Below are 69,703 nucleotides of genomic sequence, written 5' to 3'. Positions count from 1 at the left end.
CTGCGCCAGGATGACCATCTTCCCGCCCTCCCGGCCCTTGCTGGCACGACAGGGAGGCCAGGAGGAGGCTGGTGCCTCTGGACTTCCTGGTAGGAGGCTGGCGGAGCAGCGGGTGGGAAGGAAGGGGCGGGCAGGGTGGGGGTTTCCCGAAAGGTCACGTCCCAGAACACAAGGCAGGGGCTCTGGGGGAGCCCCCGTCCTCCCGCCAGCCTCCCAGCCTCCGAGGGGACAGCCTTCCCCCAGTGGAGACATCAGAGGCCCTGGAGGCTGCGCGGAGCAGCCACGGCAGATGGGCCCCGCGGAGGCTGCGAGAAGCCCTGGAGCCAGCGGGGCCCCAGCTCCCTGCCTGCTCAGTGTCCACAGTCGATGGCCAGCTGGACCTTAGGATGCACAGCCAAGCACCAAGGCACACACACGAGCACCCAAACGCCTCCGTCCTGCGCCCGTGAGGCCGGCGGCAGAACCGTGGGCTGGAGTTTGGCCATCGTGGCCGCTGCCTTCTTGACGCTCCTCTCATGTCGGACGGGCAGTGACCGTCTCCTGCCCACGGGTCTGGCGTGTCCACCCCGGCCTGGGAGCGTGCAGGGGTCGGGCCATGGGAGGCAGAGGGGCACGCAGCCCCCGTCCTCGCGGGACACTGGACGTGCGCCAGGCGACTCTGCCCCTGTGACGGTGCTGCCCGGGCATCTTCCTCAGCACCCGGGCACCTTCCTCATCACCCGGGCACCTTCCTCATCACCCGGGCACCTTCCTCAGCACCCGGGCACCTTCCTCATCACCCGGGCACCTTCCTCATCACCCGGGCACCTTCCTCATCACCCGGGCACCTTCCTCAGCACCCGGGCACCTTCCTCATCACCCGGGCACCTTCCTCATCACCCGGGCCAGGCGACTCTGCCCCTGTGACGGTGCTGCCCGGGCACCTTCCTCAGCACCCGGGCACCTTCCTCAGCACCCGGGCCTTCTGCAGGAAGGGTGGGCAGAGCGGGTGGCATCCCGACGGGCCCGGGGCAGGCCTTGCTGGCCGCCCTGCGCTGGGGCACCCCCTTCCCACGGGTCCCGGCCTCCTTCCTCTCCCCGCGTTCCTGAGAGTGGGCCAGTCTGGCCCCCAGGTGGCTCCACTCTGTGGCCACTTGCTGGAGAACCAGGGACAGGTGACCTGGGACATTTTTTGGCACACGCCGCCCCACACGCAGGCTGGTCTGGCACTGAAGTCTCACGCCCCAGCTCTCGGGGGCACCCCTCACGGTCAGTGCTGTGCTCACGCGTGCCTGGCTGATGGCTTTCCATGTTCTTTGCAGCATTGTATTCCACAGGGAGGGCGTCCCCGACTGGCCTATCCCACTGCTGATGGACCTGGGACAGGGCAGCCCGGAACACAGGGGTCTGTGCTTCTGGGCACACTTCCTGGTGAGACAGGGGTGCCCCGTGGCGGGCGGCCTGCAGGAGTGTGCTCGGCTTCAGTGAATCTGCAGACTGCTGACCTCTGGGTCCGTTCTGGAGCGGCCACTGTGAAGCCTGGAGCCTGCTGGCCCTGAACGTGTTTTTCTCCTCCCAGCTGTAGCCTCTGGCCACAGGACGTGCTGCAGGACAGGGAGGCTGGGGAGAGGGCTGCAGGAGGGCCTGCCCGTCGCCCGGGCCTGTGCTGCCTCCTCGTTCTGCACCCTGTGGTCTAGTCAGTTCTGCCCCCTCCTGCCACCTGTCACAGGAGTCCTGGGCAGTTGGGCTGTGAAACCCCAGAACATTTACAGAGCAGGAGACACGGGCACCCTGGGGTGGAGGTTGGCAGCTGTCTTGCCTTCTCCACCCATTTGGGAGACACTGAGGCCCACAGTGTAGAGAAAGGACATGGCGGGAGGGAAGAGGGGCACACAGAAGATGGGGGCCAGGCGAGACCCCGAGGGAGCCGAGGGGCTGGAGGGAATGTCTGGATTAGGGGACAGGGCAGCTCGAGAGAGCTTACTGAACCCCAGAGGACATGAGCTGGAGGCAGGAGGATAGAAGAAGATACTGAGGGTCTAGTTGTCTTCAGAATCCTCGGAGCACCTCTAGGATGCAGGTTCCACTGTCACCTCCTCTCTGCAGAAGAGAACAGGGAACGTGGCTGTCAAGCGGTGTGTCTGAAGTCACAGGTGGACGGACTCTCCAGGGCTGGGGGCTGCAGAGCAGCTGGGGCTCCCCCACGCTGCTGGCGGGAGTCCCCAATGACCGGGGACTGTGCAAGGCCGGGGCTCTTCCTCCGCCTGCTGCTCCTAGGTGGCCCTCTCGCTCCTAGGTGCCTGGGTGCTCAGTGCCGCCTGCACGTGGGGAGACGAGGCACGGATGCTTCTTTCTCAGAGTTGAGCAGCCAGGAGCGGCGGAGCTGGGGGAGTCCAGGTCTCCCCAGCAGAGCCAGGACCCCTGGGCCCCGCTGATGACCCGGGGCTATTGGCAGTTGAGGATGCGGCCCGGGTGCCCCTTGGCTGGGAGGGCGCACCGTTGCCTCTCCCGGCGGCTGCCTCAGGGCCCAGTGCCCCTGAGCCCTGGCGAGGGCGTGGTACCCTGGTGACCGGAGCTGCGCTGGCCAGTGGCGCTCTCCCCAGGTGGGGGCCCAGCGGAGATGCCGCTGGCCTCCCTCGGTGGAGGGTCTCGTTTCCGGTCTTGGATGAGACACGGGACCTTGGCCTCGACTCCTCACCTGCAGGATGGGCACAGTGGTGGGGGTGCTCCCGAGGCTGCGGGTACTGCCAGGAGGCGCCGGGGAAGCCCTGGCCAGGCCTGGTGTCCGGCCTGCCCGAGCTCCGCGAGCAGGCAGAGCTCAGCACCCGGGACCCGGGCTCCAGCCCCTGACTCCGGAGGCCTCCGTCCCCTGGTCTGTGGGACGAGGCAGTGGCAGGGTGGACATGGGGTGGCCTTGGGGTGGAAAGAGACCCCAAGCACGCAGCCTGAGCAGGGTCCATTGGAAATGTCACTGCCTCCCAGCCCGTGACTGGACAGGGCCCTTCGATACTGTCGGCTCGGGGCCTGGCAGCCGGAGGGCCCCAGGAGGCCTTGCCAGGCGTGGGGTGCCCACACCCAGCCGCGTCTGCAGGTGGCCAGTCCTGCCTCACCGTGCTGTGCCCTCCAGGGTGGTGCGAGGGCAGGAGGACTGGGTGAGAAGGCCGAGGGCCAACTCTGTGGGCATGTCCAGGGGCTTCGCGCCGGGCGGCTGCCCGGCCAGCAAGTCACCGCCTCCGTCAGGCACCGGGCTGGGCCCCGTGGTGACCAGTGGGGACGTCCAGCTGCACTTGGGCACATCTTGAGGCCAGGGAGGCAGGACGGGGCACACAGTGGAGGCAGGTGGCTGCAGACCCCCCAGACTCGGCTTGTGCCGGGTCTGCTGCGCCCAGGTCTCCGGCCACATTGAACCAGATTCCCCTGGGGAAGCAACAGGGGTCTGACCCTCCTGCTCGGGTGGAGCTGCTGGGCTGTCCTGGGGGACGCACGGCAGGGCAGCCCTAGTCCTCTGGCCCCGAGAAGCTACCAGGCTTCCAGGACCAGGAGACTGTGTGGACCCGGGTGGGCGGCCGGCGGGGGTGGGGCCAGCCCCCTGAGTGGCTCTGAGGAGTGGCGCCAGCCACGTGGGCCGTGTTCCGAGCTCGGGGCAGAGACCCTGAGAGGCCCACAGGGCGGCCACAGGGCGGCCCTGCTTCCTGGGACAGCAGCTGCCCGGTCCTCCTCAGGGCTCGCGCACCCCTCGGGGGCCCGATGACCAGGCTAAGGACCTGGACCTAGGTGTGGTGGAGGCCGCCGTGTCCACTGAGCTCCGTCCTCTGTCCGGGCTGCGGTCCAGCTCCGCTGGTCGTGGCTGGGGACCAGCGCTCGCCCGGGAATGTGAGTTGGGGTCACGGGGCACATGCTCCACGCGCGCCTCCCCCTCCCTGTGTGCCAGGTGCCACGGCGACCGTCACCACCTCAAGCAGGCGAGGATGGCGAGGCGCTCGGGGCGGAGGAGCCGGGCCCCTGAGCGCGCCCGAGGAGCAGGTGGCCCAGCCCACTGGCCAGGGGGGATGGCGGCCTGAGAGGGTCTGGAGCCCCCTGTCCTCCACCCCGTCCCCTGGCCGTCCTCACAGCTGCCAAGACTGCGCCGAGTTGCCTCCAAGACTGGCCCTGGGGCCGGGGTGGGAACGTGGCCCAGATGTCACGCGGGCCTCTCCTCACCTGGGGACGGCTGTGCAGGGACGTCTGTGGGGCTCCGTGGCCGGCTGCTGCCGGGTGTGTGGGCTGGTCCTCGGCCGGGCCTCCCTGCCCTCCACCCCAGGGCCCTCCCAGACCTCGTGAGCGCGTCCTTAGCACAAGCCGGCGGAACGCGCCCTGCGCAGGCGAGGGGCTGGCCAGCAAGGGGCCAGGGCTGGCCAAACGCAGCCCGAGCAGGTGCCAGTCTGGGCAGCCGTTCCAGCTGGTGCTGGGCGAGGAGCCAGCCCTCAGCACCTGTGTCCCCTGTGCAGCAGAAGTGACGGGACCACCCAGGGGCTGTGAGGCCTCTCGGGGTGACACCAGCCGGTGGCACAGGGTGGCGCTGGCCAGGGACCAGCCTTGGTTCTCGCTGCTGGGCTCCTCCGCTGGGGAGGTGCCCGTGAGGTCAGCTCCTCTGTGACCAGGACGCGTGTGGAGACTGGACCTAACCAGGCAGGACGCACGGCAGCCGGCGGCTCCCCCGGGGTGGGGCTGGGTCCTGAGGGCTCGGGCCGGATGGCGTCCAGTCAGTGGCCGTCCACAGTGGCTGCGGTGAGCCAGCGGGAGGGTGGCGGCACCTGTCCCAGCGCCTGCCCCTGAGCCCGCGGTGGACACTGAGCAGCGTTCCCCAGGGCAGTGGCGGTCCATGCCTCCCGGCCTCTGTCCTGCTGGGGGACTCCAGAGACCACTGTGATTCACAGGGTTCACTGAGCCTGGCCACAGCCACGGCTCTGAAGTGCCCCGGCCTTCCCTGTGTGGCCTGGCCTGGCGGGAGGCAACGGGCCTGGGGAGGCATTTCCCCACAGGGCTGGGAAGGTGCCGGGCACCAGCAAGGGCAGCGGCTTCAAGCACGGGACCTCTGCACCTCTGACGGCCACCAGCACGACGGCCTGGACCCCCAAGGGAGCGCTTGGCCAGTTGGCCCCGAGCACCTGTCCTGTCACCTGTGTGAACGTCCCACGAGGTGGACTCTGTGTTCCTGCGGAAGCGAGGCTCTGTGACGTTCCGGGGGTGGTCACGGCACTTTGGCCCCAGTGTTGTCTGGGCAGGGCCACTCAGTCTGGGTCCTTGCTAGGCAGGAGCTCAGTCCCCTTCCTGTCACGTGGCTCTGGGGACCCTGGGGTCCCAGGTGGAGTGCAGGATGGGCCTCCTGATACAGGTAGCAAGTGGCCCAGAGGCGCCCTACCTGGCAGGCCCTGCCCTCCTGGCATCCAGCTCCTGAGCTCCGAAACCACAGGCGACCCAGAGGGGACCTGGCCTGGAGCGGCCCCAGGCCTGCGCCTGCGGGGAGCTGGGATGCGGCTGCCAGCCTCAGCCAGCAGCTCTGATTTCCTGTGGCAGAGGGGGACCGAGGCTTCCGGGGGCAGGACCTGCCAGGCTCATGCTGGCGAGCCCAGAGCACATGGAGTTCCCAGTAGACACCGTGTCAGGGGAACCCCTGTTGGCGTCAGCGTGGCTGTGGGGACAGATGGACTGCTGCTGAGGCTCCCCGGGATGTCAGGGTCCAGGCGGAACCAAGGTCAGTGTGGGGAGAGGGCGGCAGACAGAGGGGCACAAACCAGGTGGGGACCCTGCAGGGCGCTGGCAGACAGGGAGCCCAGGAGGGCCCGAGGGCTGCCCTGCGGTGGGGCCCGGGGCTGGGCAGGGGGCACACCCATGCCGGGTGAGGGCCCTGGTCGCTCCGTGGGGTCGGGATCAGGAGGGTCCCTGGATGGGGACCAGGGGAACACCTGGTGCGTGGAAGGCTCCGAATCCGTTAGCGGAGCCATCTGAAACGTGACGCGCACGTGTCAAGATACAGACTTAGAGGGAGGCATTTATCTTATGAGATGGTTCCTCAAGCGGTAAGCTGAAAACCAGTGACTCCTCAGAACCCGGGCCGCGCAGCTGACAGACTCTTAACTGATGTGCCGGGCAGAGATCCTGCCCCAGGAGCAACCCCACCAGCATTGTGGAGCCGGCAAGCCTGGTGTTCCGTAAGCGTCTGCAGCTTCCTTCCTCACTTGCCAGCACTCGGAAGCACCGCTGCACCTGCAGGGACCTCCCTGTCCCTCTCGGTGGCTGGCTACGGGGCCTGACCCAGGCTCTGCCCTGGTCCTCCGCCCGCCGGCTCTGCAGGGGGCTCAGATGTGCTGACCACGCTGAGCTGAGGGTCCTCTGCTCGCCGTGTGGCTGCCTCAGGTTGGGCTCTGGGCGGCGCGGGTGGGAGGGAGGTTCTGTGAGGGAGGCCTGGGGGTGGGGCGCCTGCAGGAGGGGCTGCTGGAGCCAGGGCCACTCTCCTGCTGGCCTCCTGCCCCCACTTTATCAGAAGGAAAATACCTCCGAGCACCTGCAGGTGGTGCTGTTGCTGAGGGCGGGTGGGCGGAGGTGCGCCGGGTGGGCTTGAGGAACAGGTGGGGCTCCCCCTCCTCTGTGCTCAGGGGAGGCCAGTCGGGGAGGCCCTTCTTCCTGGTGAGGCCAGGCAGCAGGCCAGGCTGGGAGCCCCACTCCCCGGGCACACGGCTGGCCTTTCCCGAAGTGTCAGCTGGACATCGCTGGACCCCACCTGGGCCTGCTGAGTGGGGGTGGAGCTGCCCAGGGCCTTCCCTCATCTGCCCCAGCTGTTTCTGAGCAGGCGTCATCGTGGTCAGCGCGGAAGGTGGGGATCACGCCCCCAGGGTCCACTGTGGCTCTGCAGGGCCAGCTCTGTCGGGGGGCTGAAAGCCATGGGGGTGGGACAGGTCTCCGTCCCTCCCTGTGGGCTCCATCCCTTCCTCAGTCCTCTCCCAGGGGCTGTGCTGGGCTGCCCTGCAGGAGGGCAGATGGCTGCCGTCCGCCTGTTTCAGGGAGGTCCCTCTCCTGTGCTGGGCAGGTGCGTGTGAAGTCCAGGAGGTCTGCCTGGCAGCGGCCGTGGGAACTTGAGTCTGCTTGGTGAAGTGCCAGGCAGTGGGGACCAGTGACCCGGGAAGGGTGGGCAGGAAGCCTGTGGCCCCGGCCCCAGCCAGCCGCCAGCCGCCCGGGCTGAAGGCGCTTCCTCTCCTGCCGGCACGTGTGGGGAAGGAGCCGCTCAGTTCCTGGACTGGAGAGGAGAGGAAGGCAGGCCCAGAGGATGGGCCGGCCCTGGCCTGGGAGCCGTTCTCGTGGGAACCCGGAGGAGGGGAGGCCTTAGTGCCTGCCTCCGGGCCGGGCAGCAGAAGCGCCTGCGTTTGCAGGAACTTTCCAGAAGGGCACAGGCGCAGGGGTGGGGTGGGGGCACCTGGGCCTCCCCGGCTGAATCCTCTGGAACGTGGGGGCTCCGTCCTCAGGGACGGCCCGCAGGCTGAGGCACCCGCACCACTGCACCACCCGGCCGGCGGCACCCCACAGCTAGGGCCTCCCGCCTGCAGCCAGCGCTTCCCTGGCAGACGTCACACCTGCGTGAGGGACCTCAGAAAGCAGCTGACCCAGCAGTGGGCGTCTGGCCGGGGAGCAGGCCTTCCCGAGCGGCTCCTGAGCCGCGGTGGGGATCATCCTGACAGCAAGCAAACCCGTAAGCACCTGAGGCGCTCTGGGCGAAGGGGCAGCAAGGCCCTGGTGCTGGGACCCCTGCAGCCGCCAGACGGCCAGCGAGGCGGGGTGCAGGTGCAGCCAGGAAACTGCCGGCGGGCAGGAGGCCAAGGTCACAGCCTGCAGTGTGACCGCCCCACCACCCGCACAGGCTCCTGGTCTCCAGGGCAGCGCCGGGCCTGCAGGCGTCAGAGCTGCGTGCAGCTGGGGCGGGACAGCCTCCGCACGTCTGTGGGTGCTGGGCCTCTGACCAGGGGCTGCTGTGCACTGGCACCTACGCTGCAGCCCTGGAGCCTGTTGGTGTCCAGCAGTGACACCGGGCAGCCCCCGTCCAGGGGCTCCCCTGGGGCTCCGGGCAGGCCAGCTCCCCTGTGGTCTTGCACAGGGGTCCCTGGGGTCCCTGCAGGTGAAGGTCCTGCTCCACCATCTCCTCCTGCACCGCCAGGCCCACCCCTGCCCCTGAGCCCCTCCAGCTGCCCAGTGGGCCCTGACGGCGGAGCTTCCCTGTTACACCGCGTGGCCCTGTGTGTGGCCGTGCCGGTCGGGGGCCTGGTCTGGCTCCTCCCTTTGCCTCCTGCTCCGGAGGCTTCTACAGCATCTGCACTGAGTAGCTGTCCCCTTCTCTCTGCTGCACCCCAAGGCTGTGCACCTTGAAGGTACACCCGAGTGCCCTGGGGACAATGGTGTGCCGGCCAGTATGGACCGAGGGAAGCGGACTCCCCAGGCCTGGGCTGGTGCTGTTCCTGTGCCCAGAGCCCCTCTAGTAGAGGCTCTAGAGGGCACTACCTCTCTGTCCAGGCCCCCCAGGCCACTCTCCAGGGCCCACCAGCCCCACTGCCACCTGGGGCCTTTCCGGGTCCCCACCTCCCAGTGAAGTCACCTTCCTCGCCTGTGGAAGGGGGGCAGTGTGCGGGCAGCATCTGCCCGGGTGGGAGACACGCCCTCGTGTCTGTCCTGGCTCTTTGAACGTGCCGTTCCCTCTGCCTCCGACACTCCCGAGTGCCCACGGTGGCTGGCCTCTGTGGCCGCCATGGTTCTGGTCAGCATTTGCAGAACAGGGGCTCCGGGTGCCCAGCAGAGCCACACACAGCCGTGCAGGATAAAGGGACAGCTGGGAAGGAGCCCGCAGGGTCGACTGTCCCTGCACTCAGGGCCTGCGTCTCCCTGCCCCCACATCCTCCTGCGGTCCACGGGGGGCCCAGGACCCTCCTGTCCAGCCTGGCCCCGCCTCTGTGCAGGCCTGAGAGCCCTGGAGGGTTTGGGTGCTGCACCATGTCCTTTGAGGGCATGCTGCCCAGCCTTTCCTGCGGCCGTCCAGGTAGTCGTGGCCAGAAGCTGGAGGCCACGCTGGGCTCCCTCCTGCCAGGCTGCAAGGGCCCGGGTGTGAAGTGGGCCTCACGTCCCCTCCCTTCCTCTGCAGCCTCAGTGTCCTCGTCTGTAGACTGGGTGCGTCCTGCACAGGAAGGGGCCACCGTCCCTGCCCTGGCCTGGGGTCTCCTCGAGGCAGCATGTGGGTCGGGTGGGGGTGGCGGGGTGGTGGAGACCCTCTGGAGAGGAGACGGACAGCCAGGTCCGGGGCAGCGGGCTTGCACCTCGGCAGGGTGGGACGGCGCGAGGACTCCTGCTCTTTTCCAGGTGAGTGCCCGGCGCGTGGCCACCAGAGGGAAGCCTCATGGAGACGCCTGCGGCCGAGCCCTGTGCAGTGCGGGCTGTGGGTCAGCAGCTGCCCTTGGACTGTCCCTCTGTGCCACAGAGAGTCTGGCAAAAAGCCAGCGCTTTTTAAATCTAAGTCAGGGCTTTATGGGGCTCTTCTGCCTTAATACCAATCCTCTGTGAAATCCCAGAATGAAATTTAAACTGTTGAGGGGTGGGGACAAGCCCGTGGCCAGCGTCTGGCTGTCTGGCACACGCTCAGTGCTTGGCAAGTGGGGCCTGGCCGTGGCCCCTCCTATGCCTGACCAGCTGCCCTGGGCAGCCTCGTCCGGGCCTGAGTCTGGGGTCCTGGGTCTGAGGCACAGAGTGACCAGGCCACACCCGGGCCCACACGCCCGTGTTGGTTGCACACCTACCCTTCATGAGACCCGGCGGGGGCTCCTGGCTCTGCCAGCTGTCCAGGAGCTGCCCCGGCCCTGGGCGGCAGAGGGGGCCGGCTCCTCTTCCTCCTGCATTCAGATGTCAGTCTGTGAGGAGCGCCTTCCTCTCCTGCTGGAAAGTGCTGAGGGGGCTGAGCTCACTGTGGCCCCTCTGCCTCGGGGAAGGGCCCGGGGTCAGGGTGCACCTGGAAATCTGCTGCGGGTGGGGCAGGGAGGCCGGTGCGGGACAGGTAGGGGAACAGGAGGCCACCAGCATTTGAGTTTAGTGGCGTGCGGGGCTGGGCCCTGAGCTGCCTGGGTTGGCACCCAGTGCTGTCCCGTGGTCAGTACTGCCCGCCACTCAGGTGGGGCAGATTGGAAACCTGGGCATGGACCCCTGGCCGCGGGGCCCCGGGTGGAGACCCAGCTCTGTGCTCCCATGGGGCTCGCTCAGTCTGTTCCCCCTGGTGTCACAGGTCGCTGCAGGGACCAGGCGGCCGGCATGACCAGGGTGGGGATGGGCCCATGAGGCTCCGGCTCTCCCATGTGGCCATTTGGAAATCCCTGTGGCATGCCATCTGGGCATCCGGGAGACGTGGAGAGAGGAACCCGCGTGGTGTGAGGGCAGGGGGGCTCACGGCGCCCAGCGCGGACGTGGCCAAGGTGCACCCGCAGTGGAAGGGTGAAGAGGCACCACGTGGCCAGGCTACAGGACACACGGCCACCGACCCCAGCAGAGACGAACCTAGACCTCGGGAGCTGAGGGAGGCGTGGCTCCAGGCAGGGTTGGCGGGACCCTGTCCTGACCCGCGTCCGGCCCCCTGGGGCTGGGAAGGGAGGGCGGAGAGGGACGGCCACGGGTCCAGGCTCGGGGGAGAGGAAACCCGGGTGTTTGCACAACCGTGAACCTGGGGAGCCCCGGACTGGGGGTTTTGAACAGGCCGAGCTCATGGTGTGTGAATCTAAAACTCAACAGAGCTGTTGCCAACAGTGCTGGAATGTATCAGTTGTCACCATGTGTCCCTGAATGTGTGGTGGTCACAGGTGGAGGTCGATCATAGGCAGAGGATCAATGCAGCCACAGGATGGACAGCGGGGGTGGTAGTGGCAGTCGGTGGCGAACCAGCTGAGGAACACTAGCTAACACGTACGACGGCCTTAACCTGTTATCAGCTGCATAAGGTTAATTTGGGGTTAAAGCACTTGGAGTTGGTATTTTTTGACAGCATCAATGGACAGATATTAACCATTTTCTGTGGTTTGGCCGTGACCTTTTCCTTCCAGTGACTTCGCAGTGAGGCTGGTTTTGCGTGGCTGTCTCGGGAGCCTCCAGGGGCGGCTCTGGGCTGTTCCGCAGGCCCCGCCCAGTGCCCTTTGACTCCCTCCAGGTTCCTGGTTCTCCATCTGTCGATTCCACCAACATGGACAGAAAATACCTGGAAGGTCGCCGTGCTGCCCGGGGCACACAGACGCCGTCCTCGCCCTCGACCCGAGACCGCAGGGGGCAAAGGGTCACGTGGTGCTTACATGGAGTGTCCTGCCCTCGGCGTCTCGGTGGCCTGCACACAGGTGGACACTATGCTGTTGGAAGGCTCAGGCCCCTGCAGATCTTGGCATCCGAGAGGGGTCTTGGCACCATCGTGGGGGGACGCAGGGGCAGCTCCCTGGGACGCGGACCGTGAGGAGGACAGCCTGGCCGGGCAGGGGCAGCCCTGCCGTGGCCAGGAGGGTTCGGCCAGGGTTGTCTAGGAACCTGCGGGACAGGCGTGAGGAAATGCGAGCCCTTGTCCTCGGGTCTGGTGGCCTAAAGCTGTTCTCAACCGTCCCTTGGTGTGGGGGCCGGGGGGCCGGGCTTCCTGCCTGGAGGGAAAGGCCTCCTCTGGACCAGAGCCCTGCCCTGCCTCCCGGCCCTCCTGGGACCTGCTGACCAAGCACCAGCCTGCCCTCCTCCTGGCCCTGGTGCACTGGTGGCCTCTGACCCTGGGGCCAGGGGTCAGCTCTTCGCCATTTGTCATGGAGACCTGGCTGAGGGAGGCAGGGCCCCTTCCTGAGAGGAAACTGAGCCAGGCAGCTGGTGGCCTTGGACACTGAGGCCTTTGCCCAGCACAAGGTGTCAGCGGCCTGGTTGGGAGGGACAGGAGGGGGCTGGCCAGCGTGATGGGGCAAACCCTGGACGCTGGGATGCCGAGCTCAAGCCTGCCTCTGCTTTGGGTCTCGGAAACGTCTGGAAGGCTGTTGGCTCCTCAGATACAGTTTTCCTCTGTGGCCACCACACAGGTGACCCAGTGAGACTCAGAGCCAGGGAGGGAAGTCCCAGCCCCTGAGCCGGAGCCAGGGGAGGCTGTGACCGGCACCGAGGTGGTTGGCGCAGGGGCTGCAGTGTGACACGCCACACCAGGGGCCTCCCTGACCGGCCAGGGCCACCTACCTCAGGGCCGCCCCGCGGTGACCTGGTGGTGTGGAGTCGGCTGCCTGGGGGTCAGGCCAGCGGCCCAGCCTCCCGGAGCCTCTGCCTCCTCCTCTGCAAGATGCGAGGCAGGAGCACCCACCAGCGCCAAGGGTGGATGTGCCTGGGTGCGAGTCAGCGGCTGGGGCGTGTCAAGCCCCGCGGGTCCTCTCCTGGTGCTGGGCTGCGGCCGGCAGGCTGAGGGCAGGCTGAGGCAGGGCCGCTGCAGGCCCCAGGGCAGTTCCGGCCTCTTCCCGCTCCTGCCTGTGTCCCTCCGCGTCCCTCAGCTGGGGGCTGCGTCACTCCAGTCTGCCCTGCCCGGCCCTCTCCCCGTGCGCGTCTTCTTCGCAGAAGGGCACGGGGCAGTTGTGGTCAGGCGCAGCCCACGCAGTGTGACCTCATCTCCACTAACTGAGCCTGCCATGGCCGCTGCCCGTCACTCCAGAGTCTAGGTGGACCTGCATTTGGGACGCGGTTCGACCCCGTGTGGAGGGCCAGGGTGCGGTGGCGGGGTGAGGGCGGCTGCTGCTGCTACTGAGGCGGGAGCAGGTTTTACCAGAGGCCGGGCCCCGCTTGCTCCTACAGGTTTGGGGTTTCCATCCTGACTCGGTGTTTAGAGTCTTGCCGGCTGGCCTCCCGGAGGCCCGTCCTTGAGGAGGCCTCCGTGCCAGGGTGCCGGGCATCCCTGGGAGACCCAGTGATTCTCCTGGATGTTTCCTTGTACACGACTCTGACTCACAGGTCCTGGGGGTGGTGGGCACAGCCACTGGTCACCTCTTGGCCTGTTTCCCCTCCTCCCTCTTGGCCAACGGGTCCCTTGTCTCTCCTCCAGTTGCAACGGCCCCTCCTCAAGTCTTCGCCCTGCTGTGGCCCCTCCGGAGCACTTGGCCCTCACCCTTCCTCAGGCCCCAGCAGCCTCCCACATGCAGGCACATGGCTGCTCCTCTGGCCTCTGCGACTGATTGACAGCCTTGGCCGTCACCTGACTGCTTGTTAACTCTTGGTTTGCTGATTGGCTGGTTGTCTGTGGCCCCAGCGAGGAGGCAGCCTTTCCTCGGTCCTGCGACCTGCCTCCCCAGCACCTGGAACAGCACCAGCAGGCAGCAGGGACCTGAGGAAGACGTGGGCGGAGGGTTGGAGGGTAGAGCAGATGGCACTTGAGAGCATTTCTGAGATGACTGGCACCTGCAGACCCGACCACTGTGAGAAGCATGGATGCCGCCCTACCGGGCCAGGCCACCCGGGTGAGAGGGTGTCTGATAGACCTTAAGCCCTTGATGAGCGATGCACAGCGCCGCCACGCCCCGTCCAGCAGAGGGCGCCAGCTGCCGGCAGCCTGGGTTTCTTCTGTTTTCTCCTCTGAACCTGCTTGAAGTTTGGTGCTTGTTTATCATACAAGTCTGCACACACGTTAGATCCCACAACCCACACGGGGAAAGTCGCCTGATGCCCAGGCAATCGGGCACGAGTGCCCTTCCACATCTCAAAGCAACTTCTCCTTTTTCAGGGCTTCAGAAGACCTGGGTGTGTTCGAGGTTTTGGTCAGCTTGGGAATGGGCCTTGGAGTGGAAGTCTCTTAGGCATCTCACGAGTCTGTTATAGCTGCCGCTACCCAACCTGCCCTTGGCCTCATGGTCACAGAGCAGGCTGGAGATGTGACGGTGAATCTGGGAGCCACCGTGGAGGCAGAGGAGGATGCTTCAGTGTGGATCCAGTCTGGTTCTAATTAGCTGTGTGACCTTAGGCAAGTCACTTACCCTCTCTGCTCTGTTTACTTTTCTGTTACATCGAGTGCTGGATTAATTCATCTTGAAGTTCCTTTTAGTGCAAGAGTTGATTCTGGGAGGAGAGCTCCTCATCAGGTCCCAGGACGGAGCAGATTCTCAGACCCACATCTTCTCAGAAGATGTGCGTACGAGCCAATGATTCTCCTGGAGGTCAGGAGTGGATAAACAAATCTGGGCGTGTGTCCCCCTGGCTTTGGAGTGGAGCTGAGGCTAGCCCTTGGCCCTGTGTCCCCCTGGCTTTGGAGTGGAGCTGAGGCTAGCCCTTGGCCCTGTGTCCCCCTGGCTTTGGAGTGGAGCTGAGGCTAGCCCTTGGCCCTGTGTCCCCCTGGCTTTGGAGTGGAGCTGAGGCTAGCCCTTGGCACTGCCACTACCTTGGCGGGTTGTCTGGCGGAAGAGGATGCGTCTTTTCTTTATTGAGGAGAAATTCACAGAACAGACAGCTGTTCTAAAGGCTGCGGCCCAGCCGACGAGGTTTTGGGAGGAGAGTAACAGGTTCCAGGACGGCAGCGATGAGAGCCGGGTCTGCGGGGTCTGTGCAGATGCTGTGCCAACTTGTGTCCTTTGGTCCTCACATCTCCACTCAACGGAAGCTCAGAGAGGCTGAGCAACTTTCCTTAGGACACCCAGCCAGGAGGCGGCAGAATAGGATTCAGCACAGGGCACAGGAGGAGAAGGGGCTTCATGGCCACTTGGCCATGGCCCTGACCTGTCCATGGAGACTGGAGAAGGACCTGCAGGCACGGGCAGGGCAGGGGCCCCAGGATGATGGGCAGGGCAGCAGGAGCCCAGTGAAGTCACTTGACCTCCTATCCCTGCACTTCCTGCTCGGCCCGAGAGGAAATGTTTACACAGTGGCCCCACACAGACACTCTGCAGGCCCGGGCTGCGGTAATTAGCCGAACAATGAGAGTCCAGCCGCTCAGAGTGGCCCAGGCAATGGCCGGGGGGTCAGGCAGTGGCTCGGCTCCTCCCTCACAAACTTGCCTGTGACCTGGGGCATGTCCCCTCCATCTGGAAGGCGGGGTCCGGGCCAGCCGGCTCCAGGACTCCTCTGAGGCCCCAGAGGGGGTGACCCAAGCAGGGAGGCCGGGTGGGGACCAGTCACGGAGCTCTGTCCCCACCACCTCACCGTGGGGTTCGTCATGGACAGATCCGCTCAGCCCTTCCATGGCCCCTGGGAGATCCTGAGCGCTGGACTTCCATTCCCCAGGGGACACGCCCAGAGGGACCCAGTGAGCATTTCGCCAGGGGCGGCTGCCCTCCGAAAGCCACGCTCCCCTTGCACAGTGGCCGGGCCTGTGTCTTGGGGCAGCTCCAGGGTTGGGCACCTGCGTTGGAGAGCAGGTACCAGACGCCCGCCTCCGGGCCAGGTGCTTAGGAGGTGAACTGCGCTCGCCACCTGCCTTCCCGTTCCCTGGCTGGTGCCCAGACTCGATGCCTGCTGCTGGGGGGAGCCAGGATGCGGGCCAGGGCAGCCATGCTGGAGGGTGGCATGCAGGAGGCAGGCGGGAGGTGTGGAGACCCTGGGCCTGAGACGGCTGGTGTGCCCGTGAGTGTGGTCACCGAGCCTCGGGGCTGCCCTGCGCCAGGCCTGGACGCTCAGCTGAGAACAATGGCCAATTCTGCCCTTGGCAGGGTGGGACACAGGCTGCAGGACCGTGGGGACTTTGCTCCCCAGAGGCCTCTGGGGTCGGTGTCAGCCAGCTGGAGGGGAGGTGCCCGGGAGCGGGGCCACGTGTCCCGGGGAGGCAGAGCCTGGCCTGCCCGTGTCCTGGTGCAGGGCTGCTCCCTGGCAGGCTGGACGTGAGTCTGTGCAGTGAGGTGGCCCCCAGGAGGCTCAGGCCCCTTTCCGAGTAAGGCCGTGGTCTGAGGGGCTGGCGTGGTGTGGCTTCCGAGGGAACGGCTTCCACTCAGCGTCGTGAAGCCCTGGGCTCGAGTCGCCAGCCCTGTGGTTGCAGGTTGTCTGGGTACCAGGGTGGCCCACGCAGGTCCCAGCAGCGGGCACTCAGGCCAGGGCCACATGCTCCCCGGTCTCTTGTGGAGGCTGGGAGCTGACAGTGGCCCGGCCTCCACCTCGGCCTGCCTCCTGCTGAGCAGGGCCCCGTGGCAGTGGCCTCAGGCCTCCCAGGACAGGGGTCTGGCGGCCACCCCTGCGCACACGGTCTCAGGAAGCCAAGGCCTTGTCTGAGCCAGCCGTGCGCACGCTGCCCTGAGGTCGAGACCCGCTGGCGCTGCCGCGGAGCCCCTGCTGGAGGTGCCTGTCACCCCCACCTGCTTTTGCAAAGGCCAGGGAGCAGCTGTCCTTCCACAGTCCCACCCGGCGCCTGTGGAGCCAGGGGGCTGGTCCCGGCGTCTCGGCTCCTTGCTGCCTGCAGGTGCTGGCTGTGTGCAGGGCCCTGCCGGCCTCTGTGTGTCCTCGGCACAACGAAGGCCACCCGGAGGAGGGCGACGCCTCCCGCCCATTTCTCCGTGGCAGGGGAGGGTCAGGGAAGGAGAGGGCTGCTGGAGGTGGGGGGCTGCAGACTCGTTGGCGGAGTCCAGGGCCTCAGTGGCCTCGGTGGGGCCGGGTGTCCGCTCCGCCCTAGACGGGTGCTCAGGGTCCCAGCGGCTGGACGCGGGCGCTTCGCACGGGTGGGCCCTTTGCCTTCTTCCTTTCAGGCGGCCGGCTGTCGGGTGCGAGAGGAGCCTTGGGCAGTAGCTGGGCCGCCAGGGCGGGAGCAGAGGGGAGCTGGGGGTGGCGCGTGCGGTCCTGAGGCCCCCCAGAGCCCAGGGGGAGCGGCCCGTCATCGCAGGGGCCAGCTGGGACTCCGTGACCGGGCCTGGGACAGGGACCTGGTGACTTGGTGCAGGGGGAGGTGCCTGGGAAGCCTGCCCAGGGCCTCCTCGTCCCTGGAACCTGGAATGTGTGGCCATACGTGGCCAAGGGACCTTGCAGGGGGACGAATTGAGGATCTTCGCACAGATCGAACGGTCTGGATTACCTGGGCCCAGCCTGATCTCACGGGTCGGGTCGCCAGGAGGAGGCAGAGCCCGAGGAGCGAGGGCGGGAGCCCAGGGAAGGCCGGGAAGCTTCCCGGGGAGCAGCGGCCACCCCACCTGGAGTTCAGGACGGGCCTCAGCTGGAGGACAACGGGCTTGTGCTGGTTTAAGCCGTGAAGTGTGCGACTCCTCGCTCCGGCCTCCGCAGGAGAGAGAGGCCGGAGGGGCGGGCGGCGGGCTGAGCCTCGAGGCTCCTGATCAGCCTGTGCCTGGGGCCCCGGGGCTCTGGTGGCTCAGACCCGCAGAGGACGCTGGCCACGCTGGACGGTCGGCTCTGGCAGGCTTCCCTCTGCAGGGTGGGAGCCCGCAGGGCACTGGCGCCCAGGGCTGCGGCGGGCGGGGCCTCCCTGCTCTGCTGCCGGCTCCCGCCAGCTCTCCTTCCCCGGCCGCTCTGCTAACCGCGTTCTCTGAGCGGATTTGCTCTGGAAGGTGCTTAAATACACGCTTAGCGGTAATTCCTGAAAAGCGACGGGCTGGAAGCTGCTTCTGCCTTCTCTTGATAAACATTAAAATACGTTAACCATCAAAATAAAGTTTGCCCACGATGATCTAGAATCACCCAAAGATCCACAATGTCGACTTTTGGAAACGCATTATTTTATCTGGCCCTGACGATGACTTATTTTACCCAGAAGGAACCAATGCTCAGAGAGGGTTAGTGACTCTCCTAAGGTCACACAATAGGGGGTTGTGACAGTAGATCTCTGTGTCCAAAGCCAACCATCTATTCCAGGTCACTCTTTGCCCCATGCCACGGCCTGGTGACCCTTGGATGCCCTTGAGGGGCGGATGACTGGCAGGTTCTGCACCCTCCTGGAGAGCGTCTGTGGGGGCGGCGAGAGGGCCAGGCGTGGTGGTGACAGGAGAATGACGCTTCAAGAGAGAAGCGGGGACGCTGGCTGTCCCCTCCTCCGTCCCGTGACCTCGGGCGGCGGGTGTGCACTCAGAGGCGGAGGTGTGAGCGGACAGTTGGCCTCTGAGTGGCTGGCCATGGGGGTCAAGAGCTGCGCCCTGGGCCCCCCGCGGTGAGCAGGGGCCAGAGGGGCGGCTGCTGGCGCGGGCGAGGTCGGAGCCCCTGCGGCCGGCTCAGGCGCACCCTGTCCCCGCTCCAGGGCCTTCGTGAGAGCCGACGTGGGTGCCCAGGACGAAGCGGCAGGCCCCACCTGGGGCCAGCGCAGCCCGACCACCAGAAGCGAAGACGGGTCGGGCCGCGTTATCTACCCCTGCAGGTGCTGGCCTCCAGCTGCTGATGGACGCCAGTGACGTGTGGCCTGACAGCCAGCAGGCGTCAGGGGCCAGTGGTGGATGGAGAAGCCCTGTCAGGTCCGAGGGGTCATCCAGCCCACCCGTTGGGCAGAGCTGCTGCTGCGGTGGACGTCCGGGGAGGCTCGCAGCTCTGCTGAAATCCGTGCCGGCTTCCATGGGCTTTGCTTAGACGCCAGGGGAGCAGATTGTGGACAGGAAGGGACGGGTAGTCCACTCCCACAGACGCTGGTGCCATCTCAGGACCACAGTTGGAGCTCCCGGGTGAGCCCAGGGTACCCCACCTCCCATGGGGCGTCCTGCCTGGGCCTCTCCTGACCACAGGGCTGCTCGGCCACCCAGGAGGGGCAGAAAGCAGCGTGCAGAGGCCCGTGGGGAGCTCTGGGCCCTTGGGTGGATGGGCAGCTTGGAAGCCAGCTGTCCCGTGGTGTCCAGGGGCCTGAGGCCGGTGGCCCTGGGCAGCCAGCAGCTCTGTGGGCAGCAGGCTGCTCGGCCACTCCACACCCCTGCTGTGCGGTCGCCTCCTGGGGGGCAGCGGCTCTCTAGTCCTCGTCCGTGTCTGCCTCAGGGTCTGCTTGCCGGCAGAGTCACGGGTCATCTGCAGCCCAGGCAGGCTGTCCAGGGCGCCCAGCCTGCCGACACACAGGGCTGCGGTCCAGCTGTGCCACCAACGGCCAGGGTGCCTCCAGCCTGCGGCCTGTGGTGTTTCGGTCCTTCTCGGGGGCCGCCTGCTTGTCTGGGGACCAGACGGTGCCACATCTTGTCCACGGCCCAGCATCAGCCGCAGCCTCCCTGCCTCTGGATGGGGGAATGTGTGTCCCTGCCCGTCTCTCTGAGGGCAAAGGTGAAGTGATTTTTAAAACGGCATCACATTCCTGTTGCTTGATGTGACCCTGTGTGACGTGGTCAGCTGTGTGGCCCGGGGTGACCGCGCCTCACTTTGGTCCAAGGTCAGCCCTCCCTCTTGGCCTCCCTCTCTTTCCTCTTGCATCTGATTGTTGTGCGATGACATCTGTGTCAATGTAAAGTCAAGGGTAAGTCCCAGCAGGACAGCTGCACTGACCCAGGAGCCTGAAGGGCCACCTCCCGTTGCTGGACGGGGACTGAGTCTGGAGGGCTGGCAGCCCAGCAGCCAGGAGCGCCGGGCAGGCTGGCCGGGGTGCTCACGGGCACTCTGAGTCCCCACAGGGACGCGCTCTTTTGAAGACCTGTCTGTGGCATCCAGGGCTTGCCTGGGGTGGCTCCAGAATTCAGGAGGTGGACCTGACCTGCGTGCACGTGGGCATTTCCCTGGATGACAAGACAGAGGCCCGAAGACCCTGGGGTTGCCGGCTCACCTGGGGAAGTCAGTTCGTGCCTCTGTGGCCTGATTTCCTCGTGGGCCCTGGGGCTGGGAACGGCCCTATTTCTTCGTACGGCTTTCATTGCTGTGGTGAGGGAGTGGACGGGGCCAGACCCACACTGGACAGGACATGGGACCGGCACTCAGGAGCATCAGCCACTTACCACGAAGGCCAAGAGGCGGACCACCCACTCCTGCCTGCCCCCTGCAGCCCCTGGGGAGGAGCGCAGGAGGAGGCCGGCCCCCCCTGTCCCTCTCTCAACCCTGGAGGGGTGAAAAGTGGGCAGGGTGAGAGGCCCCTGGCCGCCTCCCACTCGGAGCAGCACATCCCTGAGGACCACCTGTGCGGCCACTGTGGTCTCCTGGGGGAGGGGGCCCAGGACAGGGTGAGCTCAGGTGTGGATCCCCTTTGCTTCCGATGCCCACCTGCTCCCAAGGCCCCGGGCTTCCTCTGAGATATCCGTGTCCTCCAAGCAGAGGAGACTCGCCCTCGGCCTCTGCTGGGGTGTGGTGTGGGCCAGGCTCAGCTGCCAGCTTCTACCTTTGTTTTCGTTTCTTTCCCTTTTTTCTTCGTTGGTCCTGGGGACTTGACCAGGGCTGCTTTACCACCGAGCCACAACCCCAGTCTCTTTATTTATTATTTTTTTTCATTTTGAGACAGGGTCCCACTAAGTTGCTTAGGCCTTCCTAAGCTGCTGAGGCTGGTCTCAAACTGTGGTCCTCCTTCCTCAGCCTCCCAAGCCTCTGGGATTACAAGTGTGTGGTCTTGGCACAAGGCTGTTCTGAAGAGGCACTGTGCCTTGGAGAGCTTCCCTCACGACTGAGCCTCGGCCTCACCCTCTTAGAAAGGGTCATAAGAGTTTTCCCTCTCTGTGGGGGCAGGCTAACCAATGGCTTCTGTCCCATTGCCCCTCGCCCCGTATCATCCCATTTCACATGAGGGAGGTGACGCCCGAATGACACTTGTTTCCCAGACGCCTCGCAGCGGGTGTGACCCTCTTGCTCTACCCGCCCGTGTCCCCTTCCCCTCCCGGCGCTCTGAGGATGGAGGGGGCTACCTGAGCTAGGGTGGGGAGCAGCGGGAACCCAGCGTGGGCTGGTGGCCAGGGCCTAGCCCCGTGCAGGAGGGGGGCTGCTGGGGGTCCGGGGCCCAGCGCCCAAGCTCCCTCCTACAGTCTGAGGAGGTCAGCTGCGTGCCTGGGCAGCTCCTCGCTTTCCATTTCACGACCGCATCCATTTTTCAGTTGTGGAAACGCTGGCAGGGTGGGACAAAGCCCCTGGCCTGTGGTCACCCCACGAGGCAGTCCCTGTGCTCAGACCCGAAGGAGCCCCGGCCGGTCTTCTGAGGACCGAGGGGTGTCTTTCTGGCTCACGTAGCGGCTGGCCTCCCCGGGTCTCAGGGGCCATGGAGGCTGAGCCAGCAGACTTGGCCTGTGGGTCCCGTTGACGTGGACTAGCTGGCTGCTCTCTTTTCTGGGTTGATACCACAAGAAGTCTGGCTCCTGTTAAGATGCCACTCTCTTCCCTTTCGGGGGACACCGCCCTTCCGTGGAGTGCACACCAGCCCCGGGCAGGAACAGATATGCGAGGCCTGCTCTGGCAGGGGCCTCACGGACACCAGGGGCAACTCCTGCGTGTCCATCTTGAGGTCCGTCACCTCAAATCCTGTGCTTTCGCTGCTGAGCAGTGAGCCTGGTGCTGCTCTCAGGGGGGCGTGAGTGGCAGAGAGCGCCAGGTGGGCCCGAGAGCCGGGGTCTCTCTGCAGGGGAGGGAAGGGTCGAACCTGTCCCTCTGGCTTCCAGGCAGGCCATGCCCAGCCCTATCCTTCCGCCTGTGTCCGCCCTCCGTCCCCATTGTGTTCGGCCGCGCTGGCACGGGCGACCTTGCTTGGCCACCATGTTCTGCAAAGGCCTTCTCACATTTTTCTTCCAAGACGGGCTTAGACATAAACAGTCCTGGATGGTGGGCATCCGGCCTCCGGGGTCCCACCGGCTCTATCCGGTGTTTGTCATTTCCCCAGAGACGGCCGGGGGTGAGGGTGGGGTCCGGACAGGCATTCACGTGTCCCGGGAGTGATGAGGACAAATGGGCATCTCCAGAGGCCGGGCCGAGAGCCGTGTTTATCCTCTGGGCCATGTGACCCCACGTCCTCTTGGCGACTCCAGCGTAAGAAGCTGGTTCCATTTGCTTCACAGGAAGTTCACGGTTTGAAGGTGGAGTGTCTGTCGTGAGGCTCCTGGTCAGGCTGCTCTTTCTGTCTGCCGTCGAGGACCTGGGGAGAGGGGTGGCTGGGCCCTTGGCGGCTTCTCCCAGGACATAGGCAGTGGGGTCCAAGCCAGCATCTGCTGCCATCTTGGGCCCTTTGGGACTTGAGCGTGACCCCTGTGAAGACCTGCCAGGTGTCGGTCACGGGTGAGGACCCAGCTGCGTGACTCTGGGCATGTTCCTGGGGGCTGGCTTGCCGGGTGCCCGGCTTTAAAACATGGCCGACTCAGCGGGACAGGGTGGCGGGCCTGTGGCCTGGCTGCTCAGGAGGCTGAGGCGGGAGGGCGCCCATGAGTCCACAGGCAGGCTGGGCAGCACCGCGGTCTCTGGACAACAACCCGCTGCTGGCTCTAGGCACGACGTGTTGGCGTGTGAGCCTGGCATGCCGTGTGTGGCTGCACTGGCGGAAGGTGTGTGAAGACCGGGGTCCTCACCCCAGGAACCCGGCATGGGGGCAGCAGGCAGGAGTGGGAAAGGCCCCGGGGGCTGCGCACAGGTGCGTGGACGGGCCTTCCTCTGCCGTCTGTCCCCAGGCCGTGGACTTAGCCTGGCGTCAGCTGGACATGGCGGCCTGCCCGGCGGGGCTTACCTGGCCTGGGGCCGGGAGCCCGTCGGGTGCGGGGTGTCCATTCTCCAGTGGCAGCAGCCTCCCTGCACGGTGGCCTCACGGCCCTGAGCTCCTCTCAGCCTCGCTTCCTGGGATCACCTGGTCAGGAGCCCGAGGTGACCCTGCTCCTGGACTTGCAGGTGTCCCCGTTCCTAACACGACTTGGATGCTCATCCTGGGGTGCAGGGCCGCTGGTCCCGGCGTCCTCTGCTCAACTCTTCCCTGCCCTCGAGGAGCTGTGACGAGGTGGAGCAACGCGATCCTGCTCCTCGGGATGACCTGGGTCCGGCAAGCCCCAGTAGGAGTCAGACCACCCAGACCTGTGCTGAGCCCAGGTAGCTTGTGGGCCACTGTGAACCACCAGCCTTGCTTGCAGGCAGCGAGTCCTGAGAGCGAGTGGCCAGAGGTGGGGTGCTGAGCCGCAGATCCAGCGCGTCTTAGAGGCAGGAGGGTTCGCGGGGCCGACTCCTGGGAAAGAGGGGGCTATTGGTGAGTGGGCGACTGACAGCATGCCCGCAGCCACGGGGCCAGCATCCCTCTGGCCACTCATTCAGATAAGTCCCCGAGGGCCCCTGGTGCCTGGAGAGGGGCCGCTGGGGACGTGGGAGTGGGGAGGGCAGGGCTGAAGGCTCCCTGTGGGGTCTCCCAGCCCCGCCAAGGTGTCACCCTCCCTGGGGTCTCCCTCCCTGGGGTCTCTGGGTTATCAGCGGCCTGGGATCTGCCGTGGTCTGATGACACATCTCTGCCCGTGAAGGATTCGGGCTGACCCGTCCTTTATCTCTTAGGCAGGGGGAAGGGGCTGGGGGCCCCTGGCGGCAGACCCCCCTGGCTGCCCTGTGGGTGACCCCACCTGCCTCCCGGAGTGGCAGAGGAGATGGTGGTAGCGGTGGTGGACAGCAGACACTTGGTGCCTGCGGCCACTTCGGACATTCCCACCAGCAGCTGGTGAGCACTGCGCCCGGGAGCCCAGGCTATAGTGCTGGGAGCCGGTTCGGGGGCAGCAGCTCATTTGGTCTTCTCAGCCGCTGGACGGGAGCCCTACAATGGTGCCCGCTCAGTCGGCAGGCGTCAGAGTGACCCAGATTGCAGGCAAGGAGACCAGGGCCGGGGTCGGGAGTCGAATGTGGTGTGGAGTGGGAGCCAGAAGTGACCCTTGTCCGCAGACCTTGTGCACCAGGGGCGAGCTGGACTTGCTGTTTGGGACTCAATTCTCCTGTAGGGAGAATCCACGGCACCAGGAAGGGCAGGATGTGCCTCAGATGGAAAGAGTACCCCTGCTGACACCAGGCTGGGTGCCCCCAGGAGTCACCCCAAATCCCCACTGCAGCCCTCTTCTGACCCCGCTGCGCCAGGAGAGAACCAGAGCCAGGACGGGAGATGTGGAGAGCACTGAGCCACCCAGGAGGGAAGTGGCGGGGCCAGGATTCGAACCCGGGCCTGGGTGATGCCTCGACCTCCCAGGAAGGACGTGGCCCCTGTAGCACCCAGAGTCTGTGCACATGCCCCCTGCAGGTGGCCCGGGAGCCCGTGTCCTGCCCTGAGCTGAGGGCTGGATACCAGCTCCCTGGGGCCTAACCTCCGGGGACTCTCCTTTAGGTCCCCAGGGTCCGTTTCGGCAGCTTGTATTTGGATATAAGAAAGAACGAGGCAGATGCCATGACTGTTTCTCCCCAGTCACATTTCCAAGGCGCAGGCGCCCGCGTGTCCTCCGGGGGACGGGCCTGCCGTCTGGGCGAGCCCTCGCCGCCTGCCTGGCCTGTGGTTTCCCAGGCTTCCCGTGGAAGGGTTTCAGATTGCGAGGGGCCGCGGCTGCGGGGCGCGTCTCGTAGGCAGCGGCCGAGTCCTGCCCTGCTAACGTGACCCCGGCCCAGCGTCCTATCGGCCATCTCTGCAGCCTGCGCGTCCAGATGAATCACGTCGGGCAGGTTATCAGGGACAGACGGCAGTTCTCCCACCAGGGCAGCCAGGTCTTGGGGTTAAAGGGCAAAGGTCAATGAACACCAGGGCCCCATGTGGGATGGATTAAGTCACTGCCATGCTTGGGTAGCAGGCCGAGGGCTCAGACCCAGTGGGTGGGATCCATTTTACTCCTGGAGGGAAATGTGAGTGGACTCCTTGTTTGGAATAGGGTGGGTACCAGAGGGGAACAGGGCCTGTGGAAGAGGGGGTCTCGGTGTCTGCATGTCTGACTTTAGGTGCAGAGTTGGGCAGAGTCCATGGGCGGGATGGGTGGGGAAGGGCTGAGAGGGGTGGGTGTGGAAACCACAAGCCAGCCTGGGTGTCTGAAAATCGGGGGCTCTAGAAAAGTGAGAAGGCTCTTCAAAGAACATTCTGGAACAACACAATCTGGGGATCTAGAAGGTGGCTCTTTGATCTCAGCAAATGTTGCCTTTATTTTGCGACACAAGGGGTGTAGGCTGCTCTGATCATGTATTAAGGAAATATCGAGGAAGCCCTGCCGTGTGCTGGGCCTCCAGCCCCTGGACAGCAGTGGAGAAAGCAAGGCCCAGTCAGACAGAGCCCTTTGCTCCGCGGGGTCCTCCCGCCTGCAGGCCGAGCAGAGATCCTGATCCAAGCAGCCGGTCCTCAGACCCAGAGCAGCCCGAGAAGGAGGCAGCACAGGTGTGCTGGGCCAGGTCTGCAGGGCCCAGTCCCAGGACAGCTTGGGGGCTGCAGGTGCTCGCCAGGGGCAGGACCCCACCAGCCCACGCTGGCAGGGGCTCCCTCTTCAACCCTGAGGCCTGGCGAGAGGTCTGTAGAACAACAGCAGAAACCCCTCTGCCAGCCTGCAAGGCCCTTGGCCTCCGGCTTGGGTGCCAAGGGCTCTAAGCCTGAGAAGGGCCGCCGGGGATGGAGCGTGTGGGGCGGGAGCGTGGCGGGAGTTCACAAAGGTGGACCGTAAAACCATTCTGCGGTCCTTTCCAGGGAGTTAAGGACCAATCCGAGTCCCACGGGGTGGAGCCGCCCTCCCCCTGCTCTGCAGGAGCACCTGGGCCTCTGGTCCTGGGAAGTTGCTCAGGAAGGAGGCCTGGGTGGCCGGGCACCGGCTCCAGCTGGCTCGTCGGCCACCTGCTCACCCTGGTGTGACAGCAGGCGTGTGTGCACACAGGTGGCGTGTCGCTCCCTCCACAGCTGACCAGACGTGCCCCCCACCTGGGCACACTCCAACCCGGAGGCCAAGGGCCTTGCAGGCTGGCAGAGGGGCCCTGCAGACCTGGCCCAGCACACCTGTGCTGCCTCCTTCTCGGGCTGCTCTGGGTCTGAGGACCGGCTGCTTGGATCAGGAGCTGGGGTTTAGGACTTTTTCACATTTTGTCTTCTTTTATTTCTGTCTTCATTCCTGCCCATGGCTCCTGGAAACATATGGAAGGTTCTAGACTACGGCAACTGTGTCTGATGCTGCCACCAAACACCTGCCCACCAAAGCAGGCTGGCACCCTGGAGTGCAGCAAGTTAGAGAGGCTGAAAAAGAACAGCAGCCTCTGCCAGCATTGTGAGGGAGGGGGAGGGAAGGAGGGGGGAGGGGAGGAGAGGGGGAGGGGAGGAGGGAAGGAGCCACCCAGACAGGGGCAGGGCATGGAGGCTGGTGGCCGCTGGGTGGGACTGGGTTAGGCAGGCCACAGGAGTCCAGTGAGCATTGCGTGCTAAGTCTGGTCTAGTGGCCTCCTAATAAAAGGTGGTCACTGCCAATGCTAATGGTGCTCCCAACGTGTCCCCAGTCAGGAGTGTGGCCTGCGGCAGCTGCGCAAGACACACCTGAGCCAGGAGCAGTGTCGGGACCTGCGCCGCATGTCTCCTGTGGAGGCGTGACCCATGGGCCACCAACACAGAAGCCCCCGCCCGTCAGGAGGCCCCAGGTCGAGGTGGCGGCGCAGGGCGCGCTGCCTCTGTAGGCTCTGCTGGAGGACCCTCCTGCCTCCCCGACTCCCGGGCCTGACGGAGGCCGCTCACCCAGTGCCCGCCTCTCCGGCCGGCTCGCTCCTCTCCGTCTCCCTACGAGGGTGCCAGGGTCAGCTTTGCCCACTCTCACCCAAGAGGACCTCATCTCAGGATCCTTGCCTTAACCACACCTGCAAAGACCTTTCTCCACAGGTCACGCTGAGGGGTCCAGGCAGCCCGTCACCAATGACGATGCACTTTGTCAAGGGCTTTCTGCGTGTCCTGACGCGATCATGTGGCTTTCCTTACTCAACTTATGAATGTGGTGAAAGACATTCTTTGACTTCAAACTCACTGACTTTTCAGTGAACAGAAAATGAGAGTTTCAAATGCTTCCAATGCCCATTATTAGGTCCTCCTGGCTGAGTGGATTTGGGTCGGCCCTGAACCTCTCTGGGCCTCAGGCTGACTCTTGGGCTGCGTCACTGATTTTGAAGCCCCTGCAGCATAGGTGGTGGGTGAGGAGAGCGGATCAGAGCCTCTCTCTCCTGTGGCCTAGCCCTTGGGCTAACCCTGGCCTAAATGCTCACACTTATTAAGTGCTTGTTGTTTGCTGCATCCTGGTCTACTCCCTTTCTCATCAGAGTTGTGAGGTGTGCGTCGTGACCTGCAGTTGGCAGAACACAGAGACAGCTGGTGACAGCCTGTGTCACCGAGTGAGCCAAGGCTGCCTCCTTGTCAACTGTGGGCAGTGGGGGTGTCCACAGTGGCATGAGTGTCTGAAGTGTCCCAGGTCTGAGCTGGGACATGCTGTGGGCACAGGAAGGTATTGATTTCAAAGACTTGGTACAAATGCGTTCGAAGTGTCGCACCTGTAACCGCTAATATTGCATTTCCTGCCGCAAAGTATTTTGTATATAGTGGGTTAAACAAAGTGTATTTTAAAAATTAATTTCCCTTTTGTTTTGCTCTTTTCACGTGACTAGAAGAGCATTTTTGGCTACGTGTGTGGCTCGGGTTGGCTTCCAGGCTCAGAGCTGCTCTGGACCGGTGGCCAGCACACGCCTGTCTGCGTGGAGGTGCAGAGTCCTGGGTGCCGGCCACACCGCTGTCCGCCTGCTGTTGGTGGCTGTTTTCTCACCACAGCAGCAAAGCTGGAAACCTGTGCTGGAGTCTGTGGCCCACAGGCCTGGGCTGCCTCCTCTTGGGCCCGTTAGGGGACACTGCTGACCTTGCTGCAGAGCCACGTGGGGGCCCGGCTCCTGGCATCGGCCTCCTCTGTGGAGAGGTCTTTATGTCTCTGTCTTTTCCAGCATTTCAGAGGTGAAAACATTATTTTTGACAATAAGGATGAAAAATCATAAATGCTTTTTAAATTACAAACACATATATTGTGAGCAGCTGAACAGAAAATGTTCATAGTGTCCCTGAGATGGGCGACATAGCTCTGAGCTTGCTGCCCGGAGGGCTGGGGACCCAGGCAGCCTCTTCTGGGGCACAGTCCCCTGGCTCTTCCTCTCTGGGGGCTGTTTACACAGAACGGAGCAGAGCACTCAGGTCTGAGGAAGACAGTTCGTCAAAGCAGCCCCGAGGGGGCTGGGCTGTGCAGGGTGGGGGTTCGGGAAGTGGGGCGCATCTGGTTTGTGTTAGGTTTATAAGGCCGATAGCAAATAAGGGTATTAGAGCTAATTTACGTATTTAGAGAAAGACGTCTCAGCCCCAGAATCTGTGATTGAGAGGAGCGGCTCCTTCCCAGCCTCAGGGATGCCCTGGGGGAGGGGCCAGCCATGCCAGGCCTGTGCATGGGGCAAGCGCACGTGGCCCCGGCTGGACCAGGGGCTCCCAGCTCTCCTTCTTCCAGGGCTTGCTCCCGCAGGGTCCTGCCCTGTCCTGTAACCCTCTTGGAGCTTGGTTCCCGCTACAGTCCCAGAGCACAGGTAGCCTACGGGGCAGGGAAGAGGTGGGGGAGGCAGAGCATCCCTCCTGCACCTGGGGAACCTGGTCCTGGTGGGGTCCTGGGCTTCTGCTTCTGGCAGCAGGGTCCCATCCCTGTGCCCAAGGTCCCCAGGGGCTGGCAATGGCAGGCTCCACCCTCGGACCCAGGGCTTGGGCTCGGAGCCCTGGCTCCACAGAGGCAGGCCTCCTGGGACTTGCTTTTAGGGGAAGAACTCGGGCTTCAGAATGAAACAGGAAGGGGCTCAACTCCCACTTTGCCAAGTGTACCTCAGGAGCTCGGTTTCCACCTGCGAGCCACGGCTGAGCAGTGTTGGGGAGGTCGCAGGGGGGTAAGTATGGCCCTCACTGGGCTGGACAGAGACCAGAAGGCAGCCTTGTGGAAGGAGAGAGGCCCAAGGGGCCCTTGCTCGTCAGGGAATTGATGGGATTGTGGGGCTACGTCAGTGGGGCAGCGGGGTCTGTGACGTTGACCTTGGCACACAGCCGAGGGATGCCCCTACCCTGCCTCTTTCACGGTGTCGTCGGGGTTGAACCTGGCTGAACTACCCACACTGGTTTCGACCCAAATAGAAGATTCCAGATTGACTAACTGAACAGTCCTTTGGACTTGGTGGCTGTGACTCTGGCCGCCCGAGACCCCCCGTGCTTCCTGTCAGATTTGACTGGGACTCCCTGTGGTTATTAATTCCCTTTTCCAAGCTCCACCTTCCGAGCTGACATTATAGCTGTGGATAATTATAACTAATTTATACCAATAATATTTTAAGAAGCACGAGGAAAGGGAGATGGAAACCTAATACTTTGGAGAGGCCGGTGGCAGCTGCCCCCCAAAGCCGACTCAATCTGATTAGGTTAATTTGCAGACTCCTGGGTGATTTGAACACACAGATGATCAGAGAATCACGTCCTTTGCTGTCGGGAGCTGCCCGCCGTCCAGGTCTCAAGTGTGCAGAGAAGCCTGGGGAGGGCGTGGTGGGTGGGGACACCCTGGCCACTTGAGAGGAGAGCATGGAGTGGGACCTTCCTGTTGGGATTTCATCTCATCTGTATCCATATGGGGCTGTCCCTGCGTGTGGGCCTCTGTGACTCCCCCATGTCACAGTCGAGATTTGTTCAGTTTTAAGTGGGAGTGCAGGTCAGGTAAGGCTGTCTCCTGGGGCCCTCAAGGGCATTGCCTGGGGCGACCTCTCCAGACCCCCTGAAGAACAGAGCCTGGGCTGTGCTCGCCCTTGGACTCCCTGGCGGTGGATGTGGGTGGGGATGACAGGGATGTGGGTGGTCAGTGCTCATTCCCAGTCATGGCCACCAGCACAGGCAAGATGGGTTCCTCAGACAGCAGACCGGCAGCCACGAAGCAGAGAAACGCCTGCGCTCCAGAGGCCTGTGTGGGCTGCCCTGGCCTCAGCGTGGCGCGGGAGCTCGCTCTGGGTGCTGGAAGATTCCTCAGCCCAGGGCTTTGTGGAATTTCACAGTTCTCCTCCTGGGTCAGCCTGTCGTGCAGAACACGTGAGCAGGTCCTCTGCCGCCCCAGGCCAGCCTCTGGCTCCCGCGGGCAAGGACAGCTCATTCCAGGGGCGGCTCTGTCACCAGCAGCCGCACGTCTGTGCACCCGGGGCTGGGCCTCCGCGTCAGTCTCCTGGGGGCCGGCACATGATGGGTTCACGACTGCGGCTCTGACCTGGCACACAGCTGGTGCTCAATAAGAGCTGCCCATCCGGTGGGAGGGTGGAGGGCTGAGCCAGTGGATGCTTGGTTGGACCAGGGCTGGCGGAGAGGACGGCGGGTGCCTGGAGTGTGGCCTGGAGGCTGAGTCGCATGCGGTCAGGAGCAGTGACTTGGAGGCCAGATCACCTGGGTCCAAATCCCGTCTCTGCTCTGCCAGCAGCCTCGGCTGCCTCTGCAGCCTCTGGGGACACGGCGCTGCCGCGCGTACCTTGAGGGCTGCTGGCAGATGGAGTCCCTACAGGAAGCGCTCTTGGCCCAGCACCTGCCGCCTGCCAAGAGCTCAGCCGCTGCTGCCTCTCTGCCTCTTCCTGCTGGTATTTACGGAGTATCAGAGCTGTGCTGCTGGGTGCTCGCTGGGCCTGGGGACAGGCAGGGGCCCGAAGGCCCACCGACGGCGTGCCCTGCACTGACGGAGCGCCCTCCCGCTCCCCGCTCCAGCCGGGCTGCGATTGGCACACATTCTAAAATGCTCCACTTATTTTATGGGTTCCTCCCCATGGACTGCACAGCCCAGCCCAGAAAGGGCCTTTCTCTTCTGTTCACGGCTGGCAATCAAAGAGACACCGAATGGCCGTGCCCCTGCCTGAGGCTCAGGCCGACCCCCGGGGTGGCGGCATTTCTCCCTTTGCCGGCTACAGCCCAGATCCTGCGGTTCTGCCTTCAGCATGTACCCAGAATCCGGCTGCTCCCCACGCGCCCTGCTTCCTCCTGTGCTCAGGCCCCAGTCCTTTGCTGGGCTTCTGGCTCCCAGGCCTGCCTGCATCTGCCAGGCTGGGGTGTCCCCCAGCCTTACTTGAGCCCTGGGGCCTGCGGGTCCTCCACTCTGGGCGCTCCGGGCCTTCCCGACTCCCCCCTGGAAAGGCAACAGTTGCCAGGACTCTCAGGCCCGTGATGGGCTTCTGCTGCCCCCTGCCAGGGCAAGCCCGCCCTCTCCCCAGCAGTGACGCCTGCCGGGCAGGCTCAGCCTCCGCTCCTGGCTCTGCTCACCTCCTGCCTTCGGGGGCTCCTTCCTTTGCTCCTGTTTCTGCGGCACCTGTTAATGGTCTGGGGCAGCCTCCCTGAACTAGTCAGGAGTTTTGAGGGCAGGACGCTGAAATGTCTCACACTGAGTGGTCAAACGGCGGGAAGCGAGGGATGGGCAGAGAAGCAGCCCAGCGAGCAAGGGGAGCTGAGTGGCAGGGGCCACCCCCCACGTGACCCTCACTGCTGGCCTCTCCACACTCAGGGTCCTGGCTGGGGACCACGCTTCTCTGTGGCAGCGTAATAGACTACCAACCGATTCCCGATCTTTGTGCCAAGGTGGTCTCTGGTAGGGAGGGATGCAGCCTTGCCTTTGTTTCTAGAAGACCCAGGGAAGGTCCCAACTGGTCCATCATGGCTCAGGGTCATTCCTGAATGGACCCTCTTTGGTGGGGGTGGCAGCGCTCCCTGGCTGGCCTCCTTCCCATCCTTGGTCCAGTCTCTGGCCAAGGGGTGATGTCCTATGAGACCAGGTGGTGCAGAGCAGGGACAGCCCTCTCAGAGCTGCGTGGGAGGTGGTCAGACAAGTGGACACTGGCCTACACAGCCTGTGTCCTCCCCTGGTCCCACAGGTCCCGTTTCCCACTTCAGAGCAGTCTGACAGCAGGCACGTGTCTTCCGGCCAGGCCCTTGGAGGCTGCCCTGACAGGACTTTTCTGGGTGTAAGGGTGAGGGCCCAGCCATGGGGTGACCTGGCCCCTCCCTGGAGAGCTCTGTGGGTGAGGTGGATGGGCGTGGCATCCCTGGGTCCTGCCCATCAGGAAGCGGGGCCGGGTGGGGGACTTGCCGCTGGAGGCTAAGTCCGGTCTCTTCCCTGACCAGCAGGGCAGCAGGCACGCCCCTTCACCCCTGAGTCCAGGGGTCTGACCATGGCTGACCTGAAGACTCGAGAAGCAGGGGACGCACCCTCTCTCATTCTGGACTGAGTGTTGGGGAGGGACCAGGCCCCGGGTTTGAGCAGGCTGGGCGTCCGGGGAAGACCCTCTCTGCCTGCCGGCCCCCGAGCAGGAAGGTCTCGGTGTGGTTTCAGTGGACGTGGCTTCTGCAGGGGCAGATGGGACCCACGGGTCCTCCAGCTGAGGCCCTGTGGTCGCTCAGTGCGCACCTCTGGCCTCGGCTGTGCCTTTCTGACTCAGCATGTGCCACTGGTCCTTCGGTGGCCTCCACACGGCAGGGTGGGCAGAGGATCCTCTGGACGCCGCCCACGCCCCTGCTGTCCTCCTGCGCCCCTCCTGGGCTGTCAGCTGGGGACCAGTGAGGGAGGGCTCAGGTGCCGGCCAGGCTGGCCGTCCCTCCTGCCGGCTGACTAATTAGGCCACATCTGGATCTAATTAGCTGGGAGTCTCCACCAGCGCAGAGGCCTGCCTTTATCATCTGGAGAAAAATGGCTGTCGATAGGCTCCACTTCCTGGTGCGCGGCTCACAGGGCAGGCCAGGCTCGGGCAGTGGGTGTTGGGGGTCGTGTGGGGGCACTGAGTGGGGGGAGGGGCGAGGAATCAGAGGGTCAGAGCAGGAGGGAGGATCAGCGCGGGGCTCTGGCAGCAGCCCTCCCGAGGAGCAGCCCAGGGTCCCACCGTCCCTGGGTGGAGGGCACCCTGGGTCCGGGGGTCACCTGTTTCAGGGCAGTACTGGGAGTTTGCAGCTCACCCTGGAATGAACCGGGTGTGTTTCCTCTGCTCCTTCTGCCCGTCTAGGTCTGTTGTTCTCAAACTTTGGCACCACGAGATCACCTGGAGGGTTTGGTGAAACGGGTTGCCAGGCCTGGGCAGAGTTCCTGACTCAGTGTCCAGCAGATTCCCCTATGATGCTGATCGGCTGGCCCAGGGGCCCCCTCGGAGCTGCGGCCCTGGGTTAGTGCCAGTCCGGACCTGGGCTGCACCTGGAGGCCATCTGAGAGCGCAGCTGGCCCCTGCTGCTGGGTCCACCCAGCGAGTCCAGCTAGTGGGCAGCCGCCCGGTCAGGGTACCAGGAGTTGGAGAACTCACCCAGCTCTTCTCACCCAGCTCTTCTGAAGTCGGCAGAGCCAGAGGCCTGAGACCCCTTCGCCACCAGGCTTTGGGCTGGGGTGCTAACTGCAGGCACTCGGGACACCGTGTGGGCCGCAAGGCTCCCAAGCTGAAGAGGAATAATGGCAACGATTAGTGAGCACTTACTGTATCCCAGGCCCTGTTTAAGTGGATTAGCCCACTCAGTTCTCCAGCAAGCCTGTGAAGGAAGGCTTTAATCTCCACGTCAGACAGGAACACCGAGGTCACTGGGAGGCGAAGGAGCTGGCCCAGGGCACGTCCAGGGGTCTGGTGCCCCGCCGCTCCCTGTCCAGGATGCCCTGTTTCAGGCCTGGGGCCAGCAGAGCCCTGGAGCCAAAGTCCCACACTGGGGCAGGGCAGGGGCGCTCCGTGCTCAGCACACGGTAGCTCAGCACCTGTCGGCACGCTGCCTCGCTGCCCCCGTGGTGGTGAGGCCTGGGCAGCCAGGGGTCTGAGAGTGGGCAGGACAGATGCTCCTATACCCTGTTAATTTTGCCTGGAGCATGTTTGGGTACCAGTGCCACTGACACCCTTTGTGTCGACCCAGCAACGCCATCAAGGCGGCAGGGACGAACTACCTCCAGGGGCAGGAGCCTGTCACCCGCGCAGGGATCTAAGTCAGCTGAGAAGGCTTGCAAGGGACGCGCGGGCTTGGCAAAAGCAAGTCTCTCGACACTGGCTGCACCCCTCCGTCCTTCCTTTCCTTGGGTACACACATGCCACCTTGGGGGACGGCTGCCAAACTACCGGCACTGGGCTCGAGGAGGGAGTTGGCATGTGTGTGAGCTGCCAGGCTGGGCAGCTGGCCTTGTCCTTCCCTCTGGTTGCCCAGGAGTCCCTACTGGGGCCGCGGCAGGGTCAGAGCAGCTGATGCTGCCAGCAATGGAAGCGCACACTGCAGCGAGCAGCCCAGGGCCACGCGGCCGCCGTGAGCCTCCCTCCCGCTCTCCCACTCTGCTCGGCAGGATTTGCCTCCTCAGCACTGGCTCCTCCACCGAGCTGCCTGCTGGCTCTCCCTTCCAGAGAACCCGAATCCCGATGCTGTGGGCGGCTCTGGTCAGCTCTGTCCCCGGAGAGCACTCACAGGGTCCTGGCACCTGGGAGCTCCTTGTGGGGTGAGTGAGCAGGAGACTGAGGCTGGTGGGACCCGCGTTCTGGTCACACCCCGCTGTGGCCCTGGGGTCCCCGGAGGATTTCAAAGCCACAGAGAAGTGTGCAGCTCATTCTGGAAACGCTTCTAAATAGCACACCTTCTTCCTGCCTTTCGTCCTCCCTCACCCCCACCTCCAAGTGGCTCTGCAGCTCTTATCAAGCAGAAGGGGCCTCTGGGAGGACGCCGTCCACCCAGGCTCTGGACCTCACCAACAAGCGCTGGCCTGCGACCATTTTGAAATTTGGTTTAAAGTGAAGTGTTGAGGTCGCTCTGCTGTGGTCGGAGGTCACTGCCAGGTGATAGTGAGGGGAAGGAAGAAGGATGTGGCCCCCGCCAGCCCATGTGGGGCAGAAGCCACCTTCAGGGTGAAGCCTGGGTCCCATCCGGGTTCGCGCCCAGCCCTCGCTGCTCCTCCCGACCACACTGGGGAGAGCTGCGGACCAGGCTGAGGCTCTGTCTTCGGCTCTAGAGGCAGCGACAAGTGGCTGCAGTGACGAGTCCCAGTGCCTGTACCACCAATCCCGCCACCTCCCGCGACTCTCTGCCATCGCAGGAACTTTCTTACCCTTAGGAAAACCAGCCTCACCAGGGTAGGAAGCTCAGCACCGAAGTGTGCCTGGACTTCAGGTCTGTGCTCACAGGGCACAGCAGAGGCAGAGCCTCCCTGCACTGAGGCGCCATCGTTCAGCGCTGGCCCTGGAGAGCCTCAGTCCCTCCTGTCCCGTGACAGTGATGGGACTGAGCCTGGAGAGGCCTTGTCGGGCCTGGTCGGGGCTGCACCTGGCTCCTTGGCTCCAGCTGCGTCCACCTGGATCCCTGGACCCTCAGTGGGGCCTGAGCTGGGCCCTGGGCTCTCAGTGTCCCAGGTGACAGGTGGAACCTTGGGGCTGCTCCAGCTTCCCCTCCAGGCCCGGGCCCACCGTGAATGCCACTCACACATTCCTCCTCTTCAGATTTGGGATGAACGGGTGGGGCGGCCTACTCCCCGGGGCCCCTGGCAGGGATGCAGAGGGGGCACTGGGCCTACTCCCTGGGGCCCCTGGCAGGGATGCAGAGGGGGCACTGGGCCTACTCCCCGGGGCCCCTGGCAGGGATGCAGAGGGGGTGCTGGGCCTACTCCCCGGGGCCCCTGGCAGGGATGCAGAGGGGGTGCTGGGCCTACTCCCCGGGGCCCCTGGCAGGGAAGCAGAGGGGGCGCTAGGCCTACTCCCCAGGGCCCCTGGCAGGGAAGCAGAGTGGGCGCTGCCTCCCCAGGCCTCTGGCCGATGGCGGCAGACTCTCCTGAGGGCCCGAGCTCCACTCCCACCGCTCCCCTCAACAAGGAAGGAGGAGGCCTCGAGGCATCCGGGTGCCGGGCTCTGCTGGTCTTCTCCATGTGCATGGTGTCTCCTCCACCCCTCTGCATCCCCACGACCACCCCTGGTCAACTCTGGGGGCCCCGATGGTTTCCAGATAGCTCTCCGGGCCTGGTGTCTCCCTCCTCCACTCCCAGACACTGTTCTCCTGTCCCCCCAGGACCTCCCGTCATGCCTCTGCTCCTGCTCTGGCCTGGAAGCCAACCTCTTCCAAGGCCTCAGTGCTGGCCTGGGTCCTACCCATCGGCAGGAGGGAAGGCTGAGGTTGGACTCCCTTGCCCTGCCCCTGCCCGGGCAGGCTTGTGATGGGGGTCAAGGAGCTCGAGCTGGACAGCCCCTGCCCCTCCTCTTGGTCCCCCAGGGCTCCACTGCTGCCCAGAGCCCGGCCCCCAGCCCTTGGCTCCGGGCTGCTGGTGGTCTCCCTGGTGTGTGAGTGCCCTCCCAGCAGGACGCACGAGCCTGAGGCCTGGAGCTGCTGGTCTTCCTTGGCACTTGGGGCGCTCCTGGGAGCCGATGTCCCAACACCCTTCCTTCTGGTCCAGAGGAAGCAGGCACTCAGACAGCGTCCCTGGCCTTGCTGTGACCAGCAGGAGCTCTGAGGTGCCCCGACATCAGGCTGTGTCCCAGGGATTCTGCTTCATGGTCCATTTAGGGGCATGGGCACTGGGCGTGGTGAAAACTGCCCAGTGATTTTAAAGTACAGCTGGGCAAACACACCCACCCCACAAAGCAGGGCTGTTTTCCTTTACATAGAAGTTATTTTAGATAGTCCTATTTTAATTACTTTTATTAAAAGCAGTACTATCTTTTTAAAAAATTGAATGACTTTTAAAAGGCTTAAAGAACACCCAGCACTCAAATGGGTGCTTCCTACGGGCACCGTTCTCAGCATTTCAACCTTGCCGCTGCCAGCTGCCGTTTCACTCAGGAGGACGGGGGGAGAGGAGGGCATTTTGCCGGAGCTCTGGCCGCTGGTGGGGCGAGGCTGAGCTTTGGCCTGGATAGGGGGCCGGTAGGCGCCAAGCCTGGGCAGGTAGCCAGCCGTCTCCAGCCTGCAGGGCCCGCCAGCACCGCTGGCCCGGGTCACGCAGACCACGCGACAGGGGCGGGCGTAGCATCTCTGGCTCCCGTGAGACCAGTGCGGAGTGACTGAGGAAGGCGTGCTGCAGCACCGCTTAGGACCACCTGGCCACCGGAAGTGCCCGTCTCCCTCCCTGGGGAATAACAGCTCAGAGAAAGAGCCCCGTGTAGATCTGACACTAGCTCTGCCCCTGTGGGCCCCAGGGCCTTGGCGGAGGCATGACACCTCCCCAGACGTGGAGGTGGCGGTGCAGACCTCGGGCGGGCCGAGCCTGGAGGAGGAGTGGCCGTGCTCAGCAGCTGGTCTTCCCGCAGAGCACGGAGCTCCAAGCTGCAGGCCGCCCCCTGGGAACCTCCAGCCAGGGTCCTGTAGGGGTGGGCACTGTCCAGGGGGTCAGGGTCAGTCTGTAAATAGGCCCAAAGTCATAGAACTGTGACCCTTCCCAAATAATCTCAAAAGCAATCAACTTTGGTTGCCAACCAAAGGTCTCAATGTTTTTAGGACCAGACCCTCCAATGACCATCTGGGCATTTCTCATGACCCCCAGCCCCTGCTGGCCCATCTGACAGCTGTGTGTCTCAAACTCCAACCAATTTATGGACCCCAAGTAATGCGAGGTGCTCACAAAATAAAATAAGGATATAATCAGATGTCTGTAGCAACGAAGTCAGATGCACATCCCAGTGAGAGCGGCAAAACGTTCGAACGGTAAGAGTGGAGGGACCGTCCCCTGACCACGGAAGCCCTCTCCAGCATCCTGTGTCCTTCACCACCATCCAGGAGCATCGGGACATCGGCTGCGTTGACATCAACACAGCTTCTCCTGCTGCCACAAAGACCAAACCAAATAACAAAAACCATGGGCAAGAACGGGGTAAAAAGACAGTGAGGAAAGCGGCCCGGCCCAGCTCAGGGACTGCTCCCAGCCTGGCGCCATGGCGGCCACCGTGTGCAAGCCGCCCAGCACCAGCCTCTCCGCCCGGCCCTCATCTGTGCACTGTTCTGAGGGTCATATCCAATGGCGGCCGCAGAGTAGCACTCGATGCATCAGGAACAGGAGGACCTGGGCGCCACACTGCCCACGTTTGAAAAGCATCTTCAAACAAGTCACTAATAAAAGCCAACCAAACAGAAACTCGCACGGGTCGGAACTGTCTGGCTACAGAAAATAAAAACGAACGTTGCTGGGTGGGGTGGTCATGCCTGTAATCCCAGTGGCTCGGGAGGCTGAGGCAGGCGCACCCAAGTTCAAAGTCAGCCTCAGCAGCTTAGTGAGGTTCTAGGCTCCTCCATGAGACTCTGTCTCAAAACAAAAACTAAAAGGGCTGGGGGTGTGGCTCAGTGGTTAAGCACCCCTGGGTTCAATCCCTGGTACCAAAACCAAAAACCAAAACCGAAACAAAATTAAATAACAAACAAACAACCCACCCCTCCCCACAAATGTTAATTAATACATTGCCCAAAAGGGACATGTTTTCACCAATAAACAGCTAGGGAAATAGCAACCTGAACAGCAGCGACGTGCCTCTCGAGGCAGGGTCGGCACGCCTTGGAAGAGTGACAGCAGGTTCCCCAGCGTGTGGGCAGTGTGTGGCCTCGAGGTGCCCGGGAGCCAGGAGATCTCTCCTGCACAACGGCTAGGCCGCAGCCAGGCCAGCCAAAGGCAAGTGACCTCACGGCCCACCAAGCCCAGTTCCAGGAGAGACGCTTGCACTTTGGTGTTTTCCGGGCAGGCCGTGCGGGAGAATGTTCCCTGCCACAACGAAACCGGCGGACAGGAGCTGGAGGGGCGCTCCCGCCTCCTCAGCCAAGGTCACTCAGGTGACCAAGAAGCAGAAGCAGCCCTCCTCTGGCTGGGAGCTTGGAACGGTAACCGCGCATTCAGTAGAGAACTTTGGACCCACATTCGCCAGCTCCAAGAGACACTTGGGGCGGAAAGAAAATTTCAAAAGAAAATGTCAGTATGATGCCCCGAAACCTTTCTGGAGACGCGCAAAGTGATGCCGCAGGTTATCTGGGCAACAGGAGAGGGACAGTGAAAAATAAGTCTGAAAGTGCTCCTGGGAGGAGGTGCTGACCCGAGAGGAAAGGTGGGTTTCCGACGTCCTAGTCTAAGACTCGGGAGCGGCAGCCGAGGCCGGGGTCTCACCCGCGGTGGCCGGGGCTGCGCTGCGGGCCGAGGGGACCCTCCTGACAGCTGGGGGGCTGCGGGCCGTGTTCATCCGCCTGCGGCTGGAGCCCAGCCCCTGACTCGCCCAGCCGTTGTTCCCAGAGCAGAGGAGACGGCCCTCCACCCCCAGACCTGCCATGAAGCCAGGGCGGCCACCAACCTGGAAGGGGCTGCGTTCCCCAGAAACGGTCTTCAATGGAGCGTAAATGACCAAATATTAGCCCGCCACATAACAGGGGCTGAGAAAATGTCGGTCTGTTTCTTGTATTTGATGCATAAAAACTATTTAAATCTATGAAATTTTTGAAAAAGCCGTGTTTTGGCGGTGGGGTCGGCGCTCGCAGGGCGCGCGCGTCGGGCGGCGAGACTTCTGTGCGCGGCCCTGTTGTGTGCCTGGATTCCTTCCAGGGCCCTCCCTCTCCCTCTTCCCGGGGAAGGCCCTCCTCATATTTTACGTGTCCTGACTCGCGGGCCCCCGGTTGGTCTCCGGCAGTTCATTTGTGCCAGGGCCTTCTGTAAACGCCGCTGGGGCCCCCGGCCTGACCACCCACCGAAACAGGCTGTCTAAACAGCCTGCGTCTGCGCGCAGACACAGCAAGCCGCTTGCAGATGGATCCTGGCCAAGGGCTCTTTCTCCAAGCAGAGGTGGGGGTGGGCTGGAGCCCTGGGAGCACAGCCCTGCGGGATGTGGCCTCTGCAGCCAGGGAGATGGCCCCAGGTTGCCCTCGAGCCTGCAGAGGGGTTTCTTGCCCTCTGTGACTCGGGCCAATGTCTGCGTGGGAACAGACACCCTAGGAGGTGGGGAGCCTCACACCCGCTCAGGTACCCAGCATCCCAGGGGCGTCCCAAGTGGCCCTGGCTGGTGGCCAGTAACAGTGCTGCAGTTTGTTCGGGCCACGGGGCACGCGTGGGAGGGCAGGTGCTGCCTCCTGAGGCCGCCTCTGCAGTGGGCATCAGTGAGTGGCTTGCGTCCCCACCACCTGATAAGACTGGCCCGTTCTGAAATTTTTGCCCTTGGGAATTTCTCTTCGACTGAAGAATTTTCTTATCCCATTTAAAATGCAGGCTCCTCGGGGAGGAGGTGATGAGACCTGTCAGTCCTGCACACCTCCGTGTGGACGTGGTCACCAGACGTTTCCTGAGTGCAGCCCGGGAGGGAGGAGACCGAAGGGGCTGGGACTGAGGAAGGCCTGCCTGGATGCACCCATGCAGGCTTCCCAACTTCCTGCCAGGCTGGGATGGAGAAAGGCGCGGAGGCCGCCTGGCAGGGGGCACAGCTGCTCAGGCCTGTTCTCGGTGGGAACTTGGGCAAATCTCACTCATCTTAGAGCCTCCGTTCCCTCATCTATAAGGCCTCAAAAACTCGTTTGGCTTCCACGAGATGAGGCAAAGGAGCTTGCCCAGCAGTCTGCGGCCCCTGGAAGGATGTGGGCCCCTGCGTGCTTGTCACCACCCTGAAGGGTCCAGTCCGTCAGTCAGATGGTGCCAAGCCTCAGCTTAAAACCCAGCAGCATCTTGTACCATCTTGAGATAGATAGAGTTCCTAATGGGTGGCCGTGCGTGCCTGAGCCCCGAGCCCTGCCCTGCTCTCCTCATACCTGTCCCCTGTGACCCCTTACGGGGCCGCTGCTTCTCCCTCAGGGACTTGGCACAGCCCGTCCTCTGCTGGAACACTCTCCCCATGCTGCTCGAGCCTGGTTCTTTCTCCTCTTTCGGGCACCAGCACCATGGTAACCCCCTCAGCAGGACTCTCCTGACTGAAGGGATTGATTCCTCTCGAAAGAGCCCCACGAGAGACCCTCCCCCTTCCCTGTCAGGGCATGTCAAGACGGCACCAGCCGTGGACCAGCAAGTGGCCCTCAGACACGTGACCTGCCAGGCCTCCCCGTCCCCAGAACCGTGAGCAGTGCTTTTCTGCTCTTCATAAACTGCGTGGTCCGCGGTGTTCTGTTAGAGCAGCCTGAATGAAGCAAGGCCATCAAAGGAACACCCCAAACTAGGGCGCGGCAGACAGCGAGCGGGGTGGAGGCTGACTGAGGGCTCTGCACGGGGACTGCCGTCGGGCTGGGGCCCAGGGCTGGCCCGTCATCCTGCTCCTGGTGTGGCAGGGCCTGAGGAGCCAGTCCAGCCACGGGCCTCCTCTAGCTCCGCCTACGCCCTGCTTCTCGCAGAGGGTGCCTGAGCCCTGGTGTGGGGAAAGGAGGTGCCTGCCACCTCTCTGGGAGAGCCGTCGAGAGCTGTGAGCAGGGAGGGCTGACGTTTGGGGAGCTGAAGCGCCTGCACCGCGCTGGCCTAGAGGAGGAGCTACTGCGGCTCCAGACGCAGGCCCTGAGCTCTGAACGTGCGTGGCAGCCAGAGGCGGACATGGGAGCCTTGGGGTTTCCCAGGAGGGCAAGCCTGCTCCCGGCGGGCATGGGTGGGGGGATTCCTTGAGGGGGGCGTTTAGCTGGGTCTTGAGGGCTGGAGAGAAGGGGGCGAGGGAGGGAGAGCATGCAGCAGAGGCGCAGGGGCTGCAGGTCAGACCTGGTTTCCAAGAGCACCTCTGTGCCCAGCTTCGCGGCCCTTGCAGCCGTCAGCCCTGGCTCTGGTTGCACCGAGGGAAGGCCCACCGACCTCGGGAGGTCCAAGTGCTCCCCGCCCCCGGCCGCCCAGAGCCAGCACACGCTCGGCGGCCTGATTAGCACGGCAGCCGGTTCCTCCCGCAGCCCGCCCTTGCCAGCTCACGGGAGGCCCGTGCAGATGACTGGCCGTCGGCCCGGGTTACATGGAGGAGAGGTCGAACGCGGCCTTCCGACTTTCTTAATCGCGTCTGCTCAAGAATTTGCTGACACCCTGTGAGTGATAACGCCACCATGAAACTAGCCAGACCCCGCACGGCGCGCTCAGAGCGGACTTGTGCTCTGGGCCCACTGCCTGTTGCCCCCGCACCCCCACAGCTCTCCCTGCGGGTGGTGATTTTCCTGAAAGCAGCCCACGGACCCCCGGGAGTGCACAACGGCAAGGATTCTGTCCTGGTTTGATCATAGGATGAACGACCCTGAGGAGGAGGGTGGGGCCGTCCCCACCTCCGCCTGGTCCCTGTCCCCAGGCAGGTGAAACCTGCCATTTCCCGGCCTCCCTCGTGGGGAGATTGACCACCTGCGCATGCAGGTGCAGGGGCCACTCCCTCCAGAGCGCTGGGAGGTGGGCGCCAGTGTCCCCTGCTGGCCGCTTCTCCCTGCTGCAGAGGTGGGGAAGGCCCAAGGGTGACAGCTGGGACGAGATGGAAACAGCCCGTCCAGCCATCAGCTGCAGCAAGAGTCCCACCAGCTCCCAGCACAGTCTCCCTGTGGGGGACACAGCCGGCTGTCTTTGGCTAGAAGAGTCACATCAGCGCCAATGCTTAGCCCCCGGTGCTTCATTCACCCCGGCAGCAGCTGGCCAGAAGGTGCTGGCACAAAGCCTGTTTTGTGCACAGGACGTGGGGCCCGGGGAGGAAGCTGTCTTGCCTGGCTCCCCACTGCCTCTGCTTTGCACTCGCTCTGGGATCTTGGGGCCAGTTTCCCTCCTTTCTCTGTGAAAGGACATGGTTGGTGTGGTGTTGGACGGGTCACACAGTCTAAGGGAAGGGACCGGTTCCTTGCTTGCATCAAGTAGTAACTATGAACAGAGAGCTTGGGGGCACTGTGCAGTGGCCAGGTAACAGGGTCTGAGCCTCTGGGAGCCTCCATTTCCCTGTCCAGGAGAAGGAACAGCCTGGCCGATCCCACCTGGCTCCCTACAGTGGGTTCTGGGCCCTGCGGGAGCCCCTGGACATAGGGACTCGTTGGGAACCCCACTGTGCCCCAGGCCCTCGGATGTCTCTCCACCCACTCCAAGGCTTTGCCTTCCTCTTCCGTGAAGCCATAGGGCGGAACAGGGGAGTCACCACCATGTTTTGCTCATGTGGTCAGTCATTTAGGGTGACTCTGTGTCCCACAGCCTGTGGCTTTTGCCTGGACTGAGCTCTGACGAGCAGGCAGGCGGCTGTGGGGCTTAGAGAGCAGCCTCAAGGGAAAGAGGGTCTCATGAGTGACCTGAGGGTGTGGGCAGCCTCCCACATGGAGGTGCACCGGTGACCTTGGTCTGGGTTTAGCTGGTGTCGCTACTACAAGGACCAAGGAGCAACTTTCTGCGTTGGCTTCACAGAGATGCTGAGAGATCCAGGAGTAAGACTCTGCCCGGAGGGAAGGAGGAAGATGAAATGGAACCTGGGTGCCCTGGAGGACAGCAAGCAGAGCACCAGGGGGACCCACCTGGAGACAGGTGTCCAGAGAATTCCCAGCAGGGAGGACGGGAAGGAGGTTTGGAAATAGTATGTATTGGTCCAAATATCCATCATCGGTCTGTGCGTATGTGTGCACCTGTCCCCTGTCACCAGCGTGTGTGAGGCCCGTCATGAGCCCACATCTAGGCGTGTATGTGTCTCCGCACCTGTCAGCCTGCCTGCACCTGTGAACGCCTGCCTCTGCCCTGCCAGCCCGCCACCTCGCTCCTGCAAACTCACCCGGCTTCAGGAGGCCAGAAGGAGGGACACCAGGGACAGCCCAGCTTTGGAGAGCAATGGCGCATCATGTTCATTCTCACCAGACAAAGGTGCACTTTTGAGGTGAAATATGGCTGAATTCGATGTGGTTCAACCTAGAGAACCGTCTGGGGTGAACTGCACCCAGGTCCACTGGGCCAGAGTGCGCGGGAGGCGAGCTGGGGCTCTGCACTTCCTCTGCCCCAGCAGTTCCGACGCTGCCCTTGGGGACTTTCCCGCCATCCCACAGCCTCCCACCTGCGGTGTGACGCTGCTTCTGTTCCTTCCCAGTTGCCACACTGCAGTTCCCGGGACCTCCAGATTCTTCCCAAGTTTCCTGAGATGTGCTGCTGCTTAGGGCTAGAGGCATTTCTGTCTGTCCCCAGCTCAGCACCGTCCTGACTCTAGGTGGAACTTGCACAGGGCTCCTCCTGCTGTGTCCAGCTGGCATCCCCATGCCAACCTGGTGCAAGTGACCTCAAGCAGCTTCACCATTAAGCACCCTGAAATATGGAGGGCAGGACCCACAGCATGTGGCTTCCTGCTCATGTGCTCCTGAGCACGTGGCCCAGGCACTGGTGCCTCAGGTAGTTCCTGCAGCCCAGGCCCCTTCCAGCTTGTTGCCACCAGTGCCAGGGGTGGGGCTCCCTGGCATGGTAGATGCTGGGTTCACCCACCTCCACCTTCCACCTCCAGGAAGGGGAAGTGCACAGAGCGGTGCCTACCGCCATGGCCGGGAAGTGGCTCAGAACACATCCACTCCCAGGCTGTGGGCCAGAGCTCAGGCGCCGGCCCCTCCTGGATGCCAGGGAGGGAGGGCCAGGTGCTGTCCAGCAGGGCAGTCCTGAGCTGCTACTGCTCTGACGACAAGCCCCCAGCACAGGGCCTGGCCTGGGGCACGCCATCTGCAGGAGCAGCTCCTGGTTGTCACACCTGGGACACGCCCTCTGCAGGAGCAGCTCCTGGCTGTCACACCTGGGACCCGCCCTCTGCAGGTGGCAACTCCTGGCTGTCACACCTGGGACACGCCCTCTGCAGGAGCAGCTCCTGGCTGTCACACCTGGGACACGCCTTCTGCAGGAGCAGCTCCTGGCTGTGGCACTGGGACACGCCCTCTGCAGGAGCAGCTCCTGGCTATGGCACTGGGACACGCCCTCTGCAGGAGCAGCTCCTGGCTGTGACACCTGGGACATGCCCTCTGCAGGTGGCAGCTCCTGGCTGTGACACCTGGGACACGCCCTCTGCAGGAGCAGCTCCTGGTTGTGGCACTGGGACACGCCCTCTGCAGGAGCAGCTCCTGGCTGTCACACCTGGGACACGCCCTCTGCAGGTGGCAGCTCCTGGCTGTCACACATGGGACACGCCCTCTGTAGGAGCAGCTCCTGGCTGTGGCACTGGGACACGCGCTCTGCAGGTGGCAGCTCCTGGCTGTCACACCTGGGACACGCCCTGTGCAGGAGCAGCTCCTGGCTGTGGCACTGGGACACGCCCTCTGCAGGTGGCAGCTCCTGGCTGTCACACCTGGGACACGCCCTCTGCAGGTGGCAGCTCCTGGCTGTCACACCTGGGACACTCCCTCTGCAGGTGGCAGCTCCTGGCTGTCACACCTGGGACACTCCCTCTGCAGGTGGCAACTCCTGGCTGTCACACCTGGGACACGCCCTCTGCAGGTGGCAGCTCCTGGCTGTCACACCTGGGACACGCCCTCTGTAGGAGCAGCTCCTGGCTGTGGCACTGGGACACGCCCTCTGCAGGAGCAGCTCCTGGCTGTGACACCTGGGACACGCCCTCTGCAGGAGCAGCTCCTGGCTGTGACACCTGGGACACGCCCTCTGCAGGAGCAACTCCTGGCTGTGGCACTGGGACACGCCCTCTGCAGGAGCAGCTCCTGGCTGTGACACTTGGGACACGCCCTCTGCAGGAGCAGCTCCTGGCTGTGACACTTGGGACACGCCCTCTGCAGGAGCAGCTCCTGGCTGTGACACTTGGGACACGCCCTCTGCAGGAGCAGCTCCTGGCTGTAGCACTGGGACACTCCCTCTGCAGGAGCAGCTCCTGGCTGTCACACCTGGGACACGCCCTCTGCAGGTGGCAGCTCCTGGCTGTCACACCTGGGACACGCCCTCTGCAGGAGCAGCTCCTGGCTGTGGCACTGGGACACGCCCTCTGCAGGTGGCAGCTCCTGGCTGTGGCACTGGGACACGCCCTCTGCAGGAGCAGCTCCTGGCTGTGGCACTGGGACACGCCCTCTGCAGGTGGCAGCTCCTGGCTGTCACACCTGGGACACGCCCTCTGTAGGAGCAGCTCCTGGCTGTGACACCTGGGACACGCCCTCTGCAGGAGCAGCTCCTGGCTGTAGCACTGGGACACTCCCTCTGCAGGAGCAGCTCCTGGCTGTCACACCTGGGACACGCCCTCTGCAGGTGGCAGCTCCTGGCTGTGACACCTGGGACACGCCCTCTGCAGGAGCAGCTCCTGGTTGTGGCACTGGGACACGCCCTCTGCAGGAGCAGCTCCTGGCTGTCACACGTGGGACACGCCCTCTGCAGGTGGCAGCTCCTGGCTGTCACACCTGGGACACGCCCTCTGTAGGAGCAGCTCCTGGCTTTCGCACCTGGGACACGCCCTCTGCAGGAGCAGCTCCTGGCTGTGACACCTGGGACACGCCCTCTGTAGGAGCAGCTCCTGGCTGTCGCACCTGGGACACGCCCTCTGCAGGAGCAGCTCCTGGCTGTGACACCTGGGACACACTATCTGCAGGTGGTGGCTCCTTGCTGACCCCAGCTGTGAAGGCCACCATTGCCATGTGGCTGCATTCATGTGACTGAGGTCCGGAACTGAGAGCTTCTCCTGTAAAGCCTGCTGACGGAGCCCTGGTAGACTCCTTTCTGAGGTCGGAGGGCTTTGCCTCTGTCTTCAATGGCCTTCGGCTCCCTTTGTGCCCACAACACCAGCCACTTGTGCACGGGTCATGTTGTGCTCACCAAAGTGCCTCTTCAGCTTTATGGAGTCATAATTGAAACATAGACTCATACACACTCAAGGTGACCAATGTGGTGACCAGCGTGTGTGGCCTGTGCAGCTGTCACTGCAGGCAAGTTGACCAGGGCATCGGTTCCGGGGTATGGCTGCCATTGTGTGGAGGGTGACAGAGTTCCACACAGGTCCTCTGGGAAGCCCATCCCACTGGCTAGCACACACAGTCCAGGTCTCTTCAACTAGGCTCGCCCAGGGGGCTGTGGGTGGTGAGAGCCGAGGTCCTGGACCAGGGCTCTGGGACCAACTATGTCCTCAGGAGAGCAGCAACCTGGCCCTTCCCCAGACATTGCTTGGGAACACTGGGGGTCACTGCCAGGCTGAACTGCTCTAGAAGTTTCTAAGCATGTTGGTGCTGGACCTCAGAGCACGCTTAAGGGCCTCTCTTGAAGCTGAGGACCTTGCAAAGTCACTGTTGAGGGTTGGACGGTGTCCTTCTGACAGATGTGTTCATACCCCAGCCCTGGTAACTCCATTCGGAAGTAGGGTCTTTGTAGAACTGAAGTTAAGATGGGCCAGGCTGGACTGGAGGGGCCTGATCCAGTGACTGGTGTCCTGGTAAGAGAGGATTTGGCTACAGAGACGGACTCACAGAGGCCTTTGGTCCTGTGGAGACAAGGCAGGGGCTGGAGTGAGCGGCTGCCAGCCAGGAGCAGGGAGGATGGCTGGCCACACCCATGAGGAGGGCCTTGCTGGTGCCTAGGCCACCGGGCAGGTGCCGCTCAGTTCTGCAGCCCTAGGGGACTAACACCATCTCCAGCCAGCTCACGACAGCAGGATCTGAACCCAGGTCTCCCTGACCCCTGGGTCCTCCCTCTCCCTTGGCTTCACTCCACCCCATGGCCCTGGGGCAGGGAGGACAGACGGGCCGTGGGATGGGTGGGCTTGGCCGCAGCCTGCGGATCCCTTTTGAAGGTTCCACATAGGCCTGGCTCTTAGATCATCTCCTTTTGCCTCGAGCTCCAAGAGTTCAAAGCCAAAACCATGAGAGTTTAATCAGCATCTGTCCTGGAATTACCCTAACCCACCAGGCCAAGGCCCAGCCGCTGCGAGGCCTGCTGGCGCTTTGTTCTTTCTGGAACGCTCTCTTGAATGTGGTCAGAGGCAGATTTAGTGTTATGGCTGCCTTCTCTGTCCCCAGGGCGCTGGGCTCGTGGGCTGGCCTTCCCTGACACAGCCCTCGCGGCCTCTCTGGTGAAATTCCTCCTCTGCGGCCGGCGCTCCTCCCGCCTCTCACTGCATCAAGAGCGAGGCCTCGGGAGCCGCTGCGGTCCTACAGGCAGCCTTCGAGCAGGGCCCGGTGCCAGCCACCTCTCGGAATCTGCAGGACCCTGGGATGGCGGTGGTGAGGCACCCCCGTGAACAGAGTCCTAAAGGGCCTAGGGGAGTCTTTAAGTGAATCTGAGATGTGCCGGAGGTCAGAGGTCAGAAGTGGGTAGACCCCAGAGTCAAGGCAGAAGGGAGGGTAAGTGGCCACCTCCTCATGGGAGGCTCTGCCCAAATCCTGGCTACCCAGTCCCTCCATCCAGGCAGGATACGCGGCTCCGCAGCCTTTACCCATCAGACAGCTGACCTGGAAGTTCTACCAGCTGGAAGGAGAGAATGGCCAGCACACCCGCGAGCCATCGTCAGCCGAACCATGGCTGCACAGAGGGCACGAAGACCCCACGCCCTCCTCTGCCTGCCCAGCGCCCCGCTGCCTCCTGAGATGGCAGGCGCCCCCAACAGTGCGGCTGAGTGACTTGTCAGTGCAAAGGTCCAGCGCCCAGGCGCCACTGCCAATGGCGGCCCACGCCTTCTGCAGATTTCCCGTCGACCCTGCGCCCCTCCGTGCTCAGGACCCGTGTTAGTCACAGCCTCCTTGGGCTCCTCCGGCCGTGGCTGCTTCTGAGGCTTCCCTGGTGTGGTGGCAGCAGAAGTGTTGATCTGCGGAACCTCCCCCGGCTGGGTCTGCTGGCGTCCTCCACCCATGAGACTGGAGCTGCACTTTCTGGGAGGAGGACCCAGGTGAAGTGCCTCTTTGAATGGAGGGCATGTCCAGCGTCAGCCTACTGGGGGCTAGTGGAGCTGACCTTGGTCACCTGCCCGAGGCAGCCTTCACCAGGAGCCTTCACGGGGTTTTCCTCTCAATTCTGCACTGCTTGGAAGGAAGTTGCTCTGGCCGCACCCGCGCCCCTCGGGCAGAGTGACTTCCTTGGCACTCTGCGGGGTGTCCCTCCTTGACCTACGTGGACTCACGGTACACGTGGGCCCATCCTGCTGTTGCCCACTGTGATCTCCTCCATCTGGCCCCTGCGTCCCTTTGACACACCCCGTCGCGGTGGTGGGGGTGCACCCTTCCTTTCCAGTGCTCAGGACACCAAGTCCATTCCACGCGTTTCCCGTCCTGGTCTGGCCGTTACCCACCTTCCCAGGAGCGCTGTTTCCCTTGCTGGAGAAGAGCTGCTAGAAGCCAGGTCCAGGTCCCGGGCCTGCTCAGCGCTGGCGGCCTCTGGTTGCTTCCAGGGCTGTGCGGGGAGCCTCTGAAACTCCGGATGCTGGAGGAGAGTAGAGGGCTCCTGAGGGCACCGAAAAGATGCCGAGGGCAGATCCACTGAGCGGACGTGGCGGGCGCCATCCTGGGTGTGGATCCCTGGGCCCGGGCCCGCCTCCCCCTCGCCTTGGCCCGTTTCCCTGCCTGAGTTCAGTGGACTTTTCTTTCACATTCCATTTCGTCTGTGCTGCTGGCTTCCTAGGTGTTCTTCTCCGCTTGCCTTCTGAGTGGCTGCCCCACGGCTCCCCTTGTGCACAGTTCCTGAGACACAGGGGACGTCGAGGCCCCACCGCCCCGTCTGTGTTGCCAAGATCCTGCCCATTACTTCAGGACAGGGACAACTGTTCACCAGGAATGGCATTGAACAAATTGTACTGTGTGCACGTGAGAATGTGCAAACAAATCTCACCATCATGTAGAATTATGATGCACCAAGAAAAATATGGAAACAAAAACAAAAGCAAAAAATGAGAGAAAGAGCCTCATGCTCACCACCTGCTTTCCGGCTCTGATGCTCCTCTTCCTTGCTAAGTTCCCACGGAGCCTCACCCCTTCTACCTGAGAACTTCCCTTGATGCTTCTTGTAGTTCAAGTCTGCGACTGATGAATCCTCCCAACTTTTGTCTAAATCCTCTGGATTCAATGTATCTTCTTTCCCTCTAGTTTTAAAATTTTGCTCTTCATCATTTTGAGCAATTTCTTCATGACATTCCTTAGTGTGATTTTCTTTACGTCTACCCTGCTTGGGGTTCGCTGAGCTTCTTGATCTGTAGCTTTATAGTTTTCATCAAATCAGGAAACATTTTGGCTATTGTGTCTTCAAGCATTTTTCTGTCCCCGTCTCTCCCCTATTTCTGGAACTGCAACCGTACGTGCTGGACTGCTTGGCGTTGCCCATGAAGCTGTGGTTCCGGTTCTGTAGCTCATGTTGCCATGTCTACGAGTTCATTCACCTCTTATTCTGCAAAGATTAGTCTGTAAATCTCACCACGTAAAGTTTTCATTTTAGATTTAGTATTCTCAGCTCTAAACACACAATTTGCTTCTTTTTTTGTATCTTTCAATTACTTCTTACACTCACACTTTCCTTTACCTTCTTGGGCACACTCATGCAGACTCTTTCAGGCCTCCTGTGCATCCTATCTCTGAGGCCACCCTGGGCGCGGCTTACTTTGGCTTGTTTTTCCTCCTGGTTATGGACCACATTTCAATGCTTTTCAGTGTCTAGTAATTCTCGACTGAATGTCAGACATTGCAGATGCTTTTCATTCGTGAGTTTGAGGATTTGATCATCTTCCTCTGAAGAGAACTGAAGTTACTTTTACAGGCAGTCATGTTGTTTGCAGATCAGCTTGGTCCTTTGGGGGCTTGTTTTAGGTCTTTGTTAAAGAGAGGCCAGTGTTAAAGTAGGAGCTCTGGGATCTTTACTGCATATCTGGCTTATTGGTGGCCACGGAGGGCAGCACGGAGGAAGGAGAGTGGAGTCTATTTTGGGTTCACCATCATACCAGCTCAGTTATGCTACCCAAAGGGCTCAGTCACTTTTCTCACATGAAAGCTGTAGTTTGGTCTTGATTACTGGTTTAATGCCTGGGTTGCATGGAGGACCATGACCAAACACTGGGGGGCGGATGGAAATACAGATTTGGGCCAAAACCCCTTACTCTCTCTCTGTCACCTGTGTGTATATTTACTTCTCATGTCATTCTACATAAGCTTTTATATGAAGAATTGCTGTGAAGTGGAAAAATCTGAGAAATTACTCTGTGGGTATGCCTGGGCGATGAGAACTACGTGTACCCAGCACCCAGCGTGCTGAGTTTTATTCAGTCAAAAGAAGAATGAAATTGTGCCATTTGCAGGAAAATGGATGGAACTTGGGAGCTTTAAGCGAAACAAGCTGAACTCAGGTCAAGGGGCGAAGGTTTCTTTGTATATGGAAACCAGAGAAGAAAAAGGAAAAGACAGGGGGAGGGAATCTCATGACAATGGAAGGGAGTTTAGTAGAGGGAAGGGATCAGAGGAGGGAGGAGTGGAGAGAGGAGATGGGGGGGTGAAACTGGCCACACTGTGTTGTTACATTGTGTGCCTACACGAGTATGTGACAATGAATCCCACCATTGTGTACGACTATGGTGCACCAATGTGGCGCACATTGGTGATCCCAGCAGCTCGGGAGGCTGGGGCAGGAGGCTCGTGAGTTCAAAGACAGCCTCAGCAAAAGTGAGGTGTTAAGCAACTCAGTGAAGCCCTATGTCTAAAGAAAATATAAAATAGGGCTCAGAGGTCAAGTGCCCCTGAGTTCAACCCCCAGTACCATAAAAAAAGGGGGGGGGAGGAATCAGTGTGTGGATCAATATGAACGTTGCCAATAGTGACTTTGGGAAGTAGGCATCACTATAAAGCTTTGTTATGGTTTCGATAGGAGGTGTCCCACTGAAACTCCTGTTAATGCAGGAATGTCCAGGGGTGAAGTGATTGGACAGTGAGAGCTGTGACCTCTTCAGTCCATCCTAGTTGGAATGGACTGACCAGGTGTTAACGCAGGCAGGAGAGGCGTGGCTGAGGAAGCGTAACCAGGCGTGTGCCCCGGAAGGGTGCGGCTGCCCTGCAGCCCCTTCCCCTCTCTCAATCTGCTTTCTGGGGGTCATGAGCTGAGCAGCTGTCCTCTGCGGGGTCCTTTCTCCCACCGTGTGCTGCCTCACCTCAGGCCCAGAGCAACAGAGTCGGCTGACTCTAGACTGAGACTGCAGAAACTGTGAGCCCCAAATAAACTTCTCCTCCTCTGAGTTGATTATGTTTGGAGTTTTGGTCATAGAGAGGAAAACCGAACAAAATAAGCTTTCTAACACCAAAATGCATAAGGATAATAATTACCTTGTGAGATGAATTGATCATCTGATGAAGAGGAGTGTTGAGTCTCTTGAAAACTGTGATTTCACACTGTGTAAGCAAAAGCAGCGTGAGACCATCTCACTCCATTGGATAAACGCACACGCACCACTCCGCACCCACCCTGTGTGAGAACACGCTCGCCCCCGGCTGTGGGGCCTTGCGGGTGGCCCTGGCAGACCCTGTCTCTGTTCTAGGTGAGGTTGTCTGTCCACAGTGGAGAAGCCGCGCAGCCAGCATGTTCTCCGAGCTCAGGAGCTGGCTCACGCTCTCGACACGCGAGACAGGCCGGCGGGTCGACCCTGCGGCCTTTCGGTCGGAGACAGTCCTGAGCTCCCCTGTGCGCACTCTTGGTGGAGGAGAAAGTATGCTTTGGCATGAACTTCGGCTGGATCTGATCACAGCGTGGGTGTTCCCAACAGATTTCAGTTGTAGCCACTTGGGGTGGCATTAACCGTTAAGAGCCTTTGCACGTGCTCTGGGAATCCAGCCATGTAAAGCACGGGTCTCCTGCCAGGAACGGGAAGCTTCCTCGGACGTTCACCTGAGTTGATAAGGCATGAGCAGAAACCAAGCCCAGCAGGAGAGCAGGCTCTGTGCCCGTCACACCAGGTTCCGCACCTGATGGACAAGGCACGTGAGACCCCTGCGTCTGGGTCCCTCTGCATCCCCGTCTGGCCAGGTGGCCGTGGGCGCTCTGAGCCCGGCCTCAGCTCTCAGTCTTGCATCTTGGCCCCTGGCCGCTGGCCTCCTGCCTCACATGTGGCGGGCCACAGGGTCGGGCAAGGGCAGCCACAGTGAGCGTTCCCAGCCGTGGTGCTGGCGGCTAGTGGAGACCTATCCCAGCGCCCTGCCCCGAGGGTGGCAGGCTCCGAGGCGCGTGTCCCGCATTGTCCTGGAACTCCAGGAGGACCGTGCTCTGGGGGCCGCCATGGGGCTTGCTAGCCAAGGCCCTGGATTGGCGTGGTTCCTCCCGACTCACTTTTCTGCTCCCTGACTGGCACCGCTGGGACAGTTTCCCAGGCAGTCCCCGTGTGCCAGAGTCCTCACCTCGGCTCTGTGTGCCAGAAACCCACCTGAGGCTGGGCGGCCGGTAGGAGCCTCCGCAGGTAGACATTCTCCAAAAAATGAGCGCTTCCTGGCTTCCCTCTCTGGGTAGGTCCTGGACCCTGGCATGTGCTTAGTTTTTGGGTGGTGAAGAAGTAACCCTGTCCAGGGAGAAGAGGAGTGAGGCCGTCCTCAGAGGGCGGTGCCTGGCTTTCTGCATCTGTGTCCCTGTCGGCCGGCTGGTCCTCAGTTCCCGGAAGGCGGTGGTGTCATGGAGATGGAGCCCACCGAGGTGCGAGCTGCCAGGAGGGCACCTGGCAGCAGAGAGGAGGCAAGGCGTGGGCAGGGCAGGGCAGAGCAGTTGAGGCTGCTGGGAAGAGGCTGGACCCTCTGGGAGGCAGCTAGTAGGTGACAAGAGGCTGAGTGGCAGCAGGGAGGCAGCCGGATCCCGAGGCCGCGCTCAGGTGGGCTGGGGCTCCGCCTGGAACAGTCTCCGGCTCCGGCTCCCTTATCTGCTGCCTGGAGCGGTGTGTTTCCTCCCCGGCCGAGTGTGACTTATCGCCCTGCATTCCTGCCCGCGCTTCTGCCAGCCGCTCCCGGGCGCCTGGTCAGCGGGGCTTTCTTTGCCCAGCTCCTCCTCCTCCCGGGCGCCTTCTGCAGACTGAAGCCCTGAGACTCTGCCAGAGACCAGGCCGGGCCGGCCCGGAGGGAGCCGTATTGTACACATTTGTACACAAACACTTAAAAATAAACCGCCGGCCTGGCGAGGAGCGAGGGGTGCCTCCCCGGCCCCCGGGAGCAGCGGTGGGCGGGTGGGTGCTGGCCTGGCCCCGCTGCCCGGTCCCCACGCTGCCCGGCATGCTGGGAGGCTCAGCTGGAGCCCGAGGAGTGCGAGGCTTCTTAGAGGCGCCCGTCCCACCCGGGGCCTGGCGGATTAGAGGAAGACGTAGAATTTCCAAATTTAGCGTTCAGGAATCGCTTCATATAAACAAGGACTGCTTTTGCTGCAGAGATGTGAAGTAGATAATGCCAAAAAAGTCCCCTTTGTGACTGAATCCTGTGATTCTGCAGCCAACCTGCAAGTTGACTGGTGATGTCCATGAAGGGCCGCTTCCTGCCTGTCCCTCTGCGTGGGTGGTCGGGCTTAAAACGAAATGTCCAGGCTGACAAATGCTTTTACAAAGGCCAGATTATACACTGTAAACCTCCTGTCAGCTGGCAGAGGGGAGAGCTACATGCCGCTCCGGCGCTTGCAGCTGCGATTTGCCACGGGCTCAGGCTCTCCTCCAGCGGGAGAAGTGGCCGTGGTTGGCTCTTGAGCTGCTTCGGACGAGCTCAGGACAGGGCCCTGTGAGCCCAGACCAAGGGCTTCCCAAGGTTTCAGGAGAGCTGGGTACAGTCCAGCCATGAAGGGCTCCAGAGTCAAGGAAACAGACAGAACTTCCAGAGGGGACAAAGCCTAGGACACAGCTCAACTTCGAGTCTGCACTGTGCCCCACTAGAGACCAGGACTCTCGGCCCCCGGGAAGGCGCTGTGGGCACCCCGGGGCGCAGGGTCTCTGCAGCCCTCCCTCAACACCCCACCCCATCTCCCAGCAGCAGCACAGAGTGGAGGTGTTGTGGGGGGCGTGCGGGAGGGTCTGTGGGCTCAGCCACCAAGGGTCCTGTGTCTTTGCCCCTGACGGCTGCCAGCCTGCAAGAGCTGGCTGCTCGAGGGAAGCGACCCTCTGGGCCGAGATGAGTGGGAGCCTGGGCGTGGCGGCTGGCCATCGCCATCACGTCGCCCATCTCCCTGGACGTGGGTCAGGATGTGGGATCCTGGGAGCATGAAGAGCAAAGAAGGTTTGCTGGGTGGGGACACGGAACGCAGGCTGTCTCCACAGGCACGGCCAGCACAGCGTCCTCCACGTTTTATTCATTAAGTATCTGGTAAGTGCTCCTCGGGCCACACCCTGTCCCAGGCTGGGGGCCTGGGTGGTGCAGCAGGCTGGTCCATCTCCACAGAGCCGAGGCTCCAGGACAGAGGGTCCCAAGGAGACGGCTCCTCTGAGAGGAGAGAGGCAGGGAGACAGGAAGTGGAGCAGGGAAGGGGACCAGGATGCTGGGGCGGGTGGGAGTGGCCAGAGCCGGCCTCAGAGAGGTGACAAGTGGGCCAACACCCGAGGGCAGGGCCAGCCTGTGGCCCTGCAGGACTGTGCATGGAGCCTGGAAGAGCGGCCAGGTGGGCAGCTGGCTGGATCGAGGAACCGGGAGAAGCGGCAACAGGGGCTCAGCGGGTGGATCAGGCAGGGTAGGGAGGGGAGGCGGGTGGTCCGGGCTCAGGGCCTACGTGACTCCTGGCATCCAGTGCAAGTTGATTAGTGTGACGTCAAGTTAATCAGCTCCTCGGCCACATGAACTGGACTGCCCAGGGCATGTTGCCCATGCTGACTGGTGGCTGCGAACTGGATGGTCACATGGAGATGATTCTCTCTGGGGACTCAAGAGGGTGGGTCCCTGTGAGAGCTGGGGACACCACAGGTGAGAGCTGGGGACACCACAGATGAGAGCTGAGGACACCACAGGTGAGAGATGAGGACACCACAGGTGAGAGATGAGGACACCACAGGTGAGAGATGGGGACACCACAGGTGAGAGATGGGGACACCACAGGTGAGAGCTGAGGACACCACAGGTGAGAGATGGGGACACCACAGGTGAGAGATGGGGACACCACAGGTGAGAGCTGAGGACACCACAGGTGAGAGCTGGGCACACCACAGGTGAGAGATGGGGACACCACAGGTGAGAGCTGAGGACACCACAGGTGAGAGCTGGGGACACCACAGGTGAGAGCTGGGGATACCACAGGTGAGAGCTGAGGACACCACAGGTGAGATCTGGGGACACCACAGGTGAGAGATGAGGACACCACAGGTGAGAGATGGGGACACCACAGGTGAGAGATGAGGACACCACAGGTGAGAGATGGGGACACCACAGGTGAGAGATGAGGACACCACAGGTGAGAGATGGGGACACCACAGGTGAGAGATGGGGACACCACAGGTGAGATCTGGGGACACCACAGGTGAGAGCTGAGGACACCACAGGCAAGGGTTGGGGACACCACAGGTGAGAGCGCAGTCACCTAGGGAGCTGAGCTCTTGGTGGCCAGGTGTGGACCAGGGACTCTGCCTCTCAGCATGGGACTCTTTGCATTAGAAAAGGCCTGTCTTCTTCAGGCCTTCTGATCAACACAGCCATCTTTCTATGGATCATCCCTCTATCTGTGCACACACACGTACACACACAGACACACACACACATGTACACACACAGACACACACACAGGCACACACATGTACATACACAGACACACACACAGATACACAGACACAGACACACATACACATAGACACACAGACACACACACGTACACACACATGTACACACACAGACACACACACAGTCACACACATGTACATACACAGACACACACACAGACACACACACAGTCACACACATGTACATACACAGACACAGACACAGACACACACACACATAGACACACAGACACACAGACACAGACACACAGACACATAGACACACAGACACACACACGTACACACACATGTACACACACAGACACACACACAGTCACACACATGTACATACACAGACACACACACAGACACACGCACATACACACACACAGACATATACACACACACACACAGACACACACACACATAGACGCACAGACACACAGACACAGACACACAGACACACACACAATTTTCCCAACAAGGTTTGATTTTTAAGGTCTTGATTTTTTGGCGGTGCTGGGCACTGCACTGGGGCTGGTGCGTGCCAGGTGAGCGCTCTGCGGCTGAGCGACAGCTGGCCCTCTCTCCGCCCAGGTGGGCGCACACTCCGAGTCTTGTCACCAAGTCTCGAGCCCGCTCAGGACTCTGCCCCTGGAGCGTCTTGAGCAGAGCGGTGCGTCTGGCCTCTGGCGGCCCCTGGGAGTCCAGGCGGAGGGCATCACAGGCAGGACTGGGAGCCCTCCCGCAGGGCCTGTGCAGGGAGAAGGGCTGCATCGCCCTCTGGCCGGGCGCCTCCCCGCCTTTCCGCGTCGCTGGGCATCTGCTCTCCCTCTGGGTGTACACGGAGAACCACGCAGGGAGCCGCCCTCCCCAGCTGGGAGGGGAACTGGCACGGGGGCGTCCTCCTTTCAGAAACCAGGGCCACAGGAGACCGCCAGGCTCTGAGGAAGGGGCATGGTGTCGGCCACGGCCTGGGCTACGTCACAAGCGCCTGCCCTGTGCAGGCCCCAGGTGCAGGGGACGAGCGTCCGGGCTCTGCTTTCTGGGCGTCTAGCTGGCCAGGCACGGTCTACCCCTTTGCTCAGTCACCAGCATGGGCTCGAGGGAGAGGTCAGGCTTGGCTCTTACCTTCAACACGCCCCTGGTCCAGTGGAGGGCAGGACAGGTTTTGTCTGAAATTCTCATGAATGTTCTAGAACTCCAGAGGTGCTGAACCTGGGAGCATCCTCCTCTTGGTCTCTGCACTTGAGCTGGCTGGTTGGTCCTCCTGAGGCCCCTGCTGCTGTCTCTGCTGCTGCAGAACAAACCATGCACTCTGAGTCAGGACTCTACCCGAGCACGGGGGTTGTGGGTCTGTCTTCAGTAGGTGGGCTTCGCGGAGCAGACCAAGGCCAGGCGTGCTCAGCGGCTGGGCAGGAACCATCCGAGGATCCTCCTGGGCCGGGAAGACTCAACAGAGTGCGGACTGCCCCCCTCCCGTGGCCTCCCCACGGAACATGGGCTTCCCCACGACGTGCAGCATGCGCTGCAAGCATAGAGCCCAGAGAGCGGGGCTCAGGCTGCATCCATATGACTGAGCTGTGCTCGTCACCTCTGCTGCAGAGTGAGATTATGGGTGAGTCACGCTCAGAGGCGGGCACGGGCCCTGCATTCCCACTTGGGAGGGGATGTTGCTGTGGTCACTTTTGGGAAACAGGATCTGCCACACCTGGCAGCAGAGGTGACTGCACAGAGGAGGGAGCTGCCTGAGGCTGGAGCCCGTCTGCGGTGCCAGGCTCTGCATTCCCTGGGCTCGGCGGGCGGGGTCAGCCAGGCCTGCTTCTCACGGCAGGTGGTGAGTATCTCGCTGCCTTGGCTGCGGCCCTGAGTCCCTCACTCTGCTCCCCGGGCCGCCCTCTCCTGCCTTCCCGCGTGGCAGCTACAGCAGGGGCAGGTTCAGGCTCAGTGGGGAGCAAGACCCCAGTATCTGATTTTTATCAAAATACTTCCCCCCAAGTCACCGACTTGCCTGGACTAGAACCCACAGCCAGGCACAATGTGGGTTCCCACACCCGAAGTCCAGGTCCCAAGGAAGAGAACGGGGCGGTCCCAGAGACCCTTGGTCCCCTGCAGAGTGAGAGTCTGGTAAACGTGGAGCTCTGAGCAAGCCGAGCGCGGCCCGGCAGACATCCGCGGTCGACTGCTGTTTTCACTGGACCAATGCAGAATGGAGTTCCTCCTCTCAGCCGCAGAGGAAGGCGGTTCTGACAGGGCTACGCAGGCGGCAGTGCGAAGCTCGGTGGAAGAAGCAGGCAGGCCCTGCTTGGGTGCCCTGTCAAGGGTAGGCAGGCACGGGGACGCAGAGAGGGGCTCTGGGCTGGCTGGTGCTGGTGCTGGGGAAATGGGGGTGTGCGGGTACGTTCTGAGGGGATGAGTGTGCGGGTCGCCTGTGGAGCGGGCTCCACGCATCTCCCACATACCCAGCATGGCGGAGGGGTGCACTTGGAGCGGGTGTGGCGTGGTGCTCAATGGCTCTCTGTTGCTGTGACAAAGTGCCTGAGACCCTCAATGTGCAGGGAGAAAAGGCATGTTTTGGTTCATGCTTTCAGAGGTCTCAGCTGGTCTTTTGACCTTGTTGCTTTGGGCCTGTGGCAGCTCGGTAAGCCACGGCGGGGGCAAGTGCCAGAGGCGGCCAGAGGCGAAGAGAGGAGAGGAGCTGCGGGGTGCCACGGTCCCCCTCAAGGTCATGCCCCCGTCCCCTGACTTCCTTGCACCAGGCTCTGTGTCCCAGGGTTCTACCCCAGCAGTGCCCAGGCTGAGGATCTGGCCCTTAGCACCTGTGCCTTTGAGAGAAGTCTAAGATCCAAACCACAGTAGCATGTGAATTTTATCTCAGGAACGCTGTTAAAAACCAAATTTTCTTATTTTCCATTCTATATCTTCTCTCTACATGTTCACTTTGGAAAAAGGAAAAATGGTAAATAGTCAAAAAGAAGAGAATAGAGAATACCATCCTACCCAGTAAAACCGAGCCCCGCCGGCACCTTGGAGCTTCTGATTCCCAAAGGCGCGAGTTCTGGTGTTTGCTCTTTGATGTTTCCTCTTTTGATTTGTTCTTCTTGTTGACGCTGCTGTGTTCTGCAAGTCAGAGTCACACTGGAGAGAGGTTTGTGTCCTGACAAGCCTGTTTTCTGGCAGAATGGATCTGATTAGACCATGGAGACCCAGTAAACGCAGCGCTCAAACCGCGCGCAGGGGACTCGGGCCGGGAGGTGGAGCCAGGGACCTGGGATGTGTCTTCTGCTGGATTCAGGTTTCCTCGACAGGAGACTCACCAGGACGGTTTCCAGAGCGGAGTCTCAGGGCTGGCTGGGCTGAACTGGGGCGCGCGAACCCCAGCCCGGACGGAAAGCTTTCAACCCCGAAGCCTTTAAATGCCGTTGATTAGCTAGTCATTTGTCGGTCTCACTTTTTAAACTGGAAGAAGTGATTCTGCACGTGGCTAAAACAACCGTCACGCACCCCCGAGGCTGAAGAGTGGAGCTCCCCTGTCCAGGCGGGGAGGCAGGCAGCAGGTCTCCTCCCCCAGGTTCCGGTCAGGCCCGAGGCCGCCCATCCGCAGCCCTCTCTGAAGCAGGTGTGGCCACACGGCCAGGTCACATTGGCAGGGCGTGGGATTGGCTGTGTGGCTTTGTTGTCTCTCAAGTCAAGGAAATCGCCTGCCTGCCGCTCCTCTCTTCCCAGTGACCAGCTTCAGCCAGGACACTGGGGCATGTGACGGCGGCTGGAGGACACTCCACTCAGAGGAAGGCGCAGTTCCTCCCCCAGGTCTGTCAGGAGGACCAGACGGTGAGTGCTCACCACCTCCCAAGGGGCCCTCTGCTAGGGCCACCAGGGCATGGCCTTGGGCGAGAGGTGGCATTGACAAGGGGATCTACATAGAACAGGAGAGGCAGCTGGCGGTCAGCATCCCTGCAGACATCCCCAGAGAGCCCACAGGTCTCCAGTGGGTGGGCAGGCCCAAGTCCCCAGGAGTGCTGGGGTCCCCCGAGCCAATAGGACTGCTGCTGCCCGTGGGCCTTTGGGTTTTCAGGGATGACCCAGTTTTGGGACCAGGCAATTTCTGGGTAATGAAAGGCAGGTTGCAAAGTGGACAGAGACTTGAAGGCCTTGCTGCACATCTCCAGGGACCCATCGCCAGGCAACAGCTGGGAGCCACCTCATAAGCGGCCACCTCCGTCTGCCTCCTGGAAGCTCTCCGCCCACTCGCCAGTGCAGCTCGTACCTTCCCTGCACCCTGCTCAGGGCCAGAGCCTGGGGCTCCCAGGACTGCTCCGTCAGCCTGCCCGCTGGCTCTGAGTCCCTGGGCTCAGCCTTTAGCAGCTTCGTTTTCTCTCGTTGCTCTTGGTCCCTTGCAGACCCCTTAGGATGGGAGAGCTGTTGCACAGTTGTCCACTGGAACCAGTAACAGCTAGAGGGGCTTCCCGGTGGCACCTGTGAAGAGGGGGTCCTGACCACTCTTCTCTTTCGTCACAGATTCAGTGCACATTTATTTGCTCAGACTTCCTGTCTTTGAGCACGGTGGTAGTGGCTAGGGCTACCGACTGAAGTCACAGTCCCGCCCTCAGGGAAGACAGTCCTCGTCACCTGGAACAGACAAGCAATAATCACACATGGGAATTGCAACAAAACTTGAAGAGTGTCCCCCAAATTCATGTCCCCCCAGAGGGATTTACCAAGCAAGGCAGGGGCAGTAATGGAGGAGGCAGACAAATGTGGAATCATCCCCTTATAGTTCAAAGATGCCCAGAGATAACTGGGTCCGCCTGTTGTGCGGCAGAGCAGACTGGCCCAGTGGTGTGACTTGACTAAGTGCATCATGCAGGGTTCACTGAATCCTGTTCCTATAACGTCAACAAATCACAATCATATAGTCACCGTCGGTGTCAATGTCCAGTTGCTCCTAACTGAGAAACTGGGGAAAACCTTGGCCAGGTGTCCTTTCTGGACAGGCTTCTTCCCCACTGGGCTCTACATAAGGTTTTCTAGGGATCCCACACTTTCTTCTCTCATACGTGGGTAAAGTACTTACTAAAATACTTACTAAAGTACTTTTAAGTTTCTTTAGTAAAGCGATCATAAATTTCTGTCAGGATGGTCATGAAAATTAGATGTGGATAATGCTGGTAAAAATATCTGGTCTCTACCTACTCTTTCATCATTGTAACTATTGGATAGTGTTGGTGGTGTGATGGTGATGGTGGTGACGGTAATGAGGAAGGTGGTGATGATGGTGGTGGTGATGGAGATGGTGGTGGTGGTGACGGTAATGAGGAAGGTGGTGATGATGGTGATGGTGGTGAACATGATGGTGATGATGGAGATGATGATAGTGCTGATGGTGGGGGTGCTGATGTTAGTGGTGACAGTAATGGTGAAGGTGGTGATGATGGTGATGGTGATGGTGATGATGGCGATGGTGGTGGTGGTGATGGTGACGGTGAAGGTGGTGATGATGGTGGTGGTGGTGATGGTGATGGTGGTGATGATGGTGATGGTGCTGGTGGTGATGGTGCTGATGGTGGCAGTGGTGATAATGGTGGCAGTGGTGATAATGGTGATGGTGCTGATGGTGCAGCAGCACAGGGTGGGTTTACTCTGAGCAATCATCACTTGTAGAAGACTCAATGAAGCTCCTTTTGTGTTCCTCCAAAGGACTTTGACAGTACCAAGCTGAGCCATGTTGGATCCTGTGACAATAAAAAATCCAGGCATATGGATACTCTTTTCGTTTAAAAAATTTCATACGCTGATTATCATGGAATTATTGGTATTAATTTCGACTTTTAAGAAACATTGTACTAAAAGGTGATCTTGACACTGAGTTCTTGGTGGCTCTCAGAGGTTGCAAGTGAGGCACATGCCTCTGTTGCATCACCAGGTCCAGTTTCCCCGTTATCTGAGGAGGGGTTCCAAATCATCTTTCTCTGCCTGCCACTTGGCACTGGTTGGAGGGCGCTGACCCTGTTCCCCTGGGGATGCATTTCTGAGGGTAGTAATCAAGGTTCTCCAAATAACCAGAGCCAACAGGACACACAGAAAGAGGTTTATGGTGAGGAACCTGATTATGTAAGTCCCGTGATCACAGCTGAAGGTCCAGGGAAGTCAAGGATATGACTCCATTCTGAGTCCAAAGACCTGAGGACCAGAGGAGCTGGTGGTGGGACTCTCAGTCCAAGGGCAGGAGAAGGTCCATGGTGGACAGGAAGGAAAAGGGACTGATCCAACCTCCCCTGGCCTTTCTGTTCTACTCTGTCATTGGTGGGTTGTTGAGGCTGCCCACATCGGGAAGGACCATCTGCTTTACTGAGCCTACCGATTCACACACCGATCATTCCAACACGTGGAAATAATGTTTAATCTGGGCACCCAGGGCTCAGCCAAGATGGCGTGTAGTATTATATCACTCAAACAGCAGAGGAAAGTTAGGTTTAAATACTTTAGGTTTGGAACTGGGACCTCCTCACTAGGTATCTGAGGAATATACATAATGAGGTATGACAGTGGTATAACCCCGGTGGCTGCCAAATGGATTCCCTGCACTTCCTGTGTAACACCAATGTCTTCCCCCTGCACCATCAGCTGCAGTAGTTCCAGGGGTATTTCTGATGAAATTATTCCTTGCCTACTGCCTTGCAGACTAAAACTCGGTGGGATCTGCCCTCTTGGTCTCTAAGAGAAACAGCCTCCCGGCACCTGGTGAGGCACCAACAGAAGTTGGTTGCTGGTTGAATGGCCTGACTGGAGGAATTTACGTGTTTCCACAGGCAGACACGGTGCAGAGCAGGAACCAGGTTTTGCTCAGTGGATTTGTGGTTACTTATGGCAGAGAGTGCTCAGGATACTGACTGTTCTCCCGTGATGTCAAACGTTTAGTTCTCTCAACAACCTTGAAATTGTCTCATCTCCAAGAGTTTTAGGCCATGTTCAGCAGAACCCCTGGGTGGGTACTGGGGGTGGGTACTGGGGGTTGGTCCTGGGTTTGGTGCAGCCAAGTGCGCAGAACTGGGGGTCTCTCCTGGGGCACACTGAGCAGCTGCTTCTGTGTCCCGTGCACATGCAGGACCTGAGTGTGGCTTTTCTTCAAAAAAATTAATCTGATTAAAAATAGTTTAAGCTGGGTGTGGTGGTGCACGCCTGAAATCCCAGTGGCTCAGGAGACTGAGGCAGGAGGATCGCAAGATCAAAGCCAGCCTCAGTGACAGGGAGGCACAAAGCAACTCAGTGAGACCCTGTCTCTAAATAAAATACAGAATAGAGTTGGGGATGTGGCTGAGTGGTCGAGCGCCCTGGTTACCACCCCCCCAAAAAATAGTTTAAAATTATGAGCCCAGTTTGTAGGTTTTTAATCCTGGAATGAGGGAATTTTAAGTATTCCCCAAGCCCAGGCCCGGCACCCACAGATCCTGCCTGGCCATCGATATGTGAAAACCCTTCCCAGAGGACACTCAGGCGCCCCAAGCTGAGAACCACTGATCTGGTCCAGCATTCTTTTTTTTTTTTTTTTTAATTTATTATTATTGTAAACAAAATGGGATACATGTTGTTTCTCTGTTTGTGCATGGAGTAAAGGCATACAATTTGTGTAATCATACATTTACATAGGGTAACGTTGTTTGAGTTATTGTTATTTTTTCCCTCCCCCCCACCCCTCTTTTCCCTCTTTACAGTCCCTCCTTTCTCCATTCTTGCCCCCTCCCACCCCAATTATGTGTCATCATCTACTTATCAGTGAGATCATTCTTCCTTTGGTTTTTTGAGATTGGCTTTTCTCACTTAGCATGATACTCTCCAATTTCATCCATTTGCCTGCAAATGCCATAATTTTATTCTTCTTTATGGCTGAGTAATATTCTATTCTATATATATACACCACAGTTTCCTTATCCATTCAATTGAAGGCCATCTAGGTTGGTTCCCCGATCTGGCTATTGTGAATTGAGCAGCAATGAACATTGATGTGACTGCAGCTCTGTAGTATGCTGATTTTAAGTCCTTTGGGTAGAGGCTGAGATGTGGGATAGCTGGGTCAAATGGTGGTCCTATTCCAAGTTTTCTAGGGAATCTCCACACTGCTTTCCAGAGTGACTGCACTAATTTGCAGCCCCACCAGCATCCTCGCCAACACCTATTGTTGCTTGCATTCTTGATAATCACCATTCTAATTGGGGTGAGATGAAATCTTAGGGTAGTTTTGATTTGCATTTCTCTTATTGCCAGAGAAGTTGAACATTTTTTTCATATATCTGTTGATTGCTTGTAGATCTTCTTCTGTGAAGTGTCTGTTCATTTCCTTAGCCCATTTGTTGATTGGCTTATTTGTATTCTTGGTGTAGAGTTCTTTGAATTCTTTATATATTCTGGAAATCAATGCTCTATCTGAAGTATGAGTGGCAAAGATTTTCTCCCACTCTGTAGCCTCTCTTCACATTGCTGATAGTTTCCTTTGCTGAGAGAAAGCTTTTTAGTTTGAATCTATCCCACTTATTGATTCTTGCTTTTATTTCTTATGCTATGGGAGTCCTGTTAAAGAAGTCTATGGCCATATTACCAAAAGTGCTATACAGATTCAATGCAATTCCAATTAAAATCCCAATTGATGTACCTCACAGAAATAGAGCAAGAAATCATGAAATTCATCTGGAAGAATAAGAAACCCAGAATAGCTAAAGAAATCCTTAGCAGGAAGAGTGAAACGGGGGGTATCGCAATACCAGAACTTCAACTATACTACAAAGATATAGTAACAAAAACAGCATGGTATTGGCACCAAAATAGACAGGTAGATCAATGGTACAGAATAGAGGACATGGACACAAATCCAAATAAATACAATTTTCTCATACTAGACAAAGGGGCCAAAAATATGCAATGGAGAAAAGATAGCCTCTTCAACAAATGGTGCTGGGAAAACTGGAAATCCATATGCAGCAGAATCAACCTAAACCCCTATCTCTCACCCTGCACAAAACTCAACTCAAAATGGATCAAGGACCTCAGAATCAGACCAGAGACCCTTCATCTTACAGAAGAAAATGTAGGTCCAAATCTTCAACATGTCGGCCCAGGATCAGACTTCTCTTTTTTATTAATGAGAAGGTTCTGTGGTTTCAAGTCTCGATGCGACACCTTTCTTCTGTGGCAATAAGTTAATCCATGTAGAATTTGGTATAGAAACATCTCCATTGAGATCCATCTATGTTTATGATTTCTGAGACAAACACCTGTCGGTGACTGGACTTCATCAGGTGATTTCCAGAAGATAGGTCACTCTCAACATCTGATCCCATTTTTAGATATTTGTGATCAATATTGAAAGAGTAAGGCTTCTCCTGATGGCCATTAGTCAAGAAACAACGATGAGAGAGTCAGGGGTACAACTTGGTGATAGAGTACTTGTCTAGAATACATAGGCCCTCCTCAGGGATGGCCAGATCCGCAGTCGAAGAGGCCGCTGCGCCAGCCCCCGAATCCATGTCCCGGTTGAACAGAGTTTGGCCCTATTCTGTGCCGCTGCTGCCGCTCAGCGCGCCATCTTATAAACGAGAAGCTTGCCCGAGGGGCCGCCGCTGGGCGGGCTGGTCCAGCATTCTTTTATCCAAGGACACCTGAGGTCCAGGGAGGCGAGGTGGCCGGCTGGAGTCACAGCTCAGCTGTGTCCAGGCTGGGTCAGACGCTCAGTCTCCCAGGGAATGCCACTGGTTTCAGGACTCTCTAACTCGCCCCGCACAGAAGACAGCACAGCATCCTGTGTGTGTGGCGCTCTGTGGCCTCAGGCTCACATTTGAACAAGTATTTTTAGTCTAACATTTGAGTTTCTGGATGGAGAAAATCTTCAAGTGGGAAAGGATTTTGTATTTATCCTTCTGCTGGGAAACAGAGGCTCCGGGTCACTAATGAAGGTCCAAGACCACACAGTTCCAGGGCCCCCAGCGTGCAGGTTCCCGGCTCCGGGCTCAGTTCAACCCCTGGGCACACACCGTCTGCTGGCCCTGGGTGCCATTCCAGGCTGACGGCTGATGGAGACAGACCGTAAGTGCTGGAGAGTGTTGGGTTTTCAAGGTCTATCTCAGGAGGGCCCCCGCCCCCGCTTCAAGTATTAAAGAAAGAAAAGGAGAGAAACAAGCAAATGGTCTTGGTTGCCAAGCTGGCCCATCAGGGCGCCAATCCCACGTAATCAGGGGTTTTAGGAGGCACTTCAGCAGGGACGGCAGGAAGCGGGAGAGCCAGACAGGACGAAGCTGGGGACCCAGGCCGCGCAGCAGAGAGGCAGGCGCTGCTCAGAAGGATCGGGAGCCGTGGGGCCGAGCGGGGGACCTGGCGTGGACTCTCAGAGTTGAGAATGCTCAGAGTCCCCTGGGGACAGAGCACCAGAGCCAAACACTGGACGCAGGTTCCCATCCAGTCTAGTGCCGTGTGACAGTCACACCGGGGGAGAGAGAGCGGGGAGCCGGGTGGCGCCCCGTCGTCGCTGGCCCTGGCGGGAGGCTGCCGAGAGCACTAGAGTGGCATGCGTGCTCTGCGGCTCCCCCACTGCAAGTCAGGTCCTGAGGTTGGGGTTGTCCTGAGACGTCTGTGACCTTCGGAATGTGGTAGAAGAGCCACCGTGTGATTCCGGGCTGCTCCCTAAGCACCCAAGGCCAGCACTGCTTTCTGGCTCTATGCCGCCTCCGGAAGCTGCTGTGGCTCCTTGAGGAGCCCGTCCGCCTTCCGGGAGGAAAGCCCGGGTACGCCGTGTGAATTCCCACGGCCTCGGGAGGTCTTCTGTCCTCACGGAGCTGGCGGGGGTCTCAGGGGAAGAGTGTACTTTGCACGCGGGAAGGTCGTGACTAGTCCAGAGGGAGGCAGCACTGGATTCAGAGCGGCTAGGTGCCCAACCACTGAGCCGCAGGTGCCTTCCCTCCTCAGAGCCTGCAATAGCCCAAGACCTGTCTGCCCCTCAGGAGGCCCCGTGGCCGTGTCCCATGGAGCCTGGGCTTAGGAGACCTCAGCCTCAGGCCTCAGCCACACAGATGCCCCTTGGAGCCCAGGTGCTGTGCGGAGGGACCTCAGCACCCGTGCACCGGTGGCTGAAGAGAACGGGTCACACCAGCTGAACCAACAGCTAGCACTGAACGGTAGCCATGTGAGCAAGTGGCCCTGGATGTCCAACCCAATGAACCCTCAGATGACCACGCCAGGCCACAGCCTGGGTGGCAGGGCCGCCCAGGGAACCTGCTCACCCGCTCAGCCGTGGGAGAAGAAGTGACTCAGATTTGGGGTAGTTTGTTCTGGAGCAAACGATAATTAAAACAAGCCTTTCTCTCCTTCGACCTTTGTACTCTAAAATTCCCCTTAGAGTTAAGATGACCATGAAGTCACTCTCAGAGGAAACAGGCCATTGTGTGGGGCCGGCTCGATGGATGGGGGGCTGGGGTCCAGGGAAGGTCCAGGAGCTCTGACTCTCTCGGCTTCTGCGTCACGAGCTTGCCCTTCATGGCTGGTCCCAGTTCGGGCCACCGTCTGGTCCTTAGATCCCCCACAGGGAGACTCTGGGAAAACTTCCCTGGTCACCACCTGGGCTCTCAGGGTTTGCCCAGAAGATGGTCGTTAGCTGTGCTGATCAGATGTTGACGTCCTCCTGTGAACGCTCGGGTGGCAGTGCACAGCTGGCCTCTCCAGCTTGTGCCTGTGAACACTGCCCGGGTCTGGGGTGGCCCCTGTCCCTGGAGCCAGCTCTGGTCCCTTGCAGCCAGGGCCTGAGAGCCCACTCCACGGCACAGGGCAGGACCTGCAAGTGCTGGGAGCAGATGCGCCACAACCAGGGTCCTGGTTCAGCTGGGCCAGGACACCCCACCGCCCCGAGGGCCCCTCTGCCCTACACGGCTGACCTCCACCCACCTGCCCCTCCTCCATCCTGGTCCCACGCTGGGTTCCCGGTCCTACCACTGTGCCACTTTCAGAGTGTCCTGCAAGTGAGATCCTGCAGTGTGTGGCCTTTTGGTGCTGGGTTACTGGTCGTGGCCCTGCAATTTGTTCTAGAGAGGCTCTGCGAACCCTCTTCCAGAGTGGCTGTGTCGCTGGACGTTCCCACTCCACACACTGCAACCGTGAGTGTCTGTTGGCAAGCCCTGGCCGGCAGAGGGCCCAGGACCCATGCGGCCGGCCTCAGGGTTACTGTGCCTGGTGGGAGACGGGCGTGTGTCCCGTTCATATCACATTGCAAACAGCTCACAGGGCATTTTCTTTGGGTAGAATGATCTGTGCTCTCTGGTGTTCCAGAAGATTCCTGGACGGTGAGCCATGAGAACCCGCTTGAGGGATCTCCTCAGGGAGAAAAGAGGCGACTCGAGCAGAGGGTGTTCAAAGGAGACGAGGCATCAGGTCGTCTTCCAGGTGGTCTTCCTGATTGTATTCTTATTTCTCTGAGACAGGTTCCCGGATTTGCTCTGGGGTTCCTCACCCCGCTCTGGAAGTGGTCTGTTTACAGTTTCATCCCCAAACTCTAAGCCCAGTTGAGGTTGACAAATAGGTCTCCCTTCCTGTGCCTCCTTAGATCAGGGGTGGTCCCCTCACCCGGCATGTGGAGGTATTCTGAGACCACGTCTAACCCTGGTGGGAAAGAGTGCTGTGATTGATTAGCAATGTCTGCCCTGGAGAGAGCAGGAGGGTGTGGTCACACACACACACACACAGAAACTGACCTGTCCTCAGAGGCATTTTCCACTTTTTCACATCTCTGAAATCAGGGTACATCACACAAATTATGGCATCTTACAAATTATTTTGCAATGCACTTTCTTCTGGTTCATAAACTAATGGTCATTATTCAGTTGATTAAATAAATAACATGTGGCAATTGACATTTTTGGTTTGTTGAGAGCTGTTAGAATTGAATGGGCTTCAGTTCAGAATGTCTGGACCTGGGAAGGCGCACTGGGATCCAATAACCTCTCCTAGGCAAGTGATTGCTGGCCAGACGGTGAATCATTTTGGGGCTAAGCTCTGGTCTGGTCAGCTGTGAGCGGGGTCAGGAGGTGGAGGTGGGGTTGGGATGTGCATTCTGGGACACAGAGTTCCTATGTTAGGAGGCTAACCCTGGAGGGTGAGTGGGTCACGGGGCACAGGCCCCCACAGGGTGTGGGATGGGTGCCCTAATAAGACAGCGAGAAGTCAGCCCTCAGTGAGTCAGAACGGAGCCTTGGTCTTGGAAGTCAGCCTCCAGCACTGAGGGAGCAAGCGGAGGTGTTTCAGCCGCCAGCCTGCGGGACGTGCCCGGGCAGCTGAGGTTGAGGCTGTGTGCACGGGCACCGGCACGGCTGCAGGTATCTGCGCGCCTTTGAAGGCCATGTTTCTGTTTGTGACATTTGTCTAAAAAACCCGGGGTCCGGGGGTTAGCCTACATTACTACAAGGATATA

This window comes from Sciurus carolinensis, chromosome 16 (assembly GCF_902686445.1).
Source record: "Sciurus carolinensis chromosome 16, mSciCar1.2, whole genome shotgun sequence".
NCBI lineage: Eukaryota > Metazoa > Chordata > Mammalia > Rodentia > Sciuridae > Sciurus > Sciurus carolinensis.
Note: the sequence above shows the minus strand (reverse complement) of the source record.